Here is a 72,089-nt window from a genome sequence, read left to right on the forward strand (position 1 = left end):
CAAGGCTGCAGTGAGCTATGATGATGCCACTGCACTCCAGCCTGGGTGACAGTGGGAATCCCTGTCTCAAAAAAACAAAAAGCCAAACCGAACCAAAAACACAAAAACAAAACCCCCCACATATTTTGTGAACTAATCCCATGACTAGACAAAGGATTCAGTACTTCGGTGGTAGAATCTTCAGCTTTCTACACCTCTGCCGTTCTTCCACCCTCTGTCTCTGTTCCTTCTCAGGTCTCAGGAAGGCACAGGTAAGCTCCTAGGGAGGCGGCTGCTCACATCTCTGCTCTGTGCAAAATGCATCAACGACTGAAAACCTAAGAGATCGTGCAGCTGCGGTGCCGAGGGCGCCAAACAGCAGCGTGTGGGAAAAGCAGAGGGCATGTCACAACACGGATGGGACAAGCTTCCATTCCTTGCTAAGGATGGAAGTACTGGAGGGGAGGAGAAGCTGAAAGCTTACTTGTGTGCAGAAAGAAGCCTTCCCTACTGCTTGTTGCGATTCCCATTTATCTGTGGTTATGTTTTGAAAATAGTTCTTGAAAAGATGGCTGCACCCAGGCGAGTTGAGCCAAGGTTGCAGAGAGCCCCGGCGTGGCTGAGGAAGACGGAGGGAGGCAGCGGCTCCTGGGAGAAGGAGAGCATGAGGCTCAACATGGAAAATCATAAACCAGATGACACTATCAAGGAAAATTCCACCATTTTCAATATCCTAGCCAGAAAAATGAACCCGCTTCCAGAATCAGAAAGAAATTTACTTGAACATGGATCAACATATATCAGACTTAATGCTGCTCTCTGTGGCCTAATAGTGAACAGTCCTTTTCAACGCATCTTGAATGTGACACAGGCTCATATGGCTGCTGGCTTACCAATGGCAGTGACCCCATTTTTGACAACACATGTAGCTTACAAAAGTTTTGCAAGTTTACCTTTGAATACAGGTGATCTGAATTGTGAAACCTGTACCATAACACGGGGTGGATTGGTGGGTCTTGTTTTGGGTGGTCTGTGCCCTGTTTTCTTGGCTACACCTGTGAATGGTGGCCTCGCAGCCAGGTATGAATCAACTCTGCTACAAGAGAAAAGAAACAACTTATTGGATTAGAATTTCTAATCCCGTCTTTAGAAAGATGTTATTTCCCATTTTGCTCCAGATTGTGTTTGCAGCATACCCTGGATCTAGACAATATAAACCACTTATAAAGGTCCTTCGATTACCTGAACCTGGCCTAGAAATTCACTGATTTGAAGCAGATATGTACACAAAGATAAAATGGTAAAAATAAAAAAAAAAAATAAGGAAAGAAAATTGTTTCCTAAGGAAATTCTTCCAGTCATTTCTCCAAACAGCTTTTTTTTTTTTTTTTTTTTGAGGGGGGAGTTGTGAAAGACTTGGGTCATCTTAAGGGACAGAGGTTTAGAAGCATTTCGTTGTTGCAGTGATCCACACCCATGTACGTCACGTCTTCATCAAAATCCCATTTGCTGCTCTTGCCTGGCAGAGAATATTGCTGGTGAGGATGAGAGCTGTAGGTGAGGAGAAAGGGGTCTTCCTGAGGCGAGTGGTACGTGGGGGGCTGGATGTAGCTGTTAAAATCCACATGTACCTTCTCTTCGTAAAGATTACCCCCTGGATTTGGCCACAATGGGTGACAGCCAGTTTTGGTTGCAGGTGGTTCCAATGGAATCTGCTGGAAAAAAGGCTCTGAAGAGTTCTGGGAAGGAGAGAAGTTGCAAGCCCAGCCGGTCAGAGGAAAAGGATAATTGGGATAGCAGTTTTCATTAAGAGAATTTTTCCCCAAAGTAGTGTTTTTATTCCAGGTTTGCAGATCATTGTAATCTGCATAGACTCCAGAGGTAGAAGGCTGAAGCAGGTCTCCACTGCTGTAGGTCCTGCTACTGGGCAATTTGCATTTTTCATAGAGCTTAGCGGGGTCCAAGGTGGAGGTCTGGTCGGCCAGATCGGTAGTTCCTCCCGAGCCATAACTCTTGGAGAGGGATAAGCTGTCATTTAGGGACTTCTGCTGGGGAGCGTTAGCTATTAAATGTCCACTGTAACTACCAGGTAATTGGGCGCCTTCCTGGAAAGACCAAGTTAAAGGTAAACTCCCTTGGCTTTGTGTCTCACCTGGAAGAGACTAGAAAGGAAAACGAAACACTCATGTTAATAAGTTAAGCGAATCAACACTACCATAGGCGCCTGTGAGTTATTCTGTACAAGTAAGTAAGTGTTCCCTCAGCTCTTCCTCATTCCTTACATGCTTGAAGCACAGACACACAGAGCAGCCTCACCGCAAGATACCACAAGAAGCAAAAGCTGCCTCCGCTTCCATTTTAGAGCTTACTGACCAGTTAGAGCCAAATTCTCCCTCACTCTGTGTAGACATGAGCATGTTTAAGATGTTTCACACTCAAACGCAAATCTGAAGTCCGTGACTGCCTTTTCAAGAAACTTATAAGGAGTTGATTCAGAAAAATCAAACTACTGCTTCAAAGATTTATATGATACTCAGTACAACTCTCAGGGGTCTCTCTCCCATCATTTCCCTCTCTGACTTTTCTATTTCTTAGTGCTGGCTGGAGTGTCAGAGACCAGGATTGTTGTTGGTTTGTTTTTTGTTTTCTCCCTAAGAGACTTTCCTCTGGACTCACGGGAATTTTGTTGAACCATACATGGGACCTCTAGTGCAGGAAGTGGTAAGCTATTTTTACAAATGAAGGAAGCATATTGTTCTCTACTTAATCATAGGAAAAGAGTCTGGTTCAGAATTAAGTTATGTTCTTATTTAGGTAAAACTATCAGCTAAGAAGAGGATAGTTTTCAAGGGTGGAGAAAAGGGCTGTAACCAGATAGAGTGGATGGGAAGAAATGCTCTTTGACTTGTCTCATGGCTGGGAAAAAGGACAAGGGAACAGCCATTTGGATTTGGGAGCTCACATTTCCCTTCAACAGACTCAAATTACAATGTTTTTTTCTTGAGACGGGACTTCGCTCTGTCGCCCAGGCTGGAGTGCAGTGGTGTCGTCATAGCTCACTGCAGGCTCGAACTCCTGGGCTCAAGCTACCCTCCCACCTCAGCCTCCCAAATGGCTAGGATTGCAGGTGTGAGCTACCACACCCAGCCTACAAATTTTTCTTTGTAAGGTACATTTAGAGCCACCAGGGATGAACCAGCTCTATCTCTATTCTCCTAAAAAGAAATGTGGAGCTTTGAACAGTAGAAAAAGTATAAGAATTACTACCACTATTAAGCATACAAACCCCAAAACCTATGATACGCTACCCCGCAAAGCAATGGACTTTGCATCCCAGTTTGTCTTCAGGAAGTAGTCTCTACCCCACCACTGCCACTCTGGGATGGTCATCATTTTCAGAAACTGCTTGCTTATTTCATCTTGGTAGAGTGTGCTAAGAAAATAATCTGTTTCGGGGATGTATAGAAAATTTTAAGGGAAAAAAAAGCATGAAGCTAATTTTTGTGGAAATAATTTCAGTTAATTTTGGTTCTATTAGAACCAAAATATGGAGTGCCAAATATAGCTTAGTACTAATTCAAGTTTCTCTTTCTAATCGTAACAGGGAAGATGATTCTGCAATTACATGGAATTTGTGGTTGAGAGCATGCTATAAGGACGGTAGAAATGAGTGAAACTTCAGATGCAATTTCTTTGGTGGATGCTTATTTATAGACAAGCCTGATGGTCTGTGATTTTTGGCTTTCATTTGTCAGCAGGAGACCAGGGAAAACCTACCACCCCCACCGCAGGGGTGGCAAGCTGCTGTGTGTTTTGAACATACAAGACGAAAAGTCACCTTTGTCCCTGGGTTCCCCTTCAGGTGCAGGGAGATGGAGGAAGACGTCGTGTGAGCTTTCTTCATGGCTCTTCTGGCCTCAGCTTCCAGCTTGGTTTCTGGTTTTGGATGATCATGTTCTCCCTTTGACTTAAAGGAGACAAGGAAACAATATAATCAATAACTAGATTGTGCTTCATGGTGCGTAAGTTTTCACTCTGTGTCCTGCCACAGCACTGGGGTGCAGTAGTGGCCTACTACAGTGAGATTGGGTGAACCTTGGAAGGAGCCCCCAAGCCCTCCCGCATGTCCCTGTGGTACCTGTCACCCACCCAGCAAAGCCATACTCACAGTGGTGAGTAACACCTGGTAAAGCCTTCCTATGGTATGGGCAGGAACTAATAAACACCTTATGTGCCCAATCTCATGTCATCTTCAGCACAACCCTTGAAATACATGTCATTATTATCACCCCCAGTTTACAGAACAGGAAACTGAGGTGTGGGGAGACTACGACACCTGGGTGACCTCTCCTAGTAGTGAAGGACCTACATTCCCCTACCTGGGGCTGGCCATGCTGAAAACCAATAGTTAAACACGCAGGAATTTGGTGAGCTGATTGTTAAAAAGGGCAGGTAGGTTGGAATCAGCCATGGGGAGAATGGAATCTATCACAGAAATTGGCAAATGCTACAAATCAGGACGTTTTCTTTTTGGAGAGCTGGTTTACCACGACCGCACTGATTCAAACCCAGGCAGGCTGAGCCAGAGTCCCTTCACCACTGTCTACACCACTGCCCCGTTAGTACTTCTTGACATTTAACAGAAAACTGTGGCTTGGGGGAACTTGTCCAGGTTTACAGAGCTAGTTAAAAATCAGAGCTGGCGTTCGCACTCAGGTCTGTCAAAGGCTACCAGCGGCATGAGCTCGCTTGAGTGTGATCGGATTAACTGTTGCCTCTCCTGAGGAGCCGGAGGCAGAGCCAGCCTGTCCCTACTAGCACGGCAAACTTCCATCAAAGTGCGGGGTACAGACGTTTGCTCTCCCCGTGTGGGCTCCCAGGGCTGGTGCAGTATCTCATTCACCCGTGTATCGCTAGCCTCTGATGAAACTCCTCCGTAAGGAAACTCTGTAAACATCTGTCATATTAAAGAGAAACAGAATCACATAACTAACTCAAATCCAACCTGGAAAAATATAAAGCGTCCGTCGTGCCTCCAGAAGTTGGTGACTGGGAACCCCCCGTGGCCTCGGCAAGGGATCAGCTTCAGAGGTCCATCGCAGTGGGGACAGCGTTTCCCTGCAGACGAGCAGAGGAAAATGACCACAGCCAGCCGAGCCATGTCGGTTGACTCCTGAATCTGTGCAGCCCTGACGATCTCAGCCTTGACTCCAGAATGGCAGAAAACAAACCTGGGCAGTTTTATGGGCTTCCATCCGCCTCCAACCCGGGGGCCCTGCCCGCCATAATGGCCTAGATCAGTCTTACACACGGACAGAGTGAGCAGTTGCCTGCCCAGTGGGGTATTTCACAGGTCAGGGAAGAGCTCTTTTGAGCAGAAACCTCACCCTACTTATTTATTGATATTTGAAATTCTGCATACAGAAGAGAAAAAATTCTTTCATTTCACAATTAGAACTAAAGGTCAAGGGGCAAAGCTACATGGGAGAGAGAACACAGCTGCTAAATTTTCACTAAGGTGTAAATGACTGACACCAGGTCCTTCCCTGAGAGCAGGTTTTGAAGACGAATTACGAGGAAGAACATGAAGTAACTTGAGGTCTGAAGGAGGCAAGGCACAACGGACAATGAAAGTATCTATTTCACAGTCCAGTGAATGTCACCAAAAAAAAAAAAAAAAAAAAATGAACAAATATCTCAGCATGTGATTATGACATGCACCTAAATGGATGGAACCGAGTCTAACCTTCCATTTAGTCTTTCTGCTGCCATTCCAGATGAATTCGTGCATTCAGATCACTTATTTCCCAAGAGGTCAGGTGGCAAGTGTGATATGCTAATTTCTCCTAAACACGAGTGACTGGTGCATTAACGTTATTCCCTAACACCTTCCTTTCAACAGGGGCCTTGAGTCAGGTGGCTTAACCCAAGGGACCAGCCTTGATGGTGGGTGCTCTGAACATGGCAGATCTGTGGGACAGATCCTGGGACACAGGGGATCTGGCCAGTTCCCCTCAATATGCTCTATGTCAGAACAGCCTTGGTCTCCACTACATTGCAGGGTGAGGGTGGGGCCCTTGGGATGTGCTGGGATGTAGTGGGCCGTCTGGGCAGGGGCATCCGACGGATGCCAGCTTCCTTGCCAGTGCCACCAACCCCCACTCACGCTGCTGCTTCTGCCGGGCTTTGTCGCAGATGGCAGGTCTCAGGTAGATCTTGCGCCCCTCCTCTACAGAGCAGTCGTGGCCGCACACCACCACGCCCAGGCAGGACTTCTTGAGGATGCGGGAGTTGTGGTTATTCGTGTTGCGCATGGCCCAGCTGCTCAGGTGCCTCTGCGCGCTCTTGTCCTCCGAGCTGTAGATATGCTTCGCGTAGGAATCTGGCCACTCCTGGAACAAGTCCGTCTTTTTCACGTTCTGCCAGAAACACAAAGAATACTATTAGAGTTTAGGCTGGAAAACACAACTGGCAACCACTGTGGAGTCAGTGGACATGAAGGATGCCTTGGCACTCAGAGCTGGGCAAGAGACCTTTGGCAAAGACCTACCTGAACTTAATTCTGACAGTGGGGTCTGTGAGCACGGCACAACAGCGACAAAGGGACTGCTGTATCTACCAGGCATTTGGTCGCTGGACCAAAATGATATAGCCCCCCTGAGTTCTGCCTGAGTGGTGTTTTCTCTGGCCCTCAGTAATGAATGAGCATCTCTGAGGGTGAACTGATGCGAGGCCCTTGTACAATGACTGCGGAAAACACCGTGGTGTGACGGTGAGATACCGTCTGGTGCCACACTGTGGTCACCTTATTGGGAATCAATCCTGTGGGTTCGTGCAAAGTCACCAGAGATAAGCCGTGGGAAGAACAGACAGCCCCGGTTCAGAGAGGTCCTGAAAATTTCCCATGGAAATTTTCTTCCTTTTTCTCTACCCCCATATTCATGTGCCTCAAGTGTGGCAGAGGAGGAAGAAGAGCTTATTTTGACCGGAAGCTTCTTGTCCAGGACTGGCGCTATCCCCCAGGTATGAACATCTTACTAAATTCTCCCCTAAAAGGTCAGAAGGTGAGGGGAGTTGTTCAACAGACAAAGTTTCAGTCTGCAAGATGAAAAAGTTCTAGAGATCTGTTGCCCAACAATGTGCATATAGTTACCACTACTGTACTGTACACCTAAAAATGGTTGAGATGGTAAGTTTTATGTTGTGTTTTTGACCATAATAATAATAATAAAAGGTCAGGAATGCAGGACACTCAATTCTTGTAGCATAAGTTATTTTGCTTTCTGTGAAGACTAAATATGATACTATACGTAAAACACCTAGCGCAGCATCTAGCGTGCTGTGAGCTCTAATTATTAGTCACTGATGTTATGGTTCATATTTCTAGGCCCCACATTGGTCCACAGATGCGGCATATGACCAATCCTGCCCAGTTCTTAGAAAAGAATCATCAGGCAATCTCAGCAGTCAAACTTAGGCTGTGTCCATCACCTGCGGCTGACAAGGTATAAGAACATTTTTCATCTAGAAGATCCTAGAAGGCCAAAGTAGAAGACTCTAGAAGGTTCAGAAGGAGAAATCAAGGTGCCTCTCCTTTGTTTCCCAAAAAGAAAGCACAGCATAGAATATGAAAAAAGAGAGACAAATTTTAGAAGGAAAAAGTAAACATCAATGTTGGGATGGACAGACATTCACGAGTTCGACTTCAAGTTTAGAATGTATCAAAGAACTTTGTAACATGAGAATCTGGGCAAGTGACTTTGTCTCCGAAATCTCATTTTGCTTCGCTCTAAAATGGGGACATTGATAAAACCTGCCTCACCAAAGTGCTGTGAAGAACAGTTGTGTTGTAAACTGTCAGTCCCATATCATGATACTTGTTTGAACAGAATGTCATAGAGACTGAGATGGTCTTAGGAAATATAAATGAGAGGTTTTATGCACATGCAAGGTAGCACTCTTTTAAGAGCCATGGTCTACAAACTAGGGTCAGTGGTCCAAATCTAGCCGCTGCCTGTTTTTGTAAATAAAGTTTTATTGAAACATAGCTATGTTCATTCAGTTAAGTGTTGTCTATGGATGCTTTTACACTATCACAGCATAGTTGAGTAGTTGTGGAAGAGAGACTATATGTCCCACAAAGCCTTAAATATTTACTATCTGGCTCTTCACAAGAAGTCTGAGACTCCTGGCCATGAGCTTCAACTCTGGAGGCGTATTGCCTGGGTGTGAGTTCTAAGGAAGTTCCTCTCCTCTCGATGCCTCCATTTCCTGCTCCGTAAAATGGAGGTAACAGGAGTAGCTCATAGGGATGTTTTGAGGATTGACTGAACTACCGTACACAAAGCACTTGAAACAGTGCCTGGCTCCACCTCGGTGTTAGCTGTCGCCCTACTAGATCTGGAGCCACACACAACCAGCCAACGTGGTTATAATGGCCACTGGCTTTCGGGTCACTTTATTCTTTAAACCTTGCCAAGCTGAATGCAAACCAAGAGTCTAAGCCCCTGTAAAACAAAAGCTTAATTGGTGCACCTGTTGTCCCATGACCTTCCTTCTCAGAGCAATGACAATCACTGGCCCTTTGAGTTCTGCACTGTAACTACTGCGAGATGGGAAGGGGGATGGATGTAAGTCACAGGAGGGTGGCATCTGGAGAAGTCCCCTCTGGTCCATCAGGCAGCTACAGTAGAGTTTCCCAGAAGGAGGCACCACCAGGCCAAGATGCTGATGGGACCATTGCTGTTCCCAAGTCTTTCCCTCTCTTCCCAATCCCTTGGTCATTCTGGGCTGGAAAAGATTCAATGCCTTCACCCCTCCTGCTTTCTCCACCCACCTTTTCTTCACTTCCTTTTTTTTTTTTTAAATAGAGACAGGGTCTCTCTATGTTGCCCAGGCTGGCCTCTAGCTCCTAGGCTCAAGAGATCTGAGTAGCTGTAATTACAGGCACACACCACCAAGCCCAACTTTCTTCTTTCTTCTGACCAAAAGCCCCAAACCATGCTTTCTTGTTCCCTGTCATAGAAATGCCATAGAAAGCATAATAGAGTATGTTATATTTTGAAATAATAAAAATGCATTAAAATGTGTACTTTCCTCTAATAATTTGAACTATAAAAAACTACTAGTGAATTTGAATTATTCTAATACAAAACACAGTTGTCAGGACAGTAGAGACACAGGGCAAGGAGAACTTAGAGAAAAGCTGGGATTTTCATGCTTCAAAGTTGAAGGGGGCTGGGCGTGGTGGCTCATGCTTGTAATCCCAGCACTCTGCGAGGCTGAGGCGAGAGGATTGCTAGAGGTCAGGAGTTCGAGACCAGCCTGAGCAAGAGCGAGACCCCATCTCTACTAAAAAATTGAAAGAAATTATCTGGACAACTAAAGATATATAGAAAAAATTAGCCGGGCACAGTGGAGCATGCCTGTAGTCCCAGCGACTCGGGAAGCTGAGGCAGAAGGATTGCTTAAGCCCAGGAGTTTAAAGTTGCTGTGAGCTAGGCTGATGCCATGGCACTCTAGCCAGGGCAAAAGAGCAAGTTTCTGTTAAAAAAAAAAAAAAAAGTGAATGGCCCCTTCAGGCTGGTCAGTGCCAGAAAGTCCATGAACCAGGAGGACAGGAATATATTTGTGAGAGCATCTCAGATGTTCCAATTAAAGCAAACCCTCTCTGCCTGTAGAGGAAGACATGATCTCCATCATCTTCTAAGCACTTTTTTTTTTTTTTCCAGAGACAGGGTCTTACTCTGACACCCAGGTTGGAGTGCAGTGGCTATTCATAGTCCAGATCACAGCACGCTACAACCTCCAACTCCTGGGATCTTCCTGCCTCAGCCTCCCAAGTAGCTGGGACTAGAGACGTGCACCGCCATGCCTGGCTAATTGTCCAAGCTTTTTTTTTTTTTTTTTCCCCTGGCTAATCCTTTCATTGGTACCCTAGTTTTCTAGCTCTGTTAATAATGCAGTAATAATTTTGACAGGGTATAGACTGAGAAAATTGCTAGAGGTAAATGTATTCACATCAAGCTATTCGTTGGGCCATTGTTTCATGCCCAGTCTTTTTACCCGGATGTTTAAGTGGGGTCTTTGATGTCTTTTTACATTGAAATTAAGAGAAAACCCAGATCCCAATAATGCAAAGGAACCCAAGTGTCAAACAGATGATAGTGATTTCTGAAAACCTTTTAAATTTAAGGCCTGAGAGAGGTAAGATTTAAAAAGAAAGAATAATCATTTCTCATCTTGTTTAATGAATCCCTACAAAATATTTTCTACTTTTTAGAGCCTTTGTTTAATTTCTAACTTTTCATGAGTAACTCTTTGTTTTTCCTCCTGGCTAAGAAGTTTATAATTGAAAGGGAATATTCCTAAGGTTTCTAACATGTAAATCTAACTAATTTATATTTTATAATCTCACGGAAACATCATTGGGGGTTTGATATTTCTATGGCTTCTGTGTGTAATTTCTTACTCCAAGGTTTAACCCTCTAACTCACTAAAATCTTTGTAATTCTGTGTAATCCTAGAGCACCCTTCATCCTCACTGCATCATAATTTATTTAACTATTTGAAGTTTTAACAGGGTACCTAAAGGATTAAGTGTATAGTATTATAATACAACAAATTAAAATAAAAATATGAAATAAGGATCAAAAATGTTTACATTATCATGTTACTATTTTATGAAATTGATTTTCATTTGGAATATAGTCTGCTTTCACATAAAGCAACTATCTTCTAGGTTTTCTTTAATTATATAAATAGCTTATTAATTCTTTATAAATAAATGTTTCCAAATAGAGCAGGGATAACCAACAGATACACCTGTAAGCAAATCAGATAGAAGTAAGAAAATTAGATGTTACTTATGGAAAAAAGATAAAAGAATACAACCAGCATTTTGATTTACACACAACTTTTCAGGAACTTATCTCTTTTGGGCCAAGAGGAAATCAAACTCTAAGTGTTGTTAAAGAGAGACATTCAATTCGACAGACTGTTTTTGTGTTCGCTCAAGAATTATTCCACAGACTAATCCTGCTATTTCCTACCTTAGTCAAGGGATCAAAACTCAGGACAAAGTTCCTTATTGGTTCCAAAAACACCAAGCTAGGCCAAGCGACCCCAGCTTTCAAACTCTGTCACCTACCTCTCTCCCTTTCTCCCTTCCCTTTCTCACTGCACTCGGCTAAGCAAGGGACCTGCAGGGGAGCACCCAGAAGGAGTCTCTGCTAACACGCATGTGATAATGCCCCCGTTCCCATCACGCCAGAAGCACAGAGTGGCAGAAGAATCTCAGCCCCAATAGTGGAGACCCTGATGATCAGGGGAGCCCATATAGGCAGAGCTTTCCCGAGGAAGTTCAAATGACGTTGAACCCAAGGAGAACACTGGACACAGAGGGCAAAGTCATGGGCATCCTCGTCAGACCAACAACAACGTGACCCGATCATGCAGTCAGATAATAATTGACAAGAATTCTGGAATCTGGTTTACCTGTTAGTTCCCTAGAACCAAGACACATGATTATTACAAGTGGTTTACTCTGATTACATTTGGCCACATTAATTCATAAGAAGAGTTCAAATATTCACATTTGCTCACAATTTGCGGCTCATCCTCTGCAGAGACAAAGGACATTTTGCTGCTAAAATCACAGTCTGGAAATGAACAAATCAGAGCTGTGACCCCCTTGCAGTTAACTCTACTATTCTATTTTAGAGAACGTTTACTCTGCTAAAAAAAAAAAAAAAAAAAAAAAAAATTTGCTTAAATTTGCAATTGTGTGAGTTAAAGGCTTTGCATGACTTTGGCCGTGGGTTTAATCTGAAAACTGCTCAGTGCTTAGCAACAAAATGATTCAGGGTGTTTGTCAGCTATGGTGCTACTGGAATAACTTGTACTTCCACTTAGAGAAACTGGCTGGTGTTAGAAATGGAGTAGGTGCTCTCCTCTCTCTGGTGAAAGGGGTACTATTTAGGAGGGAAAAAAAAAAAACCTGAATTTTTTCCCCAATTTTCAACCAGAAAAAAGAAATTTCTTAGAGAGTCAAGGCTTTCTCATAAGTTGCAATCAGTATTAATGGGAGTGTGACATTCTGCAGGACCGTATAATCCACATTTTTCATGAAAGTGAGACTAAATCAGCACCAGACATTTGCTGCTTGGACACAGCAAACCCTAAAGCAATTATATTTAAACTTTCCAAGTGCAAATGTAATTTAAGAGGACTAAGAAGGGAAAGTACAACTGGCGTTATTACATTGGCTGGAATAAACAGACTTTCATCAATGATGGTTTCGAATAAGTCAAGTGCCAGCAGTTCTGGGCTGACTCCCCTGGGCTTCTATTAAAGAGAAATGGAATCAAAATAGAGGAGTGTCCAGAAACAAGTGAAATGAAGATTTGTAAAGACATATGCAACTAAAAGAAGGAAGAAGTACGCATGAAACTAATACAGGGGAGGAAAGATTTACTGAGGGCATGTAGAGTTGGAAGGATTGGGGTCTTTCTAAGCTCTAGAATCTGATCACGATGCTTTCTAAGTCACAAGCCTTATGGTTTCCGACTACCTGTAAAATAACCGAATCCTAGCATAGCCTGCTTCCAAACACCTTTCCAGCCAATAGCGCTCCAGATGTCCTTGCTGAATGCCCGTGCACAACTCCCTCAAGTGAAGACACCTAAGAGCCTCCAGACCTTGGTGCCCCACAAGGGCCTTGATTGTCAAAGCCATTTGCCAGAGTCTCTGCCTTGTTCCCTGGCACAAGGACACATCCCCTCTTTCAACCTCCTCTAGCATTTTCTACATGGCATTGATTCTTCATCTGGGCAGTGATCTTGTTCCACTAGCTCAGAAGGTCATGAGCCCTTCCATGGACATCAACACACCTCAGTGGCCCTGGCATCCCTGAGCCTGCTACGGTGTCTGGTACATTCCAGCCACTCAAAAATGTCTGATGTTGCGGTGAGGACAACACTGCTCACTGTTGTCGAAAACTAATCCATAAGGCCAGGTGCAGTGGCTCACACCCATAATCTTAGGACTTTGGGAGGCCAAGACAGAAGGATTGCTTGAGGCCAGGAGTTTGTGACCAGCCTGGGCAACATAGCAAGACCCTGTCTCTACAAAAATATTTAAAAATTAGCCGGGCATGGTGGCATGCACCTGTAGTACCAGCTACCCAGGAAGCTGAGGCAGGAGGATTTCATGAGCCTAGGAATTCAAGGCTGCTCATGCCACTGCACTCCAGCCTGGGTGATAGAACAAGATCCTGTCTCTAAAAAATAAATTAATGAATGAAAAAAAATTAACCCATAAATCTTGGTATACCTGAGACATGTAAAGGGATGTGGAGTTTCTTGGACCAGAAGCTGTAATTGGCACTTGGGCAACCATCTTGAAACTTGAAGCACGTGAGAGCATGAATGGAAAAGGAATTTGCCTACATGTTACAGAAGTAATAATTGTGGCAAGAATACAAAATTATAAAAACTAAACCAGGAACTATTTCTGTAGGTAGGAAGGAGAATGAAATTGGGAAAATTTATCATGTTATTATGATAACATCGAACTTTAAACCACATTTTTTAATGCCCAACCAGGTGGTCTGTGGAGTATCAATCACCTGAGAAGCTCCAGGGAAAAAGAGCTCTGTGGTCAAAAGTGAGTTGGGGCAACACCACCTAATACAGCCTCCTCGTGGGAGCCACCAATGCACAGGTCGGTGAAAAAGGCTCCAAGTCTGCAGTAGAGAAATCTGTTTAACTTTGTTGAACCTAGTATTGCCCTTTCTCTTTCTTCACAAATTGTCCTCTAAGAACACACTGAGGGAACACTGCTCTAAACAGTTTAGAGACTGAGGCAGGGTATGTGAGGAACTACTGTTTCCATTTCACAGAGGAGGTAACCAAGACTTAAGAAAATCAATTAGTCCAGAGTCACACAGACCATAAGCAATGGAGCCACCTGTTAAGGAATGCCATGGTCATCGTTTGTTGTTCAATACACACCAGGCATGAGGCTGACATTTCTAGAATCCTAGTCTATTGGAATAGGTACATGAGAGATCATTTGCTGCAACCTCTTCATTTTCAGAAGAGGAAAGGGAGTTTCAGAAAAGGTAAATGACTCCCCAAGGCTCTACAGATAAAAAGAAGTGGAACTAGAATTCAAATCCAGGGATTTTGTCTCCCAGTCCTGTGCTTTTCATAGTATACCCCTCTCTACAGATGTGCTCACAAAATATAAAATCTGGAAATCTTTCCTAGTCCTTTTATTTTTCACCTCAACTGGTTCTTGATATGATTCCAGAATCAACATAAACCAAGATGAGGATAGAGCCTCTGCTCAGAAAATATTAAGGGATATTTGCATTTTTAATCATTTCTCTGGGCCGGGCGTGGTGGCTCATGCCTGTAATCCTAGCACTTTGGGAGGCTGAGGCCGGCGGATCGTGTGAGTTCAGGAGTTTGAGACCAGCCTGGGCAAGAGCAAGACCCCGTCTCTACTAAAAAAAATTAAAAAAAAAAAAAAAAAATTAGAAAGAAATTATCTGGACAACTTAAAATATATTGAAAAAATTAGCCGGGCATGGTGGCGCATGCCTGTAGTCCCAGCTACTCAGGAGGCTGAGGCAGGAGGATCTCCTGAGCCCAGGAGTTTGAGGTTGCTGTGAGCTAGGCTGATGCCACGGCACTCTAGCCCAGGCAACAGAGTGAGACTCTGTCTCAAAAAAAAAAAAAAAAAAAAATTATTTCTCTGATATATTTAACAAATTGAATGGCATTTAGCTATTTCTACGAACAATCTTGGTTCTCTATCTATGAACTATAAATGATACATCTCCAAAACTGAATGTATATTTTTGTACATTGCTCAGTTTTATGTCCTGGGTAGCTGTAAATACTTTCATTTTTGAAAATTCATGTTGGAACATGAACTTTTATGAGCCTCAAGTTTCCCTGCAGGGTAATGGTTTTTCCTTTCTTGTTTATGGATCTGGCGAATGATATGGATCCTCTGTCCCAGAAAAAATGCATGTTAAGACACAGTGTCACCCACCATTTCAGGGAGTTCTCAGACTCCAGTAAAACCCCTGTTCTAGAATGTAACATTGCAAGGTCTTCTACCAATCTGCTCACTTACACTCTTGATTTTGTGTCTGTCCAGCTTCTATTCAGGAGCTGTAATCATAAAATTAGGAATAGGTGGAACACTAGGTCCCTGATCCAAGAGTAATTGAAATTTAAAGTTTCCCTCAAAACATTTACAATAATGATGATGCCAATTCAGAGCAACAACAAACACAAGTCCCCAAATGGCTATTTGCATGATCCAGCTGTGGTTTCCTGAAACATCCTTAAATGAATGGGAAGTAGGGCACATTTTTTTGTCCTCCAGTTCTCCCAAGACCTACCAACAGAGGATATAGGGGGAATTTAAGAAGAAGTATGAAGAGAAACAAAAGAAAGTCTTCATTAGAGTGAAAATCTGAAATAGTTACAAATCAAGACAGTGGAATCTCCGTTCTCTCTCCCTTGTGTGGGATAATTCAAATTCCTCGTTCCCCAGAATCAGGCAGACCGGACTGACCTTTTCATTACTTGGTACTGGTGGTCTCCAGTCTTAGCCTTCCTAGTCACTTTTTCAAATAATTTCCAGTGAAAGCATCTTAAGTGCCAAGAATGGAAGATATGGAAGTCAGGAATGATACACACAATAAGTCAGTTTTCAACAACTAATGCTTTCTATCACATTAAGAGTTAACAAACCAATTCCCAAAGATGAAGGCAAAGAAAATATGAAATGAAATGAAAGTCGCTCTATATCTGAAAAGCAACCCAGTGCGTGTGTGTATGGGACTAGAAGAGCATGTTCTAGAAGAGCATGCTGTATCCCACAAAAGCACACTATCATTTGGCATTCTGGTTAGACATAATTTGGGTTAAAATCATTACTATGGCAAATAAGGTTGTATGGGGACTTGTGCATAATGAAGAGCCGATTGATAGGCAGATCACGAATTTTATCAGACCAGCTAGCTAAAGTGAGTGAAATCTGAGCTAAGCCAACTTAGAAAGAGAAGGGAAATAGCACTGCCTTTGCCTCCGTCTATAGCTGGGAGAATCTGGGAGGTGAAGGTCCACTGAAATTATAGGTCTTAGCTTCTCCTCTTAAAATTTCTCAGTCAGATGTCCAGCTGAACCTCTAGGGGAGGAGTTTACCCAGGTAGGACCCTCACCAATTTCTTTCTAGGTCTCAACAGATTAATAGTCAACTCTTTTTTTTTTTTTCTTTTTTGAGACAGAGTATATCGCTCTGTTGCCTGGGATAGAGTGCCATGGCGTCAACCTAACTCACAGCAACCTCAAACTCCTGGGCTTAAGCAATCCTACTGCCTCAGCCTCCCAAGTAGCTAGGACTACAGGTGTGTGCCACCATGCCTATCTAATTTTTCTATTTTTTGCAGAGGTGGAGTCTCACTATATTGCATAGACTGGTCTTGAACTCCTGGCCTCAAGGGAACCTCCTGCCTTGGCCTCCCAAAATGCTGGGATTACAGGCATGAGCCACTGGGCCCAGCCAGACTCTTATAGTAAGTACATACCTGTGGCAGTTTCATATCGTTAATATCCCAGCTTAACATGTCTTTGTCTTCAGAATCAAAGTCATCAGGTTCCATGATAAGGTCAAGCCACCCAAGGTTTTTATCTATTCAACTCCCCTCAGAAGTGCTTGAGAATTTTGCTCTCAAAGGTTCTTGATAGAGTTGGGTCAGTCCACGTCAGCAGTTTAGATCAGGCAACTGTTTTCTGAGGCTAAAAAGTAAATTAGATTAATATTGACCATTAAAAAGATAAAAATCAGTGCTTATCTGCCAGAAAAACTTAGTTCATTAACATTTTTGCAAGTACCAACATATTAAACTTAGAAGCCATTAGTGATCTTGTTGAAATCAAGCTTGACCATCAGGAATTGGAAGCACATGATCACTGCTGTGGCTTGCTTTCTCATTGCAAGATCCAGGTTGTGATGTCCTTAGTAGGGACCGTTGTCATCTGTAACCAATGGTTAGGATCTTTTACTCCATAAACCTGTGTCTGGGCAGGAGAGCTGACTTGGAGTTGTTTCCACAGAAACGCCTTCATGAATTAGTTAACAAGTGGTTGAAGTTACAAGAGGGAACATCACATTGGATTTATCTAGTAGTATTTGTTTTTAAATCCAAATTGCCAGAGACATTACTTTTGGTCTCTTCAATAAATCCTGTGCGCACTGTATATCTTCAAATATCAACTAATATCCTTATATCAGAATGCTCTGAAACAGTTTTTCTTAACTTTGGCACTGTTGACATTTTGGACCAGATAATTCTTTGTTGTAGAGGGTTACCTTGCACAGTGTAGCAGGTTTGGCAGCATCCCTGGTCCGTACCCACTAGGTGCTAATAGCAGTCCTCCCTCAGTTGTAACAACCAAAAATATCACCAGGCAAACGTCTCAAAATTGCCTGTTTGAGAACTGCTGCTTTGCAATAGTATTTCTCGACCTTTGTTTAACCCACAGCACCCTTCAAGATGTTCTGGCTTTATCTTCAGCAATCTCCTTCTCCTCACCCCCTCAAGAAGATTGTCTCACTTCTTTGATTAAATTGCATTATGTAAATGATATTCAGTATGGTTTTTTTTAATTGCATTTCTTTCGTCAGGAGAAATACTGCTGTAATTTCTAACTATAAGTGGCTAAAGGGGATTTATAAAGGAAAGAAAGAAAGAAAAGAAAGAAGGAAATGTTCTACCCTGAGCAAAAAAAAAAATGAATCATTTTGCAGATGCGATGTGCTTATTAGTAGGATATGAAGTGAAACATGTTCATGCGTGTCACACTTCCATTTGTTGGTGCTTTTATAAAAACAAGGGACATGCTGATGTTATGTGGAGCTACTCAATAGTAAAATCAAACTACAAGTTAGATTAATAGTCTAAACTTTATAGCAAGACCCAGGAACTCTGTTCTTTAGTTATTTAGCTTCATATAATCCTAATATTTGTCAATCTCTGAGCTCTACTGAGGGAATGTGTATGTATATAGAAGACTGTCGACCTGAGCATATAAATGAAGTTCTTGACCATTAAATAACCAGGTAAACTGAGTCTCTTCCCTCCCTGTCCCACTTACCCATACTCAGCTACAACCTAGTGGTCGCAGACACGAAAGGCATGAAGTTCCTGCTCCCCAATTTGACACTGATGTTCAAGACTAAATCCCCATGAATTTTAAGTAGAATTCTACTGAGTTACTGAGGAAATGATGCCACAGATTGACTTTAATTCAAAGGACTTAAATAACAAGTACAGAAGACGCAAATATCAAGCAGCAGTTTTATGTACTTACCTTTTTGAACAGTAACAACAGTAAGTCTGGTGGCCCAGATTTTGTTAAAACTAATTGGAATATAAGCTCCTTTGGGATACTGTGAAAAAGAAAGAATTAAAAAAAAAAAAAAACTAATTGGAATAGATTTTTTAAAAACCTTGGAAAACCAAGATTCATATTTTCAAAAATCAAAAACTCTGTTATAAGCCTAAACAATGAAGACATAATTCTTTTGTTTTTAAATTAAGGAGAGAAAGAAGAATTTAAAGAAATCTTACTGCAGAAAAACTATGTTGCTTTTTAGACTTTTTTCTTGATATCGACTTTTGCCAAATGAATAAGCTTTAATTTCTTATTTCCCTGAAAGTTAAGAACAAAACATAGAAAAGAACAAAAGACTGTCTTACAGCTCTTAAACAAGTAAACTCAGTTTTCCTCTAGGATTAAAAAACTAAATTTGTGAAGACTTCTTTTTTCATAGTACATTGGCCAAAGTGTACTCCATTTTCATCATTTTTACGGAAAATGAACTAGAACAAATGAAACCCTGTAGGAACGGGGTGGCCATTGCCACATCTTTTCCACTTGCCTCTCCACAGGATTTCTGGCTTCCTTACCTTCCGACTTCTTATGTGAATGCAAACGACAGTGTGTCATAAAAATCTCATCTCTGGTTCAGGTCCCAGCAGGCTCTGGTCATTTTAGGAGCAGACGCCGTTCCCTTCTCCAGGTCAGGGTACACTATGCTAATGAGCGCTGGCAACCGTCCAATCAAAATCTAGATGCTCTCGGCTCGGGATAGGTAAGAGCAGGCTGGGGAGTCACTTAACCAGCCTGATTCTTCTCAGAATGCCAGCAATGTGATGAATATTCTATGGTGCACCTCTGAACTTTCTCCCCTTTATGTTAAGAGTACATTTTAACTAAAATGAACATTGGAAAGAATCTCATGAAGAAGACAGATGTTTTTCTTCTCCTAACATTATGGGTTGGACCCAAGGAAGACAGATTCACAGAGGATCCTGCTTCTCCCACTCTCTACCCTGCCTGTGTGGAAGAGAGAAGACAGACAGACAGAGGGAGAGAGATACTATGGTGAGGGAATTTACTGGAATATATAGCAGACAGCCAACATCTCCTAAACTAGAAACAACAAAATGCTATCCTAACCCCAGCAATGATTTCCCACTAACTCTGAGCGTTCTGATCCCCCCAGATATATAATTCTTCCTTCTAGAAATATCCTCAGCACAGCCCAAGTCAGTTCAGTTCATGTGCTATGTCTGCTAGGCTCTGGAGATACAAGGGAGAACTAAAGCCAGTAAGAAGTCCAGTCTAATAAAAAGGTTGAACAAAGATACTAAATAAGTTCAATGTAATTTGATGCATGGAATGGAGGCAGTCTCAAAGTAATGTAGAGGGGAAAGTTATTAAGCTGGAGGGAGGATCAGGGGAAACTCACCAAAACAATGCCTGATTGGCCTGCTGAAGAACAAATATTAATAGATATGTCTCAAGGCACCAAGGAATGGAAGAGGGTGTTTGAGGCAGTGGCAGGATCATGGACAACATGACTAGGGGTCAGTGCCCGTCAGGAAGGCCCAGACTGTCAGAAGCGAGGCTTGGCAAGAGCAAATGAGCAGAATGGAAGGTAAAAACTTGGGCAGCCTCATAGTCATGGGGGGCAGGCCCTAAGAGCCCTTTGACAATGCTGAGAAGGTTTCTCCTTGGTCTTTCAGTTCGTGAATGAACTCTTCTTCTGCCTGGAGTTTAAGACCCTGCGTAATTTGCTTGCCCCTTATCTGACCAATTTTGGTCTCCCCTGTAGTCTCTTCCTTGGTCAGAAGGATCTTTGTCCATCCCTCAAACACACTGTTATCAGGACAAAGCCTGTGATTGTGCCAACTGGCAAAAGAGAAATGTCTACAGGGTCTAGCTCCAGAGTCACACAGCAAGGCAAAGAGTGGACTTCGAGCTGAGAGGTAATAAACTGCTAACAGGTGCATCACCCACTTGCTTAGGGGCTCTCTAGAATGTCTTCCCACCCATACATCTAACCCTGAGCCATCCTGCAGGACCCCTGAAATGCCACCTCCTTATGAGACCTTCCCACACTATTCTAGAACATGTGATTTATTTCTGAGGTGTTCCAGAACTCTTAACTCTGAAATATATGCTGTTTTATATCATTTAGGACTAACACTTTTTTCTAATTACAAAACAAATTCAAGATTTTTGTTTTAAAGAAAGTCATATTCTCATCTCCCGTAGATTCCCACTGCTAACATTTCGGTCATGTCCTTTCAGACTTTTGTTTTCCCCTATGTACATAACCAGATATTATCTGCATAGTTATAATCCTACTGTACATACTATTGCTTTTTTTTTTTTTTTGAGACAGAGTCTCGCTCTGTCGCCAAGGCTAGAGTGCACTGGCGTCATCATAGCTCACAGCAACCTCAAATTCCTGGGCTCAAGCAATCCTCTTGCCTTAGCCTCCCAGGTATCTGGGACTACAGGGGCACACCATGACGCCTGGCTAATTTTTCTATTTTGTGTGGAGATGGGGATCTCACTCTTGCTCAGGCTGGTCTTGAACTCCTGGCTTCTAGCAATCTTCCTGCCTCAGCCTCCCAGCATGCTAGGATTACAGGTGTGAACCACCGCACCCAGCTGCTGTTGCTTTTTAATTGTTGATGCGTGTTGGTCTTAGCTTCCCAGCAGGGCTGCTAGTTCCTTCATGACAAAGTTGATATCTCCCAATTTCCTTCTTTTCGTCACAGAGAGACCTGCTGATTCCCAACTGCAGCATCAGAGCCATCCTTGTCCCAAGAACCAGCCCTACTGTGACCTAGGAGGGAACTGAGGGCTCTATCTCAATACTCTGATGGATCTGTGACATTATGTCCCAGATTGGTAATGGCATATTTGCTTTCTAAGGCCAAGGGCCCACTGTATTACCCAAATTCTTCTAATTGGATCTGTCATCGCTGTTAATAATGACAATCATTAGCAGCTGCCCTTGACTGAACACTCACAATGAGTCAGGTGCCATGCTAGGCACCTCCTGTGTTATCACACTACATCCTCACAGCATCCCTATCAGGGAGCTACTATTCTTATGATGCCTCTTTTATGGAGGAGGAAATCCAGGCTCAGAGAAATAATATCACACAAATATCTGAGTGGCAGAGCTGGGGTAGAACTCAGACACAGGCCTGTTGACCACAGTTCTGCACGAGGGGCCCTGTGCTGTCAATGTCTGGAGTATGTCTCAGCTCCTGGACCCTCAGAGTTCCGTGTCACTCTTTCCACTCTGTGCCTCAGCCCTGGACACAGGAATCCTGCCTTAAGCCAGGTTTCTAAAGGCCCTGTTGCTTGGTAACTGACTTCAACCACCAACGACTGGATTTCTCAGTATCCAATCTTCCATTCCCTACCCCTCTGAGGCCTGCCTATGGAGATCATCACAGTTTCTTCCATCAACAGTGGTGCTGTAAGCATTTTGGGCAGGATAATTCTTCTTTGTGCATGACTGTCCCATGCACCGAATCCCCAGACACTAGATGCCAGCAACGTCCAAGACACAATGTCGATCATGACGGGCTACCTTCACACTTCACCATGCTCAGAGGCCCAGGGAGAGAGAGAGCAGCATCGTGCTGCCTCTGGTTCATGACAAGGATTATGCCAGACCCTCAGGGCTGTTGGGTTTGGTTTGCCCAGACTACGTGCCACCTGTGGTTTCCAACTCACAGCCTCCAGATACCTTATTCCATCTAAAGGATGAACTTCTGCACTCACTGCTCTGTCCATCCTCCCAGCATCTACCCTATCTCAGTGGATGTTCCAGGCTCCAGTTTCACCCACTTGCCCAGTCCCTCCACCATGGGCTTTTATTTAGCACTTATGTGTCAGGCATTGTTCCAAACATTTAATCCTCATAACCACCTTATGAAATACAGTTTTTTGTTTTTTTTTTTGAAACAGAGTCTCGCTCTGTTGCCCGGGCTAGAGTGAGTGCCGTGGCGTCCTCCTAGCTCACAGCAACCTCAAACTCCTGGGCTCAAGCGATCCTTCTGCCTCAGCCTCCCGAGTAGCTGGGACTACAGGCATGCACCACCATGCCCAGCTAAGTTTTTCTATATATTTTTAGTTGTCCATATAATTTCTTTCTATTTTTAGTAGAGACGGGGTCTCGCTCTCACTCAGGCTGGTCTCGAACTCCTGAGCTCAAAGGATCCGCCCGCCTCGGCCTCCCAAGTGCTAGGATTACAGGCGTGAGCCACCGCGCCCGGCCAGTTTTTTTAATTGATACATAGTTTTATATGTATGTATTAGGTAACGTGATATTTAGTCACATGTATAGACTGTGTAATGATCAAGTCTGGGTGTCCATCACCTCAATAATTTATCATTTCTATGTGTTGGGAACATTTCAAGTCCTCTCTTCTAGCTATTTTGAAATATAGTTGTTTGTTGTTGTGAACTATAGTCATCCTACTTTCACATCAAATATTAGAAAAAAATATGCGACACTTTATGAATATGTGTGTGCTCATTGTGCAGAGGCCATGCCAATCTTCTCTGTATGGTTCCAGTTTTAGTATATGTGCTGCCGAAGTGAGCACTAATATTATTAAGCTATATTAGTATGGGGAAACTGAGGCACAAAGAGGGAAAGTAACTTGATGTTTACAAGCTCAGTCTCTTGCCATCAGCAAATTGACCTTGGTCAAAGGAGGAATATCAACTGGAGAAGAATGATGTTAAAAGTCATTTTCTTCGTGGTAGAGTATGTCTATCTCACATTCTGATCCCTTCAGTATCAACATTCACCTGCCTCCTTACCTCACCATTTTTTAGGAAATTGCTTTTTCCCCCAGGCTGTCCATTATTAGAATTTTCTGTCCTTTCTGGCATGGGGCCCGACCTACTGTCTTTCCCTGGAATTTTCCAAATTAGAGGTGGAGGAATTGCCCTTTCATCTCAGATGCCCAGTTGTAAGCCTGACCTCAGACTTGCTGATGGTCATCTCTGCAGCCACATGGCAGGATCCGAGAGAATAGGGTCAACGAGAGGCAAGAGATGGACAAAGGCAAGGAAGGGGAGAGAGCTGGACACAGTCAAGCCTGAGGCCAGCTCCAGGCCTCTCCGTTCCAATCGTGTGACCCAACAGATACCTGTTATGCTTTCACTCCTTGGAATTGGGTGTCATCAACTTACCCCTGTTAGAGATCAGCTAACCCATTTCCCTTCCTCCTAGTCTAGGTGAGCCTGAACCTAGCCCAGACTTCAAAATAAACCACTCCCCTTTTCATTTATGCTTCCAAAAAGGGGACATCCAAAGTGACTTGCCTGATACCCCTTAAAATTAGGAAATTCTTCATAATGTCTCACTTGAAAATCCATGTGCAGGACACAGAGAACGGAGATTGTCAGCCCCCTTAGACAGTTACTCAGCACCTGCAGTTGCTAAAGCAGGTAGTCAGGGCACACTCAGAGACCACTTTTCCGTGCTGTGTAAAACTGAACTTTGGGTTTTTCCTTTAGGGCTTCTCAAATCATAAGCCATCTGTGGCTCTCATGTGCAGTTTCTCCAAGTTCTGTATAATATCCTTCACTTCTAAAGACCAAACCTGGCCGGGGGCACGGTGGCTCACACCTATAATCCTAGCACTCTGGGAGGCCAAGGCGGGTGGATTGTTTGAGCTCAAGGAGTTCGAGACCAGCCTGAGCAAGAGCGAGACTCCATCTCTACTAAAAATAGAAAGAAATTAGCTTGACAACTAAAAAAATATATAGAAAAAATTAGCCGGGCATGGTGGCGCATGCCTGTAGTCCCAGCTACTCGGGAGGCTGAGGCAGGAGGATCGCTTGAGCCCAGGAGTTTGAGGTTGCTGTGAGCTAGGCTGACACCACAGCACTCTAGCCTGGGCAACAGAGCGAGACTCTATCTCAAAAAAAAAATAAATAAATTAATTAAAAATAAATGGTGACTTGTTTTTTGAGTTATAGGATTACTGATGTTTGTTTCCTTTTTTATATTTATAATTTTCTAAATTTTGTATAAGAAGCATGCATTCTTTTTCATCATGTGATACTTTTTTAAAGTCAATGATATTAAGTAAAAATATCTACTATTCATATAGTACTTTATAGAAGTAGTTCTCAAATATTTTAGTCTTAGGACCAGTTTATATTCTTAAAAATTCACGAGAACCTCAAAGAGCTTTGTTTATGTGATTATATCTGACAATAATTACCATATTAGAAATTAGAACTGAAAAATTTTAAATGTTTATTAATGAATCTGAAACAACAGTAACAACCCATTACATTTTAACATAAATAACATTTTCAGGGAAAATACTGTATCTCCAAAACAAAAAATCAATGAGAAGAGTAACAATGCTTAATGTATTTGCAAATCTCTTGAATGTCTGACCTAGTAGAAGATAGCTAGATATCTCCTATATCCTTCTGTACTCAATCTGTTACAAATATCATATGCCCATAGCCTCTGGAAACTCTGCTGTACACTTGGGATTGATTTAGAGTAAAGAAAGACAAATAATATCTTAGTATTCTCATGAAAAGAGTTTTGGTCTTGAAAACCTCCTGAAAGGGTCTGGGGGCCCCCAAGGCTCCCTGCACCACACCATTGCTTTGCACCCTACCAAATACATTCATTCACAAACAAACCTCGGCTAACTCACAAAAGTGTTTTGAGTTGGCATGCTTTTAAACAGATGAGGAACCTGAGATTCAGAGAGATTACCCAGTTCATCCAGGTCACATGCTCAGATGCCTGTCTTTAGATTCTGAATCCAGGACTGGATTGCAGATAACTACCACATCTCCCCCGTAAAAGCTTTTGGATCATTCACCTGTACCTAGATAAGCAAGTACCCGGGACACTCAAAGAATTTTTCCACAACAATTAGGATGGCTAATATTTTAACTCTAGAATGTAGTAGAAAAACAGAGACCCAGAGAAGTTACGTAAAACAGAGCGTGACATGGAAGAAAAAAGCACAGGTCCCGGGAGGCAGGACTCCTGAGTTCTGGACACCACTCCTCCACTGGCTGTGTAACTTGAAACAAGCTTCTTTACCTCTCTGGGCACCAGGATTGCCTCATCTGCAAAACGGGACAGTGTTATCTGACCTGCCTGAAGGCATGGGCTGGGCCAAACGATTGCCCAAGATCCCCGCTAGTAGAAGGGCTGTTATTTACCAAAAATCCCAGTCATTTAGAAGGCTAGGAATAGAACTCGGCTGAAATGTATCTTGCTCTTGAAAGTGTAGTGCCTATAATTCTACCTTTTTTGTAATGTAATAGCTGGAACTTAGTATTTATTGAAAGCTTAGTCATCTTTTCTTTAACACTTCCAAATTTTGTCCGAAAAAACTCAGCCTTGAGAACCATTTCAGCCTTGAAATCACTTGAAAATTGTTACCTAGGAATCCAGTAAAACTCAACACCAAGTGCATCGAGCGCCTACTACTGTGCGGTACATGTGTAAAACTCCAGAGAAGCATGCCCGTCTAATTTTATCTCTGAGCATGCTACTGAATTTAAGCTTTTTCTTCATTTTTTATTATGGTAAATATACATTACATAAAATTTACCCTTTTAAACTTTTTAAGAGACGAGGTCTCTCTATGTTGCCCAGGCTGGACTTGAACTCCTGGGCTCAAGCAATCCTCTGCCTCAGCCTCCTGAGTAGCTGGGAATACAGGTATACACCGCCATGCACCCCCTTTTAAACATTTTCAAATGTACAGTTCAGTGGGATTAAGTACATTCACAGTGATGCACAACCATAACTACAATCCATCTCCAGAATCTTTTCTTCATCCCAAACTGAAACTCTGTACCCATTAAACAATAACTCTCCATCCCCCAACCCTATTGGCAAACACTATCCCACTTTCGTCTCTATACATTTGCCCAGTCTAGGAACCTCATATCAATGGAATCATATAATTTGTGATCTTTTGCATCTGACTTATTTCACTTAACACAATGTTTTAAAGGTTCATCCATATTGTAGCGTGTATTAGTACTTCATTTTTTTAAAAAAGTTGTTATAAAATACAAATAACATAAAATTTACAATCTTAACCATTTTTAAGTGTACAGTTCAGTAATACTAAGTACTTGACATTGCTGAGCAAACATCACCACAATCTAACTCCAGAACTCTCTTTAACCTGCAAAACTGAAACTCTGTCCTCATTAAACAATAACTCCTTTCCCCCAGCTCTTGACAATCATCATTCTACTTTTTGCCTCTACTCTAGGTATCTCATAAATTGGAATCATACAGTATTTGTCTTTTTGTGACTAAGTTTATTTCACTTGGCATAAATGCCCAAGGGTCACCCATGTTATAGAATCTATCAAATTTCCTTCCTTATTAATCCTGAATAAATATCCCATTGTATGTATATGCCACATTTTATTTATCCATTTATCCATTGATATACATTAGGGTTGTTTTATTTATTTTTTTTATTTTTATTTTTTTTAAGACAGAGTCTCACTCTGTTGCTCAGGCTAGAGTACCGTGGCATCAGCCTAGCTCACAGCAACCTCAAACTCCTGGGCTCAAGCAATCCTCCTGCCTCGGCCTCCCAAGTAGCTGGGACTACAGGCATGCGCCACCAACCCCGGCTAATTTTTTCTACATATATTGTTAGCTGTCCACATAATTTCTTTCTATTTTTTTAGTAGAGACCGGCTCTCGCTCTTGCTCAGGCAGGTCTCAAACTCCTGAGCTCAAACAATCCACCTGCCTCAGCCTCCCAGAGTGCTAGGATTACAGGCGTGAGCCACCGCGCCCAGCCTAGGGTTGTTTTATAACCCAAGTTTCATAAGCCTTTGTTTACAGGTTAGAGCAACTCTGAATACTATTGGAGGTACAATCTGGTATCATACGCTGTAGGCAAAGAAAAAAAGCAAGCTAGAGCTAATGGCAGCAGTCACGAATCAGAGAAGTATGCACTGAGTTACTTCAAGTTTGAGAAGCACATTCCAGTGTTAAAAAATAAGCCAGATTTATATCTGTTGTTTTCCCCTCTTCTCTAAAGAGATATTACTAAATTTTAAGTATCATAAGGTCAGAAACTGTACCACTATTAACTGCACATTCCACATAACACCTTGCAAAGTTCTTGGAAAATTCCATTAACTTATCTATAAATACACCAGCATGGTATACAATTAAGAAATATTTTCATCTAAATTACCACATTTGATTTTACAACAACCTTCCAAGACAGGCAGGGCAAGTATTTGTGCAATTTTGCAGATGAAGAACTTGAGGATCTCAGCCATCTGCTCGTTACCAGGCAACATGGGGTCAGGGACACCAACACAGGTCTTTTGCCACCATCTCCAGCTTGGTCCCTCTGTCCCTACCATCTCTCAGTAGTTGTGACTGTGCATTTGAAGTCACTTCCTAAGTATAATTTCATCTTGAGGCACAGAAATACAAGCTAGGCAACATCTTAAGGTCCTTCTGATCCTATGACTTTATGTGACAGTTTCCTTTGACAGCTAATGTCTGTTTTTGAATATGAAGGTGTGTCTATATGACATCAGGCCTGCTAACATATGTACTTAGAAAATAATAAAATAGGCCGGGCGCGGTGGCTCACGCCTGTAATCCTAGCACTCTGGGAGGCCGAGGCGGGTGGATCGCTCGAGGTCAGGAGTTCGAGACCAGCCTGAGCAAGAGTGAGACCCCGTCTCTACTAAAAATAGAAAGAAATTATATGGACAACTAAAATATATATATACAAAGAAAAAAATTAGCCGGGCATGGTGGCGCATGTCTGTAGTTCCAGCTACTCGGGAGGCTGAGGCAGTAGGATCGCTTAAGCCCAGGAGTTTGAGGTTGCTGTGAGCTAGGCTGACGCCACGGCACTCACTCTAGCCCGGGCAACAGAGTGAGACTCTGTCTCAAAAAAAAAAAAAAAAAAAAAAGAAAATAATAAAATACCCCCAAGTTCTGTTACAGACCCTGAAATAATGAGAAGAGAGCAACAAAAAGTGATGAGGAGAGGAGAGGGTTGTACAGGTTGGATGGGAAGAGCATTGATAGCCCTTTGATTTGTGTGCTTAGTTTAGAAAAAGCAGGTATTAAATTGATTATATGTATGATGGTTGGTTCAAGCAGGATTACCCAGAGTAAAACTATGACAGCCCCTTGAGTGCTCCAGCTTTCTGCGGTTTCCTCTCTGCAAACCCTTGGATTGTACCTTTCTCAGTTTTTCCCAGGGGCTCAGTACCTGCAATCCACCTAGTATGCCCAGCCCTGCCCTGCAGCCCCTTCCCAGATAAAGTCCCACCTCTGTCTCCTTATGAAAACTTGCCTAGTTAGAACTTATTGTTAAAAATGGGAAATTGCTACTGAGGAGGTTGAGGTGGGGGAATTGTTTAAGGCCAGGAGTTTGAGACCAGCCTGGGCAACATAGTGAGACTCTGTGTGTCCCCTACCCCTCCAAAAAAGGCAGATTGCCCATGCATTTATTTCCACTCCTTCGGAAAACCCTGTTAGAGTAACTGAAAAGGAACTTAAAATGGTGTTAGGCAAAAACAGCATGGTACTGATATAAAGGTAGACACATAGACCAACTGAACAGAATAGAGAACTCAGAAATAAAGCCAAATACCTACAACCAACTGATCTTCGACAAAGCAGACAACAACAAACAAAGGAAAGAACACCCTTCTCAATAAATGGTGCTGGGAAAATTGGAGAGCCACACGCAGAAGAATGAAACTGGATCCCCATCTCTCACCATATATAAAAATTAACGCAAGACAGATTAAAGATTTAAATCTAAGACCTGAAACCATAAAAACTATAGAGGAAAATCTAGGAAAAACTCTTCTGGACATTGGCCTAGGAAAAGACTGTATGACTAAGACTCCCAAAGCAATTGCAACAAAAACAAAAACAAATAAATGGGACTTCAGTAAACTAAAAAGCTTCTACACAGAAAAAGAAATAATCAACACAGTAAATAGATAACCTACAAAGTGGGAGAAAATATTTGCAAACTATACATCCAACAAAGGACTAATCTCCAGAATCCATAAGGAACCCAAACTCGGCAAGAAAAAAACAATCCCATTAAAAAGTGGGCAAATGACATGAACATTTTTCAAAAGAAGATATTTAAATGGCCAACGAACATATGGAAAAATGCTCAACAGTAATCATCAGAGGAATAAAAATTTAAACCACAATGAGATATCATCTTATCCCATGGGAATGTAAATTATAATACTACAATCTCTATGGAAAATAGTATGGTGATTCCTCAAAGAACTAAAAGTAGACCTACCATTCATTCAATCCAGCTATCCCACTACTGGGTATCTACCCAAAGGAAAAGAAGTTATTATATAAAAAAGACACATGCACTTATATATTTGTCACAGCATAATTCACAACTGCAGAGATACGAAATCAATCTAAGTATCCATCAAGCAATGAGTAGATAAAGAAAATGTGGCGCATATATATACATATATATACACCATGGAACACTACTACTCAGTCATTACAAAGAACTAAATTATGCCTTTTGCAACAACTGGGGTGGAACTGGAGGCCATTATCTTAAGTAAAGTAACTCAGGAATGGAAAACCAAATACTGCATGTTCTCTCTTATAAGTGGGAGCTAAGCTATGAGTATACAGGGGCATCTGGAGTGGTATGAGGGACACTGGAGACTCAAATGGGGGAGGGTAGGAAGGGGGTAAGGGATGAAAAATTATCCATCAGGCACAACGTACCCTAATCTGGTGACAGGTACACTAAAAGGCCCGACTTCACCCCTATACAATTCATCCATGTAACGAAAAACAACTTGTACCCCTAAATCTATTGAAATAAAAGTAAATAAATAAATAAAATGGCATTAGGGCCCCCCCCCAAAAAAAAGAAGTTAGGAGGCCACAGTGGAAGACAGATTTCAATGAATTTTTAGAAGACAAAGTAGACACCAGGGGAACTGACTTAGCAAGGGAGAATGTTACGACCTAAGCGGAGGTGGATATGGAAGAGGAGAAAGGCAACTGAGTTGCTAGACTTAGTGACTAGATTTCCCAAGTACCAGGAAGGCCAGACTTGAATGAAGCAAAAGCAATGGTTGAATGCTGAAGTACTGAGCTCATTCTCTCCTATCCACTCATCAGACTCCCCACCCCACAGGGAATCTGAGACTGTTCTCTTGGGAAACTGAATAACCAAAGCTTTGGATTTGCAGAAGTTTGGAATTTGGGGACATAAAGAACAGGGAAGGCTGGGATGAGCACCTGACTGAAATGAGCATGATTAAATGAAAGGCTACTTATGAACTGTGGAGATGCAGTCTTTGTCCCCAGCCTGCCCTCAGAAGGTCAGCAGTGAAGTCTATGGCTGGATACTGCTTTCTGGCTATAGGATGTGGATGGCCCTTCCTTGCTGCAAAAACCGAATGGCCTTGGAAATAAGAAGTGCAAATAGTTTAGGACTCTCCAGTGAGAAGGGTAACTCACTGACTGATCCCTTAATAGAAAACCCACCAGTCAGTAAGTCCAACATAGAACTTCAAATCAGCTTATTAAAAAATGACCTTACTCGTGAATATGGACAGTCAAGGATGACAACACATTTGGGAAAAGTCTCCAACATAAAAGAAAGATTTAAAACTAACCAAGCCTTGGAGGAAAAACTGTGCAAGAAGATGCAGCAATTATGCCATTAAGGTCCTTGAGCAACCAAGAGGCAACAGAAAAAAAGAAAAACCATCAGAAAGCAAGAAAGAGCACTGGGAAACTGTAAATGTAACAGTCTAAATGAAAAATTCGTAAGTAGGAAAATTAAATCAGAGAAACCCACCAACCAGAAGGTTAAACTAAAACTGAAAGAGAACAAAAATAGAAAATAAATTTAGAGGATCAGAGCAAAAAGTCCACCCAACTGAAATTAAAAGCTACCAGAAGAAATCATTTAAAAGTGAACAAAACCAAAATTAACAAAGTGACACAAGAAGTTTTCTTAAAGGACATGATAATCCAGACTGAAAATTCTCAGTGCTCAATACAATAAGTGAAAAAAAGACCTGCCCTGGATACATCACTATGAAAGTTCAGGACACTGAGAATTAAGAGAAAAAATTCTTACACTTCCAGAGAGAAAAAGGTTACATGCAAAATAGGGGAAATCAAAATTTCACTGGATTGTTCAAAATTATCAACTCTAGAAAACCAGAAGAAAAGGGAGTAATGCTCAAAAATTCCAAGGGAAAACCATCTTCAACCCAGAGATGCTACAGTGGGCCATGATTCTGGTATGACCCATGCCAGTCAAGTGTGAGGGAAAGATACAAATACTTTTAAACACATAAGGGCTTTAAAATTTTACTTTCTCTCCAGAGCAAGTATCTTCCATTAAAAAAAAAAAAATTACTTTCTGTTCATGGAAGCTACTGAAAGATAGGTTCCGCCAAAATGAGCATAATTGAATGAAGAGAAAGCATTTCAGAGTATAATTAAGAAAACACGAGGATGATGGTGTGTGAGGTTCCAGCCAGACAGGCATGCAGAGGGCTCTACTCACGAACAGAGGCTCTGGGAGAGAGGTTATATTGGTTAAGGTTTTTAAAATTATGATGGCTAATTTTATGTGTCCAACTTGGCTAGGCCATGAAGCCTAGATATTTGGTTAAACACTAGTCTAGGTGTTGCTGTGAAGGTATTTTTTAGGTGAGATTAATATTTAAATCAGTAGACTTTGAGCAGAGCAGAGCACCCTCCATAACATGAGTGGTCTCATTCAATCAATTGAAGGCCCTAAGAGCCTTCAGAGACTGATGTCCCCCAAGAAAAAGGGCATTCTGCCCCCAGACTGCCTTTGTACTTGAGCTGTAGCATCAACTTTTCCCTAGTCTACCCTGCAGATTTTGGTCTTACCAACCTCCACAATCATGTGAGCCAATTCTTCAAAATAAATCTCTCTCTCTCTCTCTCTCTCTCACACACACACACATACACACACATCTATTAGTACTATTTCTCTGGAGAATCCTAACCAATACAGAGGTGTATTCAGGAAAAATGAGAAGCAAAGATTTATGCATATGGAAGATACTATTGATCAGTGTGTGGCAGAGATTCATAAAAATAAATTAATTATGGATACACATAAAATCAGGTAAATGAAAAAGTGAGGCAATTATCTTTATTTCCAGGAAAAACAAAGGATTATATCTCAGCAATGAATGATATTTGTTTGTCAAAGTAGTGTAAATGCTAACCATTGACTAACCAAAAATATTTATCTTATAATTATCTTGGGGAGAAGAATCAATAAAGTCTAAAGCTAATAAGTTGAGAGATACAATATAAGCATATTATTCAGAAATATGGAAATAAATGCTAAGTGAAATTGCCCAAAGAAATAAGGGTAATTTTTTTCTGTGGGTACAGGGCTAGGAGACAAGAAAATGCAGATCAGGGCAAAGCACGTGGCTTACGCCTATAATCCTAGCACTCTGGGAGGCTGAGGGAGAATTGCTTGAAGTCAGGGTTTCGAGACCAGCCTGAGCAAGAGCGAGACCCTATCTCTACTAAAAATATAAAAATTAGCTGGGTGTTGTGGTGTGTGCCTGTAGTCCCAGCTATTCAGGAGGGTGAGGCAGAAGGATCCCTTGAGCCCAGGAGTTTGAGGGTGCTCTGAGCTAGGCTGATGCCATGGCACTTACTCAGGGCAATGGAGTGACATTCTGTCCCTCCAAAAAAAAGAAAAAAGAAAAAGGCAGATCAGCTATTTGCAGTTTTTCATCACTTTTTTGCTACTTGAATTTATATGCAGGTATTACTTTGATAAAAATAAAAAATAACTGGAAAATACTTGCCCATTTGCAGTTCCATCTCTTCTGGGCCCTGCTGCTGGGTAACTAATCTAACATATTAGCAAAATAAAGCCCGATATGTTGTCTAGTCCTATCAGATGACTTATTTAATTTTTAAAGGACTCTAATACTGTTACACTAAAAAGACTCCTTGTAAAAATTTTAATCAACACAGGAAGTGTGAAGAGTGAAGAATATTCAAAGTTCCTGAAACCAAATCACTGGGTGATGAGTGCATTATTTGGGACCCAGAGCATCACCGATTCTCAGTTAACTCCAATATGAATTGTAGCCAGGTACAGTGGCTCACACTTGTAATCCCAGCACTTTGAGAGGCCAAGATGACAAGAACGCTTGAGGCCGGAAGTTTGAGACCAGCCTGGGCAACATAAGAAAACCTCATGTCTACAGAAAAAAAAAAAAAAAAATTAGCTAGGTATGATGGCATGTACCTGTAGTCCTAGCTACATGGGAGGCTCAGGTGGGAGATCACCTGAGCCCAGGAATTAGACGTTACAGCAAGCTATGATCACGCGACTGCATTCCAGCCTGGGTGACAGAGCCGGATCCTGTTCCCTCCTCCCCCCTGCAAAAATTTTAAGGATTGTGATAGAAAAGCACAGAACTCATTACTCTGGGTGTGGTGTCCCATCTATGGGGCAGGATGTGGGAACACAGTGCGGACCCTTGCATCTAAAATAGTCCCTGCACTGATTTTCCACAGATGCTTGAAATTCAATGACTATTTCATTTCAGTGGCTCTCAAGGGCTTTTGGATATTGAATTATGTGCTAAGATGGAAACAGTCCCAGGAAAAAAGTACCCTTTAGCAGGGATTAATTTGCTTGTTACTGAGAATAAGATCAGAAAAGCGAAAGGTGGAGGCAGGCAGAGGTAATGGCCACACAGAACTAGCCTTTTCGCCAGAAAGTGGCGTATTTGCAGCAGCAGGCGGCAGCCTCGTCTCGCGCGGCGCCTCAGCCGCGGTTCCTGCCAGGGCCATCGGGGGGCAGTGCGGGAGCACGCACGTGGGTGGCGACCCTGAGCCTGAAAAGCAGTTTGATTACTGTTGGCTGCGACGAGCACTCAGCAGATGTTTGTTTGACGGAGCAACTCATGGCTGAGATCGCTCCCTTGCATACACCCTCAGCATCTTCGCAGGTACCACAAGGCTGGGCCTTCGCTGTAAACCCACATCCATAAACATCGTCCTGTATTTCCCCAGTCCCTTCACTCTGGCGCTCTTCTAAGTCACACTTTCAACTCACCTGGCCGAGCTCCCACACCTCCCTCTGCTGACGGCTTCGCTTCCCGCTTCACGGAGAAAGCGAGAAAGCGAAGTGGCCGGGGCAGAACTCCCACAACGCCCCCACCCATCTGCGCCCTTGTGGTCAGCCTTCCTGCTTGTTAGCTAGGTGAGCTGTCCTGGCTCCTCAGGGCGACCTTTCCATGCCCCAGGTAAAGTCCCCTCTCATTCCACGGAACGTGACTCCACCATTTTCCACCTTTTCCCCACATCATCAGTGTTCCTCTCTCTCCTGGGTTATCCCCAGTAGCACACAAACTTGCTGTGCTATATCCCATTATTATTATTTATAATCCCTCTTTGGCCCCACTTTTCTATCAGCTATGACCCCATTTCTCTCTCTTTTCTGGTAAAATTCCTGGGGTTTTCCATACTCTCTGATACCAACTCCAAAGCCTTTCCTGCTATTCCCAGTTATGCCCACTGGAATCGGGCTTTCGCTAAGACCCTTCTAAAGAAGCTCCTCTTGGCCTCTGTGCCACCTACATCCGTTGGTCAACTCTTTGTCCTCATCTCAACTTTATCTAGAGACAGCACTCAATGTAGCTGACAACTAGCTTCTCCTGGAGACACATTCTTCAGTCTTAGGGCACCGCCACCTGGCTTTTCCTCTTCCCTTCCTAGTTCTTTACAGATTCTGCCTTTTCTCCCCAATCTGTTAATCACCAAGTACTCTAAGGCTCAGTCCTTGGACGACTTCTTTGTAAACATAATTTCATTCCTTTGGTGAGCCCCTCCAGTCTCTTGACTTTAAATCCCACTTTGATATATAACTGTAATTCCCACATTTATCTCTCTAGCTCAGACTTCTTCCCTGAGCTCCACACGCTAACACTCAACCACTCAGCTTCTCCATGGGCCCACGACACCCAAACTGATATCCTCAGATTCCACTGCTCTGCCCAGTCTTCTTGTCTCAGCTAATGGCAGCCCACCTTTGCAGGTTCTCAGGCCAAAATCATCACAGTCATGGCTCCTTCCTTTCTCTCATACCCCGTATCTAATCCCTCAGGAAATCCTGTTGGTTGTACCCTCAGAATGTACCGGGATTCTGACCACGTCTCACCACCGCCACCACCACTACCACCCAGGGCTACGGCCTCCTACTTGGTCTCCCTACTTCCCCGCATGAGCTCCTACAATTTATTCTCAATAATTCAGCCAGCAGGATACTTTTCTAAAAGTCCAGATGATGTCACTGCTGTGCTCAAAACAAAGGGCTCGGCCGGGCAGGGTGGCTCACACCTGTAATCCTAGCACTCTGGGAGGCCGAGGTGGGCGGATCTTTTGAGCTCAGGAGTTCGAGACCAGCCTGAGCAAGAGCGAGACCCCGTCTCTACTAAAAATAGAAAGAAATTATATGGACAGCTAAAAATATATATAGAAAAAATTAGCCGGGCATGGTGGTGCATGCCTGTAGTCCCAGCTACTCGGGAGGCTGAGACAGGAGGATCGCTTGAGCTCAGGAGTTTGAGGTTTCTGTGAGCTAGGCTGACGCCACGGCACTCACTCTAGCCTGGGCAACAAAGTGAGACTCTGTCTCAAAAAAAAAAAAAAAAAAAACGAAGGGCTCCCCACATCAGTCAGAATAAAGGCCAAAATCCTTAGAAAGGCCTAAAAGACTTTAGACCAGCGAAGTCTGATAGAAATATACTGCAGGCCATAGAGGGCATTTTAAATTCCCTAGGAGCTATTTAAAAAAGTAAAAAGAGGCCGGGTGCGGTGGCTCATGCCTGTAATCCCAGCACTTTGGGAGGCTGAGGCAGAAGGATCATTTGAGCCCAGGAGTTCGAAATAAGTCTGAGCAACATAGTGGGACTCTGTCTCTGTGAAAAATAGAAAAATTAGCTGGGCATAGTGGCATGCGCCTGAAATCTCATCTACTCAGGAGGCTGAGGCAGGAGGATGGCTTGAGCCCAAGAGTTTGAGGTTGCAGTGAGCTATGATTACACCACTGCATTCCAGCCTGGGCAATGTTAGAAAGACCCTGTCTCAAAAAAAAAAAAAAAAAAAAAGTAAAAAGAAATAGATCAAATTTAATCTCTAAAGTATTATTATTACTTTTTTTTATCTTTTTTTTTCCTTAGGGTCCACTTCTATCTAAAGTATTATTTTATCAGTACAAAAATAGAGAAATTTTATACTTCTCATTTCAAAGTCTTTGAAATGTGGTATGTCATTTAATCAGGCAGCACATTTCAGTTTGGACCAGCCACCTCTCAAGTGTGAGCCACATGTGGCCAGGGTTTACCACACTGAACAGCACAGCAGGCGGGTCACCTCTGCCTTACGCACTGTGCTCCAGCCCGCCAGGCATGCTTGAGCATCGCAGACTTTGCACTGTTTCCTCTGCCTCCTCCGCTCTGTCCCGACATCCACACAGCCACCTTCCTCACACCCTCATCATCTTCACTCACGTGGCCAATCCATTTCAGTGGTGACCATCACACTTCCCATTCTGACACTCCCAATTCCTCTTACTTGATTTATTTTTCTCCCAGCATTTAACAGCCTTCTAAAAGATTATATATTCATTATGTATTCTCCATTTCCTCACACTAGAAAATAAGCTTCACAGAGGCAGGCATCTATTTTGTTCAGTGATATGGGCCCAGTATTTACAACAGTGCCTGGTACGTCGTAGGCACTCAATAAATACTTCTTGACTTAGTGAATTAGTGAGAGGATAAATTGATCTTCCCAGGAGGATGTCCAGGCCGGGATTTACAGCCAGCATCTCACATAGCACAAAAGCAGCAGTGACCTTGGAGTGATTGAAATGCAAACTGTTTCATCTGTTAGCAATCATGCTGAGAACGGGCAAAGCTAAATTCAATGTAGCAAGCTTTTTCTGAGCATCTAGTGCAGGGAACCACCACTAGGACACAGCCACACCTTCAGGCCAGCACTGGATTAACTCTGGGAAATCCAGCTCCAGAGAACAGATCCAGCGCCAACGTAGTGAAATTGATAGAAACTGATTTCATTTTTTTGGAAAGAAGAACTTTTGAATAATCAGTACCATTCAAAATGAATTGGACTGTCTTAAGAGGTATAACTATTGCCCCAAATCTAGAAATAACTATTGCTGAGAAGATTTGGGCTCTGGGTGGGAGGTGGAACTAAACTTCTAAAGCCAACTCTAACATTCTAAAAGAATAACCTACATTTTGATATAGTAGAAATAACATGGGTTTTGGTATTGTTAGGTAGATAGCAAGGGATTCTGAGTCTTCTAGGGACGAAAGTGGGTGCTGCTGCCCGTATCTTGGTCCCGCTGCCCGTATCTTGATCCTGCCCCACTCTAATTCTCCATACCTGGGGGAGGAGGGAATACCCTATGAGTCTGACAATTAGAACTTGGTGCACCAGCTGCAAAAGAATGCAGAGGACTCTCTAGCCCACAGGCCAAGCAGCATGGGTACCATAAAGTCCGAGAAGTGACCTAGAACCCACATGCATAGTTAGGCTCAGGTCATGTGACTCCCAACTGTCCAATCAAAGTAGTTCCATGGTGACCTCTGAACCACGAGGGAGGTCCATACTGGGTACTATAAAATAGGATGCAGACCATAGCCAACCTCTCTTTTTGCCCTTCCCTTTGCTTGCCCTGCTGCGACGATGGGTCCGGTCGTCACCTGTGACATAAGTACCACGTTCTGTAAACCTATATCTTGCTCTTGCCTTATAATTATATCTTCCTGTCTTCCATAAACCTCATTTTTGTGTTTGCCTAACTTTGGTATGTCTAGTCATTCTTCAGCCAAGAACCGACATTTCAGACTAAAATCTGACAGTATCAGACAGTCTGGGTCCGAAGTCTTATTGCATCATTTAGCTACAGTTTAGCTCTTTGCATATCTATTATAGTTTTTCAGGAGTGCTTATCTCAAAAGATTTTTTGCAGGATCAGATGACATAATGTATATAAATTGTCTTCTTTATGAGTGGACATATAATAGAAAGTGAAGGCCGGGCGCGGTGGCTCACACCTGTAATCCTAGCACTCTGGGAGGCCAAGGCAGGAGGATCGCTTGACATCAGGAGTTCGAGACCAGCCTGAGCAAGAGTGAGACCCCGTCTCTACCAAAAATAGAAAGAAATTAGCTGGACTACTAAAAATATGTAGAAAAACTTAGCTGGGCATGGTGTCACATGCCTGTAGTCCCAGCTACTCGGGAGGCTGAGGCAGAAGGATCGCTTGACCCCAGGAGTTGGAGGTTGCTGTGAGCTAGGCTGATGCCAAGGCACTCTAGCCAGGGCAACAGAGCAAGACTCTGTCTCAAAAAAATAAAAAAATAAATAAATAAATAAAAAAGAAAGTGAATACTTGGAGATTTTTCTCCTAGGTTCCAAGATTTCCAGAATTTTAAAGGTTTTCCAAAAAAAAAAAAAAAAAAAAAAGGCTGGGCACAGCTGCTTGTACCTGTGATTCCAGCACTTTGGGAGGAGGATCACTTGAGGTCAGGAGTTCAAGACCAGCCTGGGCAACATAGCAAGACCTCCATCTCTACAAAAAAGGAAAAACTAGCCAGACATGATGGTGTGTGCCTGTAGTCCCAGCTACTCGGAGGCTGAAGCAGGAGGATCACATAAACCCAGGAGCTGGAGGCTGCAGTGAGCTATGATGATGCAACTACATTCCCGTCTGGGTAATAGAGTGAGACCCTGTCTCAAAAAAAGAAAAAAAAAAAAAAAAGAAAGAAAGAAAGAAAAGAAAAGAATTGAATTTTGGTAGCAGAATCCGGGAAGGGGCGGCAGGTAACCCGTCTGCCATGTCTGGCGGTGACGGTGGCAAGAAGCAGCCCCAGAAACGGCCTAAGAAGCAGACGAGGAAGATGAGGCTTTCAAGCAGAAACAAAAGGAGAAGCAGAAGATAAAAGCAAAGGCTAGGGGTGGGGGCAGAGCCCCTGGCCATGGGTGGAATTCAGAAATCTGTCAAAAAGCAAGCTGTTCCTCGTGCCTGAGGCGATGGCGACCCTTGATTCCATTCCTATTTAAACATCTGGGTTCCCACCATAACATCTTTTTCTACCTGTAGCTACAATGAAGTGCTATCTTAGACCCTGTTACACATATATTTAGGAATAAACTTTTGTTTATTATTACTAACAAAAGTTCTAAAGTTGTTTCTAAACTTGGCTCCTATCAGTAACAAGAACAATCACTATTCCTAAATTGTTAGGTGCTGTGTTATCTTTGCAAAAGGTAAGGAGACCTTGGCCAAAATTAGTCTCATTCACATGAGGAAACTGAGGTTCAGAGATGCTAATTCAGTCTGGGCATGGTGGCTCACGCCTGTAATCCTAGCACCCACAGAGGCCGAGGTGTAATCCTAGCACCCACAGAGGCCAAGGGGGGAGGATTGCTTGAGGTCAGGAGTTCTAGACCAGCCTGAGTAAGAGTGAGACCCCGTCTCTACTAAAAATAGAAAGTAATTAGCTGGACAACTAAAAATATATATAGAAAAAATTAGCCAGGCATGGTGGCACATGCCTGTAGTCCCAGCTATTCGGGAGGCTGAGGCAGGAGGATCGTCAAGCCCAGGAGTTTGAGGTTGCTGTGAGCTAGGCTGACACCACAGCACTCTAGCCCAGGCAACAGAGGGAGACTCTGTCTCAAAAAAAAAAAAAAAAAAAAGAGAGTGATGCTAATTTATCTGCCCAAGGCCACATATCTGGGTGAAAGGCCAAAGCTAGCCTAGGAGATGCCCAAGGTTTTCTTTCACTATTCTGTACTCATTTATTCACTCAAAAAACATCTGTTAGGTCATTATGTTAAACGAAATAACCCATGCACAGAAAGACAAATATCACATGTTCTCACTCATCTGTGGGAGCTAAAAGAGTTGATCTCATGCAGCTAGAGAGTAGAATAATGGAGACCAGAGGCTAAAAAGGTAGGTGGGGTGAATGAAGACTGGTAGGTTAACGGGTACAAACATACAGTTAGATAAAATGTATATGTTCTGTTATTCCAGAGCAGAGTAGGGTGACTGTAGTTAACCACAATGTGTTATATATTTCAAAGTAGCGAGAAGAGAGGACTTGAATTGTTCCCAATACATAGAAGTGAAAAGTAATCAGTGATGGACACCTCAGATACCCTGACTTGATCATTACACATTCTATGCAGGTAGCAAAATATCACATGTACCCCACAAATATGTACCATATTGTATATTACAATCCCATCAAAAAGTGGGCAAAGGACATGAACAGAAACTTCTCAAAAGAAGATAGATTTATGGCCAAAAAAATACAAAAAAAATGCTCAACATCTCCAGTCGGGGAAATGCAAATCAAAACCACAATGAGATATCACTTATCTCCAGTGAGAATGGCCTTCAACAAAAAGTCCCAAAACAATAAATATTGATGTGGATGCGGAGAGATAGGAATACTCATACACTGCTGGTGGGACTGCAAACTAGTACAAACTCAATGGAAAGCAATACGGAGATACCTCAAAGAGCTACAAGTAGAACTACCATTTGATTCACCAATCCCATTACTGGGCATCTACCCAAAGGAAAAAAAGACATTCTGTAAAAAAGACATCTGCACTAGAATGTTTATGGCAGCACAATTCACAATTGGAAAGATGTGGAAACAACCCAAGTGCCCATCAATACATGAGTGGATTAATAAAGTGTGATATATATATATACCATAGAGTTCTACTCAGCCACAAAAAACAACGGTGGTCTAGCACCTCTTATATTATCCTGGACAGAGCTGGAGCCCATTCTACTAAGTGAAGTATCACAAAAATGGAAAAACAAGCACCACATATACTCACCAACAAATTGGTATTAACTGACTTAACTGACCAACCCTTAAATGCACATATAGTAGTAACATTCATGGGGTGTCAGGCAGGTAGGAGCGGGGAGCAGGGCATGCGCCTATACACACCTAATGGGTACAGTGTGCACCATCTGGGGAATGTACATGCTTGAAGCTCTGACTCAGGTGGGGCAAAGGCAATATATGTAACCTAAACATTTGTACCCCTGTAATATGCTGAAATAAAAATAAAATTAAAAAAAATTTTTTTTTAAAAGGAAAAAAATTCACTGATGTCAGGAGGTCTGCTAGAATTGCAGACATAGCTATGCAACTTCTCTGCCCTCTGGGAACTTAGTCTCCAGGATGAGGTTGGAGGGCTTTTAACAGTCACCTATTCCCTTTCACTTATGCTTTGCTTTCCTTTCCAGACCCCATGAGGATGTCTGTAGATGCTGTTGCTTTTCTGCTTCTCTACTGAGTCTGCAGCATTTTCCCAAACGTGCTGTATCTTATAATTATGCAAATAACCTATGGAAATAGCTTGGAAAGAATTCTTTTCCATTTCTGATTGGATACCAAGATGGATCTCACTTTATCTTAAGTAGCCACACGTCTTAGCGATCATTTTTCATAGCGAACTTTAATTTGAAAACCTAACTACCCTAAAGCCCTCTCCATGTCCTCCTTTGACTTCCAGTTTGTTTCAAAATCTTAGTGACAGCCTGTCACTGACAGTGGGGAAGGGTAGAAGTGTGTGCACACTTAAGCAGTGCAGAGTCCTTAATTAGTAAGAAATGTTGGCTTGTCCTTCTCTCTCCTTAAGGGTCTGAACCTACCTACACCCCTAGTGAGATGAGGGACTGTGCTTGCTGCCTCCTCCCCAAGCCCTCTTTAGCCAACCTCCCAGCACAGCCACACGGACCCAAGGCACTTTTTAAGGGTTCAGTTGTCCCCTTTTCATTCATTCTGATTTTACTCACTTGTTTCAGGAAACAAAAATGCAAAAAAAAAAAAAAAAAAAAAAAACAAAACCCACATGACTTTAAAGTATTTTCTAAATTACTTCCATTTTAAAAGAAAGGCAACCAGAATATTATGATGGCTTAGAATTAACTTACTGTAGTTTATCCAATCTCAATTTGTATGACATCATAATGTGTAAAAGAGAGGTATGGTTAATGATCCAACCAACCCCCTGTGACTACATATACATAGCAATAAAACCAAGAACTACTCACTTGGAATGTCTTACCTTTAACTATGGAATAAAAAGGCTAGAGACTGGTTGGGCGGGCACAGTGGCTCACGGCTGTAATCCTAGCACTCTGGGAGGCCGAGGCGGGAAGATTGCTCAAGGTCAGGAGTTTGAGACCAGCCTGAGCAAGAGCGAGACCCCGCCTCTACTAAAAAAATAGAAATTTTCTGGACAACTAAAAATATATAGCAAAAATTAGCCGGGCATGGTAGTGCACGCCTGTAGTCCCAGCTTCAAGAGGCTGAGACAGAAGGATTGCTTGAGCCCAGGAGTCTGAGGTTGCTATGAGCTAAGCTGATGCCACTGCACTCTAGCCTGGGCAACAGAGCGAGACTTTGTCTCAAAAAAAAAAAAAAAAAAAGGTTGGTGACTAAGGGAGAAATGTGTCTTAAGTACTTAAAACATGTTCATATTCAGGTATGCCAAATGAGAAGGAAGTGTGCTGATTTAATTAATTTTGCTGCTTTCTCTGCAGGAAGGAGGGTGCTATTAAACTAAATTTCTTAGCATAACATTCCAAAGGCCTCCCTGATCCAGTTTTAAATGACCTTTCCTGCCTCTGCAGATTCCACAAATCATCCCAGACTGGGACACTCTTACTAAAAATCTTAACTTCAGGTCCCTACACAGTGCTCGTCATAGGGTAAGCATGCAACTATTTTAGTCATTTTATGGCATTTTAAAGGTCCCTGTATGAGACCCTTCGGACTCTGTTCCTTGAAATCCTTACCTCCAATGACACTGTTCTCCACCCAGTGTCCCCCACTCACCCTCATGGTTGGACCTAAACCTTGTCATAACCAGTAACTGCAACTGCTCATAATCTCAAAGTCAAGGATTTGATTCCACGCCTCCACCTTCTCGCATTTCAGCTGTGTCTTTCTGGTGGCCTGGTGGCCCTCTCCAACAGCCTTTCCCCCACCAGAACCTCCAATCCACGGATCCTCCAATTTGTAATCTCCCTCAATCTGCTTCCTGTTCTCTTTCCCTCCTAATCATAGGACTTATACAACTTTTATACTAAAAAATTATTTATTGTTTGTCTGAAATTCAAATTTAACTACGCATCCTGTTTTTTTAGAGATGAGGGTCTCACTGTGTTTGTTGACAAGGCTGGATTCAAACTCCCGAACTCAGGCAATCCTCCCACCTCAACCTCAGGAGTAACCGGGGGCTACGGGAACGCTCCACTATGCCTATCCTTTTTATTTGCTAACTCTGGCAACCCTACAATCACTCTCTTATACAAACTCTCAACTTCTGTGGCTCCCTCCAGCTTGAACCTCCCTTAGCAAAACCACAGCTGGAGTTAAAGCCCAACTTTCTGACAGCGCTGTGTCCCCATCATTGCAACTGACTGGCTGAGCAAAGCACAACCCCACCGGGCAGGTCTCATTCTAAATTCATGACTGCAGACCTTTCAGACGGGATCTTCATGCTGTCTGGTGAAATCAGCCCACTTATATTTCCCCAGTCAATTCATGCTCTGTATTTTACGCCTGTGCTTCTCTCCTCAAACCTTCTCTATCTTCTCCATCATCTTCATCCGCAGGATCCTACTTCACTGAGAAAACTGAAGCATTCAGGAGAATTTGCAGATTCCCCTCACCACGTGTATCCAACTTAATCGTACCCAGCTACATTGGCTTCTTGCCTGTTACATTGGCTGGGTGGGTGAGCTATGCTCTCTGCCTGCTTTTGTACAACCTGCCAGCTAAGGATGGCTTTTATATTTTTGAATGGTTAGGGGAGAATCAAAAGAATATACTTTTTGTGGGATGCAAAAACTATATGAAATTAAAATTTTGGTGATTCTAAATAACGTTTTCTTGGAACACAGCCATGTTCATTTATTATGTGTTGCCTATGGCTGCTTTAGAGCTAGAGCAATAAGCATAGTTCTGGCAAAAGCCATACAACCTACAAAGGCTAAAATATTTACTATCTGCTCCTGTATCGAAAAAGTTTGCAGGCGAGGCACGGTGGCTCACACCTGTAATGCTAGCACTCTGGGAGGCCGAGGCGGGAGGATTGCTTGAGCTCAGGTGTTTGACATCAGCCTGAGCAAGAGCGAGAACCCATCTCTACTAAAAATAGAGAAACTTAGCTAGGTATCATAGCGAGTGCCTATGGACCCAGCTACTTGGGAGGCTGAGGCCGGAGGATAGCTTGAGCCCAGGAGTTTGAGGTTGCAGTGAGCTATGATGACACCACTGCACTCTACCCTGGGTGACTGAGCTAGACTCTGTCTCAAAAAAAAGAAAAAGTTTGACCCCCTCATAGACTCTTTGTTCTCCAATTCAAGACCACTAAATTGTCTTCTCTTCTTTTTTTTTTTTTTAAGCCTAGTCAAGTGAAGCAGAGGGAGGGAAGTGGAGAAGGAACAAGAAAATCTGTAACTTGTGATCAAGTGTAGATACCACTGCCCTCGGACCAGCCCAAGGCATTAAATCATTAAATCTCATCCCCTCTTGACCTGCCGATTCTACCCTATCCTGCATCGTTATTTTTTTCCTGTGCTACTAAATCACTCCTATTAGTGTACCCAAAAGCTGTTATTTCTCCAATCTTTAAAACAAAAACAAAAAATGAGTCTTTCTTGGCTTCCCCCTACCACCACCAGTGAATGCTCTCCTGGGTAGCAAAAATCCCCAAAGAATTCTCGGTAGTTGAAGTCCACAATTCTCCAAATCTCTCTTATTCCCCATCCTTCTGCTAGAACTACTTGCTAAATTACCAATGACCTCGCCTCGCTCAATCCAGCAGTGCTTTTGGTCTCACCTTACCTTATCGGTGGGCAGGCAGCGTGTGACCCAGGGTATCGCTTTCTGTCCTAAATCACTTTGCTCGCTCGGTTTCCAGGACACCACGCCCCTTGATTTTTCTCCTGCCCATTGGATGCTTCCCTGTATTCTTTTCCGGTTCCTCTTTTCCTGCTCTTATCGCTGGAGTGTTCCAGGACCTCTTCTCTTAGTCTAGTCGCACAGTCAGTTCTAGGATCTTTCAACCCCACAGCTTTAACGCCCCTCTCTCACGCTGTGACTCCCCCAGACAGACCCCCAGCCCCGACTTCTCTCCTGAATACCTTGCTTCGTCTTCCACCTACTACCCGGCTTCCCTGCACGGGCATCTAACAGCTCAAAATCAACATTCCGGGGAAAACAAGGGTCATCTGTGCTTGACGACTGCTGCTCCCCCACCTGCGCACTTTATTCGCCTTTCCCCTAAAAGCTACCCTAACCTGAGAAGAATTTATTTCAGCACGATGATGTGTTTTTAAATACTTTCTTTCCTAGGTGACTTCCAGGCAAAGCCCTGGTTGAACCATCACATCACAGATCACAATGCAGATTTTCCATGTTAACACTCCGGATGATTTTTTTTTTTTTTTTTTTTTTTTGAGACAGAGTGTCGCTTTGTTGCCCTGGCTAGAGTGAGTGCCGTGGCGTCAGCCTAGCTCACAGCAACCTCAAATTCCTGGGCTTAAGCAATCCTACTGCCTCAGCCTCCCGAGTAGCTGGGACGACAGGCGTGCGCCACCATACCCGGATAATTTTTTTTTTTTCTATATATATTTTAGTTGGCCAGATAATTTCTTTCTATTTTTAGTAGGGGGGGGGGTCTCGCTCTTGCTCAGGCTGGTCTCGAACTCCTGACCTTGAGCGATCCACCCGCCTCGGCCTCCCAGAGTGCTAGGATTACAGGCGTGAGCCACCGCGCCCGGCCTTGGATAATTTTTAATCAAGAAAAACTGGGGATTTCTCTTCACCTGACTCTCCACTTGCCCAAACTGCCAACAGGTCTTGGCTCTGCCTGCCAGGCCTTTACTTTGGAGCCAAGGAAGGGGTGGGGGAGCTTCATGGGCTGGGGAGGCTGGTGCCGCGGAGGGGGGCGGCAGTCCGACCAGTGAGCAGGTCACATCTGGTCCAGGGGAACCAGGAGCAGAAGCAAGGTCTCCCCTCGGGACTGTCCTGGCTGATCTCAGGCCCCGTGGGGGGATGCACAGAGCTGGGGCTCCTGCAGTTGGCCGGAAGTCCTTGGCACTGAGCATTCAGGTGAAGCCAATGGCGGGGGAGTGCTTGCAATCCAGCCTTCCTTACAGCCCAAACCCTGGCAGTCACCCTTGGTCACTCTCTCTGCCATGCTCTACCTAGAATCTGTCAGAAGATTCTTAGCCATTGCTCCGGCAGCTGCGCACTGCTAACCTGCCTCACCTGACCTCACCAGTCTCACCTGGATGACTGCAGCACCCTCCTGCCTCCACCTTGTCTGACCATCTCCTCTCCAGCAGCAGCCAGAATGAGTCTTCTGAATGGCCGTCCATTTCACTCAGAACAAAAGCCTCATCCCTCACGTGGCCTCTGAGGTTCTACTGGACCGGGCCTGCTGCCTCGCTGGCCCCCACCTCTCTGAGCCTATCTCCGCACCCCACTCTCTCAGTACAACACACCAGCCTCCCTGCTGCTCGGGAACAAGACAGGACTGTCCAGCTGGCTGTTCCCTCTACCTGGAATGCTGTTCCCTACATAGCTGCGTGGCTCACCTCTTCCTCACCTTCCAGTCTGCTCAAATGTCACCTTTCAGTGTGACCTGCCTCCTCAGCCACGCTCAAGTATCTGACATTGCTCTCTCAACTCCTAACGTGTTGTGTTATACAATGTACTTATGTATTGTGCAGTTTAATAGAATGTTATCTTTACAAAGTAATATATTTTTGTCTGTTTTGTTCATTTTGATTATTTTGGTCCAAATGCTTAGAACTAAAAAGCACTCAATATTTGCTGAACGAATTGAATGTCTACTTGCTAAGTGTCCTCACCTTCATGATTTTACTTAATTTTTCAGTCACCTTGAGAGTTACCTCCATTTCACCTATAAGGACAGCAACCCTTAAAAAGTCTAAGCAATTTGTCCAAATCACAAAGTATTAAGAAAAGTGAAACTTGGGATTTAAGTCTTCTCTAGACCCTGTAACCAGTATTGTTTCCAGCTCTCGCTGGCTGCCTCCCCTGTTCGTGTTCGTGAACGTCAAAGGAAGGTCAAGTTCACACACACCAATTGGTGCCGATGAGTAAAGTGAATTTCTGTAAAGCAACACAGAATTCCCCAAAATAATAGTGGAGGAGAAGTTAGGAGTGAGCTCTCACTCCTAACTGCATTTGTTCCTAAATAATTCACACATTTAGATAACACAAATTTTAAATTATTTAAATAGGTAGAAATCTTTTAAAACTATATAGAGAAGTTGACATATAACAAATCACTTACTTTTGTCAGGTTTAAAGATTTCCTTGATGGAGTTGTGGCTGAAGATACTCACAGGGACTTTGACGAGGCCTGGGTGGAGGTTTGGGGCAAGGGAACATGATGTAGAATACAAAAAAGAGAAAAGGAAGATGAAAAAATAGACGAAAAATGTTACCTACATAATTTGGATAGATGACATTCCCTAGACCACTAGAGATGGATGACCTCACAGAATTTTCCTATGTTTTAAAAAAATCTAAAGACTAGTGTGGCTGCCCTTGCCTTCAGAAGAACGAAAAGCTACAGTCCAAATAGAGATTATCTTTACCCAGAAGAAAACACCATCACAAAACCAGTAGAAAAACTACTCCGCGCTCATCCCTGGGCCTGTCAACCCAAAACTCAAGCTCCTCCCCTGTCCTCAGTGGGACAGCCCTCGGATTTGCATCCGAAGTTTTAGAGGAGGTTTCCCTTGGGGACCTGGTAAACTGAAAACCAAGCTGTGCCCAAGAGTGCACTCATCACTCCAGTACGTAGGTATGGCTGTAATTGTCCCCCACGATCTATGGGAAGAGGGGAGGGTGACAGTTTTCTATGTCACCATTAATTCCTGCTTAAAATCAACATAAAAACTGCAGAATCTCTACTGGTTAATAATTAAATACAAGAAGCATCACTGGGATGGCAATATTGGTATTATGCATTTTTAAGTCTCATGCTGCAGATAACTAAGTCAGCGCCATCACTGCACTAACAATGGATGGGCAGGCGCTTCGCTGCGCCCAGACACCCCCTAGCTGTCTCTCTTCCTCATTCCTCCCAAGCTTACTTGTTACCAGTAGATAAAAAACTAGAGGTGGCATTTAACCCAATGAAATAGGAGGGTGTGAATCCAGGGCCATTTAGCCTGAACTGCCCCACCTGCCTAAGATAATTGCATTTGAAGGGATCCTTGAAATAGTTAAATACAAAAATTTTGGAAAAGAATTTAAGTGATTTTCAACCTGGGGCCCTGGTTTCTTCTGCAGTTTCTCGACCTAAGGGAATGAGTCTGGGTTACTACTGACAATGCCTCATTGAAAACTACTGCAGTAACTCCCCCCTCTCACTCCATCCCTGGTTTCTGTTACCCGCAGTCAACTGCGGCCCAGAAATATCAAATGGAAAATTCCAGAAATACAAATGCAAAGGGCCAAGTATAGCCAAGGCAATCCTGCAGTAGAACAAAGCTGAAGGACTAAAACTACTAGATATCAAGATTTATCATGAAGCTCTTGTAGTTCTATCGGTACAATGAAAGGCAAATAGACCAATGAAACAGGGTGGAGTCCAGAGGCACGTATATCTGGGCAACTGATTTGTAACGAAGGTGATACTTTGGTGTGGTGAGGACAACAGTGCTAAGTCAACTGCATATTCATATAGAAAAAAATAATAACAACTGTAATCCCTAGTTGACATGATACACAAAAATCAGATGGACTGGTCATCTGAAAACACAAGACAAACACTTAGAAGAAACATAGAAGAATATTTTCACGAACTTAGGGAGACAAAGATCTCTTAAGCAGAAAACAAAAAGTGCTAACCATAAAATAAAATGTATAAATCTGACTACATTAAAATTAAGAACCTCTGTTCATCAAAGGACACCATTAAGAGAGTAAAAATGCACTTGACTAGTCAAAAAAAAAAAAAAAACAAAGAGAGTAAAAAGGAAGCTCCTGAAGGAAAAACTGTTTTAATACAAATAATAAACAAAGGATTCATGGCCAGTTTAAAAATGGGCAAAGGGCTTGAACATGTATTTATAAAAGAGGCTGTCCACGTGACCAGTAAACATGAAAAGTTCAACTATTATTCCTTAGGAAAATATATATTAAAACCACTCAGAAAGTATTGTTGAAGATGTAGCAACTATCTTCGTAGAGTCCTAAAGGGATTATAACATGGACAACTGTTTGAAAATATGCTAAAGTTGAACACAGATATCCTGTGATCCAGAAATTCCACTCCTGGGTATGTAACAGAAATACTTATGTACATTCACCTAAAGACAAGAACATTCACAGAAGCACTATTCATTACAGCCTTAAAAACTGGAAATAACCCAAATGTCCACAGTGACCAGATTTGGGTTTTTTTGGTTTTTTTTTTTTTTGAGACAGAGACTTGCTTTGTTGCCTGGGCTAGAGTGAGTGCCGTGGCGTCAGCCTAGCTTACAGCAACCTCAAACTCCTGAGCTTAAGCGATCCTCCTGCCTCGGCCTCCCGAGCAGCTGGGACTACAGGCATGCGCCACCATGCCCGGCTAATTTTTTCTATATATATTTTATTTTTAGTTGTTCAGATAATTTCTTTCTACTTTTAGTAGAGATGGGGTCTCACTCTTGCTCAGGCTGGTCTGGAACTCCTCACCTCGAGCGATCCACCCGCTTCAGCCTCCCTGGGTGCTAGGATTACAGGTGTGAGCCACCGCGCCTGGCCCAGATTTGTTTTAATGTGGTATATTATTCATTATAATTGATGTTATTTAGCAGTAAGAATAAACAACATGACATGAATCTGATGAACATAACAGTGGAGGGAAAGAAGCCAGGCACAGGAGACTACATACCGTATTATATAAAGTTCAAAAGCAGACAAAATTCAGCTATGGTGTTAGAAATTAGGGTGTTAGGGAAAAGGGGTGAACGAGGGGGCTGGTCAAGAACTGGATATAGGCTTTGAGAATCTCGTAACATCCCACCCCTCCCCTGCCTTCTCCTCCCCTTCTCTTTCTCTCTTTCTTTTTCCTCTCTCTCTCTCTCTCTCTCTCTCTCTTTTTCTTTCCTTTTACTTTCTTTTCTCTTCCTTCTTTGTTTTTTTCTTTCTTTTCTCTTTCTCTTTGTATCTTTCTTTTCTTTCTTTCTTTTATTTCTTCCTTTTCTCTTTCTTTCTGTTTCTTTCTTTCCTTTCTTTCCCTTTCTTTCTTTTCTCTTTTCTTCTTTCTTTTCTTTCTCTTTTCTCCTTTCTTTTCTCTTTATCTTTGTTTCTTTTCTTTGTTTCCCTTTTTCTCTTTCTTTTTCTTCTTGCTTTCTTTCTCTTTCTTTTCTCTTTCTCTTTGTTTCTTTCTTTTCTTTCTTTCCCTTTCTTTTTCTTTCTTTTCTCTCTCTCTTTCTCTTTATCTCTCTCTTTTCTATTTCAGAATATTGCAGGGGTATGAATGTTTTGGTTACATAATTGCTTTTGTACCATTTGAGTCAAAGTTATAACATTTTCTTTTTTGATCTACGATTACATGGGTATGTTCACTTTGAAAAAAACCACTGAGCTAATCACTTATGATGTATGTACTTTTTCCTCCAGGCATATACATACATATATATATATATATGGATAAATATTTATATTCCTATGCATTAAAATAACTGGAAAAATCCAAAAGAAATTTGCTAGTGAGGGGGTGCTGGGTAGATGGAGGACACCTTTTCACTCTGCCATTTTCTCCAATTTTTTGAACGTATTACCCACTCAGACATTTTAAAAACAAACTTTAAAATAAAAATAATAAATTTAAATATGAAAGTAGTGCTTTTCTAAAATTCTTATGAGTTTGATTTCTTGGTCAACAAAGTTCTTGTGACAAGAGGCAATACTTTATCAACAAATGAACAAACTGTAAGGCTGGTGGCAGGTACCCCTACCCTCCCTAATGAAAAAAGAAGAAGTCCCTCCTATCCCTCAATACCCGCCCCCAAAGCTGAAACAAAGAAATTCCTCACTCCTCCCACCGATATCTCCTGGCCAAAGAAGCTGCCATCCCCCAGCCCTAAGAACCTATATAAACCCACTCAGACTTCTGGGTGGGGCAGCTTCTCTGGGTCCCGTGAGGCTCGCCGGGGTCCCTCTCTCAGGGACTCGTTATGCCCACCCGGGAGTGCCCCAATAAAGCCTCTTTACTTATCCCTTTCAACTCTGCTCATCTTTCTTTCTCTGGCTCTGGCTACTTCAAAGAAACCTTACACAATCTAGCTCTGGAAATTGAAGAGGTACGGGAAGATAAAATGTTTTATTATTTTGCTAATCAATCAACTTTAAGTCTTTAACAAATGCATTTCCATCTCATGAAAATGACAACCCAGCAAAGCGTTTAGGGCCATAATTTAGGATGAGATAAGTAGGCTGTGAATAAATAGGCCACTCCCCTTGTCTGAGAGGTGTCCTGGGGCGGAGTAAAGGGGGTGGGCAGCTTTAGCCCAGTGAGATTGGAGACACATTTGCCAAAGTGGAAATACAAAGAGAATTCTCCACACACCGGGAAGGGATGTTGGCAAGGGAACGCTATTGTTTTCTATTTAACCCTTCCTGGATGTTTTTCCACCAATTTTTGCCAGATTGCTGGCAGTAAAAATACTAATCTATTATTCATTTGCTTAGATCAATGCCATCAGATTTTTTACTAAAAACCTCCAGGTTACTGCTTGTCCCGTCCCTGGCACAGGCTGTTCTGGTTAAATCAAGGTCAGAACAAATGTTTAGGCTTTGCTCTCAGCAGCTGGGCTGAATTTACGAGAAAAGAGACTGCCCTAAAAGAGCAGGAAAGGAAGGTAAAGGGAGAGGAAACACAAAGGAAAAAGAGAAGCTGAATTTATCTTTTTGTTTTTCTCCCGGAGGCTATGGAATCCGATACCGGGAGGGAGGCCGGCGGCAGTGGCTTCCAAGGAGACTTGCGCGCTGGCGCTGGTCAACGTGCCCAGGGGGCCCTGCTTGGTCTCGCGGCGCCAAGGCCTCTCTGCAGAGCGTCCTTCCCGCCTTCCTCTCTTCCTTAGCTCTTGGCTTCGTTCGTTTGTTTTAAAAGCCAGGTTTATTAAAGAATAACTTACAAAGAGTAAAATTCGCCCTTTTAGGTGTACAGTTCTACAGCTTTATAAACACCCAGACCTAGAGCATTTCCATCACCCTCAAAATTCCTGGACCTCTCTGTAGTCAATCCCATCTGATAGCCTCTGCTCCAAATCGTCTCTACTGCTTATTGATTGTGTGCTGTGGACAAGCGACTTGCCTTCTCTGTGCCTCAGTTTCCACATCTTTCAAGTGGGAATAATGACGGAAACTAACTCCTGGGGGCTGTTGTGAGGAGTAAATACTCAATAAAAATGACTTATCGTCGCTACTGTGCCTAGCTGGCTATCTATTTAAACAACAGTTTGTCATGTTGGCTGCTACTTGCTCATACACTGGTATATTTCATCCTTGCTTTGTGTTCAGGGACCAGGCACCAGTGTACCGTTGATTTTTCTCTAATTCATATGATGTTATGATCCTTGAATTGGTGTGTACAGGAGATGAACTAGATCAGTCCCCTGCCTGCTGTTCCCATATTACAGAGGAGCTCACTGTGGCCCTCAAAGCTAATCCGTTCACCTAAGGGGGAGAAAACGGAAGATATAATGGAAAATGAGAAGCCGCAGGCGATGGGATACATCACTCAAAGTAAATACAACAGCTAAGAAGTGTCAAAGGAGGATCAGATTTCAGGTTTCCTGCTTCCAAATCCAGGGCTTTCTGTCTACCTCATGATGTTAATCGATTTATCGTCTCCTTCCTTAGCTCTTCAGCTGTAGGTAGTGACACTGACTGTGGCAATGAGCAAAGACTAAATTAAAAGGGAAAAAAGTCATTTTATCATTACAGCATGCAAAAATTATTTGTTAGAATGACAATTTTTAGTTTGAGGAATAAAAATGTTATAATCTTTATATTATCCATTCAACAATTATTTACTGAGGATGTACTATACTCCAGGGACTATTCTAATCACTGGAGAGTGTGGGGACCCATTTGGAACCCCAGAGTTGGTATAAGAATTGATTAGAGCCAACAATATTTGAGATTCAATAGATGTAGAAAGAAGACTGCTCTTCCCTTACCTGACTAAAAGAAGAAACTTTTGGGAAATGAGACTGCCATAAATTCCCTTTTACTCCCAGGAACAAGACCAAGAGTAACCCTTCTATAAACCCCCTCTCCAAGAGAGTTTTATGGCCATGAAGAAGACAGCAGCAACACTCACACTTGCATAAACAAACGTTATAACAAGTTCTCTTACTTCCCCTTTGTTCTCCTAGAAACCCATTTGTCTTTCCTAAAGAAATCTACTTGTTCTTCCTTAGGAAAACCAGAATATTTCACCCCAAAATATGCCCAATTGGTATATTGATTATTTCAAGCTGAAAACACTGGACTAACTGTAGTTGCACAAAGGACTATGCGACTGGCCATTTTGTACATGCAGCAAGCCATAAACACTCCTTTGGGAGGTGTGCCTTTCCCCATACCAGGGCAAGAAAATAATCCTTGTCACCAGAGACTGGGAATGGACCTGAATAAGCAAACTCACTGAAGTGACCCTTATCTTCCACTAGCTTCACACGTCCCCATCTACCTCCTAGTGACTTCCCGAGAATCTACTGCCCCTACCCCAGATCCCTGTGTCCTGTCATCTCTTCACAAATTTATTGTTCTTTGTCTAAAAAATTATACAAGCTTTCTGCTTTGGCCATTTCTTTGGACTTTGCTTGCTTATGGAGATGTTCATGTAAAACTAATAAAACTTATATGCTTTTTCTCCTGTTAATCTGTCTTGTGTCAATTTGGTTCCTAGACCCAGCCAAAGATCCCACTTAAGAAGATGGGGAAAGGTGATTTTGAGACTCTCCTACAAACTCAGAGGCCTTTTTCCTACTAAGTTAGGTATATAAAACCCAAATTCTAACCACCTCTTTGAGTTATTTATCACTGAGCACCCTGCATCTGTGTTTCTTGCACACACAAAATAAACTCTCTCTATTCTCTTGCTAATCTGTCTTTTGTCAATTTAACTCACAGGCCCCAAATTACTGAACCTAAGAAGATGAAGGAAAAGTTTTTCCTCCCTGACAAGAGGTCTCAACAAACAAAACAGGTACTAATCCCTGTCCTCAAGTAGCTTACATTCTAGTGACTCTAAGGGTAACATATGTATAGTTCCTATGCTAGTAAGTGGTAGAGTTAGGCTTTGGATTTATGAATATTTGACTGCAGAATGCACTGAAATTTATGGAGACCTTGAAAGCTTCTTGGGGTGTTTAATGCAACCAGGATACCAGTGTGAAGTATTGTGGAGATCAAAAGAGACGTTCCCTCAAGCACAATAAACACTAAAGTGGAAGCTATTATCTTCTGTTTAAAATATAATATTTAGGCCAGGTGCAGTGGCTCACGCCTGTAATCCTAGCACTCTGGGAGGCCGAAGTGGGAGGATTGCTCAAGGTGAGGAGTTCGAGACCAGCCTGAGCAAGAGTGAGACCCTATCTCTACTAAAAATAGAAAGAAATGATTCGGACAATTAAAAATCTATATAGAAAAAATTAGCCGGGCATGGTGGCACATGCCTGTAGTCCCAGCTACTCGGGAGGCTGAGGCAGAAGGATCACTTGAGCCCAGGAGTTGGAGGTTGCTGTGAGCTAGGCTGACACCACAGCACTCTAGCCCAGGCAACAAAGCAAGACTCTGTCTCAAAAATAAATAAATAAATAAATAAATAAAATAAGATTTACATTAAGTGTTTTCTAGAGTTTATGGTTTTAATTTTTATTTATTTATTTATTTATTTATTTTTTGCAAGCAAGGTCTTGGCCTGTTGCCCAGGCTATTGCAGTGGCAGTGTAGCTTACTGCAACCTCAAACTTCTAGGCTGAAGTGATCCTCCCACCTCAGCCTCCAGAGTAGCTAGGACTATAGGCACGTACCACACCCAGCTAGGTTTTCTCATTTTTTTAGAGATGCCGTCTCGAGGTCTCATTATGTTGCCTAGGCTGGTCTTGAACTCCTGGGCTCAAGCAATCCTCTGCCTTAGCCTCCGAAGTAGCTGGGATTACAAGTGCCAGCTGCCATGCTAGCTGAGTTTAAGTTTCTTTTAAAAGTATCTTTACAATGATATTATAGGAAGTATATGAGAGCAACAGAAATGGCCATCTCTTCCCACCCACCGCCACCCAATGTAGAGTTAGGGAAATAGGATTTATTGCCCTGAAGAGCCAAACTGTATCAAACAAGGGAAATATGCAAAGTCAGTTAGGCTCCTAAGTAAGTTGTGTAAGGGCATGAGCACAGCTAAATAAAGAGTGTGTGAATCAGAAAGAAGGGGCCTTTGATCTATAATTGCAATGAGGGACGGAGAAATCAAAGAAGCAAATACTTGCTGTTCAGTGGAAGGAGAGGTGTATTGGTGCACTTTTAATCCTCAGGGCAGGGTGTTGTCAGGGAGGTTTTAGAAACTTCTTTGTGGATTGACCTTTGGAAATGTGTTCAGCCTAAAAAAATATTTGCTTCTATTAAAAAGATACACTTAGGTGCATTAAAATTTTAAAGAGTTTAGGGTACAAAGTTACCCTAAATAGGAGGAATAGGATAGGTTCTGGCATCCTACTGCACTGTAGGGTGACTTACCATCAACAATAGTGTGCTGTCTCCCCCAAAATAGCTAAAAGTGAGGATTGTGAATGTTCTCACCACAAGGAAACGACAAGTGTTTGAGGTGATGGGTATGCTAAGTACCCTAACTTGATCATTACACAATGTATGTATGCATCAAAACATCACATGGTACCCCACATATAAGTACAATTATTATGTGTCGATTAAAAACAAAGTAAAATTTATTTTAAACATCTGAAGAGTTTGTTAGAGCAGACAGCGATTCATGAATTGGCCAGCACCAGACTGCAAGTTGTTTGGGGGCTCCACAAAAGGGGGACCAGGGAAGACTTTTCTAGGGTGAATGTGGAAGCAAGGCGAGGAAATATGCGATTGGTTAAAGTGGAACAGTGGCCTTGTTTGGATTATTCCAGTGGACAGTCCCTAGCTAGAGGTTTGTTGGTGGTTTCTAATTGGTTAAGGTTAAGTTTCATTTTACTGTTTACACTCACTGGGATTTCTGTTTGTTCACATGGGAACCAAGGGCGCTGGATCTGCCTCAGCCTAGTGGCCTCCAATTAATTATTTTAACACCTCCTGTGTGAATGTTCACCAAAATGTGCCCCCATGCAGAGGGCTGTTAATAATGAGGTTGAAAATATGCCAGACCCTGGATTCTAATCCAGACTCTACATTTACTAGCTGTGCAGTCTTAGGCAAATAGACTTAATATCTCTGTGTTTATGCTTTGTTGCCTGTAAAATGGAGACAATATTAGTATCCATCTCATAAGGTTTTAGTGAGGATTAAATATAAAGCCCTTTGGCTGGGTGCAGTATCTCACGCCTGTAATCCTAGCACTCTGGGAGGCTGAGGCAGGAGGATCCCTTGAGCTTGAGGAGTTCAAGACCAGCCTGAGCAAGAGTGAGATGCCTTCTCTACTAAAAATATAGAAAAGATTAGCCAGGCATGGTGGTGCACACCTGTAGTCCCAGCTACTCGGGAGGCCAAGGCAGGAGGATCACTTGAGCTCAAGTTTGAGGTTGCTGTGAGCTATGATGCTGCCACGGCACTCTAGCCCAGGACAACAGAGTGAGACTCTGTCTCAAAAAAAAAGAAGAAGAAGAATTTAAAAAAAACCCTTAGAACAGCATCCAGTACATAGTTAGTGCTACATGTTTGCTATTATTATTGATGTGTATCAGGTACTGTCTAGTGGAACTTACACTTTCATTGGGAGGGGGTGGTAGGAGACAGCCAATAAACAAACATAATCGTTAAATTAAATAGTATGTTATAATAGAACTTGATAAGTGCTGAGGGGAAAAATGGCGTTGAGAGTAAAGAAAGGGGATTGGACGAGAGAACTGCTCTGAGCGTAGCATCTACACTAACATACCTTTACCAGGGAGCTGTCTTCCCTAGCACAGCTTTTCCATTCCACTGTCTTCACCAACATAATTTTACTATTCCAGGAAACTCTTTTCTAGGAGATATAGACTGCAAATAGCCTTGTTGTTTGTTCCAGGAACTTTCAAAAAAATCCATTTAAGTGAACAGCTTGATTGAAGACTGTTTACTTTCTAAGACTCTTGGACTCTTAGAAATATTCATCTCAAATCTTTGCTTTGCTTTGTCTACCAAGTCTATAATTTTCATGCAACTCTACTCAAGTCCCTACAACAAAAAATATGCCTTAAACCTGCCTCCCAGACCTCCTAACAGCCCAACTGCATCCCCTCTGGCTCCAAGACTCTGTCAAGGTAGTGCACATTCTTTCTCTCTTATCACAATATGAATACACTCCACTTTTTCTTACCAATAGGTTGTTTCTGGAAGCCAGCATTTGACAGGGATTCATGGCATTTTAAATAGAATCATCAGGGCCAGGCGCAGTGGCTCATGCCTATAATCTTAGCACTCTGGGAGGCTGAGGTGGGAGGATCACTTGAGGTCAGGAGTTCGAGACCAGCCTGAGCAAGAGTGAGACCCCATCTCTACTAAAAATAGAAAAAAGAGGCCAGGAGTGGTGGTATGCACCTGTAGTCCCAGCTACTCCAGAAGCTGAGGCAGGGGGATCCCTTGAGCCCAAGAGTTCAAGGTTGCAGTGAGCTATCATGATGCCACTACACTTTAGCTGGGGTGACAGAGCAAGACTATGTCCCCCCTAAAATATGAATATATATATATATAAAATCATCAGGGTAGGCCTTGACAGGGTTCAGGATATGCTACGCTAATATAAACACCTTGGCACTGAGAAAATGGCAGAAGCAGGAAGTTCTCTCTAATCTTTTCTCACCATTCTCCCCTGAAGCAGGCTATAAAGAATTCTCTGACCTTCCTCTAAAGTAGATCATAAGACCCTCATTCCAGAGGGGTCCTCTCTGTACCCAGAGGAAAGGAATGAGAACACAGAGACATGGGGAAAAAACTGAACCAAGGGGAACTTGCTAAGCTAGTGTGTTACCACTGGATCATACGCCCTTTTGTCCTCCAATCACACTTCTGCACGGTTGTCCATAAAAATATGTTCCCTGTTTCTTTGAGTCTTCATTTGTGAAGGCTCCCATGTCACATAAAACTTATATTAAATACATTTGTATGTTTTCTCTTGTTAATTTGCTTTTGGTTATAGGGGTCTCAGCCATGAACCTTGTGACGGGTGAGGAAAAGTATTTTCCTCCCTTTCAGCCTTCTTAAGAACATGATATCTGAACAAAGACTCAGAGAAAGGGGGTTCACCCTAGGGATTTGTGGGGGAAAGGTGTTCGGGGCAGAGAGACTAGCCAGAGCAAAGACTCCAGTGGAGTTCGGGTCTGTCTCGATTGCAGCAGGGTGAGCAGCTGAAGAGTCATGAGATTATGTGTGAGCCTGAGTGTGTGTGTGTGTGTGTGTGTGTGTGGGCAGAGGCCAGGCATGCAGGGTCTTGCAGCCAAGAATATGTTTATGTGCGCTTCCCTAAAATTATGCCCGATAAAAATAATCTCTTCCAGATTACTTAGATCCAAGCCATCCTTATTTTCATTTCTCTAAGTATTTTGTCCACCTTTCCACACCGCAGCTCCCTTAGAATTTCCCCACCATCGATACCTTATTGTCCTTGCACATTTAGCCCAGTCCTGACTCCAAAAACAACCGCTCTGTCACTTTTGAAAAGTGACGGAAGTGAGTTTGGTTAAAAAACTAGATATGAATGAAATAGAAACTGAGAAGTAGTTTCAATATGAAACTCATGACAGGTCCCCACGTAGGGATGTGTAGACGTGCAGCATAGTGTCCTCTGGTTATAGGAGACAAGAATGAACAAGTGGCATTTCTATTTGACTAGGAAGATTGCATGAACTTTAGAGAAATGAGGGCCTATGGAGTGAAAGAGGAAAACCGGGACTCCAGATTGACTAGGATTAAGTGCTTAAAAACAGAGGAAATGACCAGGAAATGAAAGGAGGATGGGCAGCAGTAGTTGGAAAGAACAGAAAGTCTGAAGATTTTTCTAAGCAGGTAATTTAACAATATTTAAATGTGGTTAAATATCCCATATTTAAATGCAGAGTGGAACAGTGATGAATGACATTTTGGATAGTTCTAATAAAAAGATCTTCGTCTAAGATAATGATTAAAATCTCATTTTGACTGAAACATTCATTACTGGGTCAGTGAAGTCCAAAAAGGGTCACTTTCATCTCCAAATGTGCTGACCTGGAGCAGCTCTGATCTGGGTAATACAAGACTCATCCCAGAAAGTTCAATGGTGAAAGAGCTAAAAAAAAAATTCTAGCAATTAACTGTCAAAAAATTTCACAAAGGCCTCTGGGCAGAAAAATCAAATTATATTGGATAAAAATGCAACACTTTCAAGAAGAAAAAAAGCATTCTTGATGCTACAGATTGTTTGTGTCCCACCAAAATTCTTACGCTGAATCCTAATTTTCGATTGGATGGTTTTAGGAGGTGGGATCTATGGCATCAGCGCCCTTATTAGAGTGGAATCAGATGGGCTTTAGTGGTAGGTGCCAGACGTAGGTACAATTTGCATGTCCCTGCTTCTGGAGGTCAGCAAGGCATTTTCTTCATGAAGGATCTGTGGGGCCAGTTCTTCACAGGTGCCCAAGGCCTCTACCTTCTCTTTTGCATAAGGAGTTTGAGGGAGTCCGGGCTGAGACTTTGATTTTTTCTTTCTTTACAGGGGAGATGTGCCAGGAGAAGACTGCGCTGCCCTCAGAACTCTTCCCAGAGCTTCAGGGCAGGTTTGGAGAGTCACAGGGATGGCTAGACCTAAGGGTGGTGGCAAGAGAAAAATCTCAATGATATTGGGTGAAATCCTCCCATATATAAAGAAAAGAAGATAAAATTGTTCTTTTGACCAGAAATGCCTGAGAGAGCCCCACTACCCTCAAGAATCTATCTCTTCCTGAAAATATGAGGATAATAGCCTCGTCGTGGAAACCAAAGACATTCCCAGATGTGGCTGTGAATCGCAGTGGGCAGGCAGTGGTGGGTGGGGTGGGGATGGAGGGGTGTCGTGCAGAAGGTGGCCCAGCCTGCTCACAGATGTCTACATAGACCCACGTTGCTGGCCAGCAACTCTTCTCACTAGCGTACAACGTTTTAAGCCAGGTATACTCTCTGCAGTTGGAACAGGGAGAAGAGCAATGAGCCGTAGATGGAGAAATTCCACAAGGCATAAAATTGTATTAAGTGCATGTTATTCAGGGCTGCAGATGAGCCACGCTGAGGAGCAAGGCTACGGAACACAGGTGAGAATTTGGTCAGCTGAGCTAAAGTGTCTTCCTCCGGGACTGTCAGTGAGCGGGCATGGCCTGGCCAGAGCTGAGACTGCCAAATGGCTTTCTGGATGGCTCTAAGATGCAACATAGAAGGAACAATCGGGCAGTGAAGTTGCCTGTGCATGCTGCCCCACACACTTTAAAGAGACAAGTCAACAAGAACATCAGGTGGGGTGCAGGGGTCATGGTTGCAGACACAAAAGAAAATTTGCAAAATTGTCAAAGGTTGGAATATAATCACTTATACTGGATTTACCACTGCTTATTTAGGCATCCCTATATTATCAGCCACACAGACTGTTTCCAATCCTTGTGGATGCAGCCTGTGGTAGGGCCGTCACGCTGCTACAGAACAGTCTGGAGAAGCAGATGCCATGGCACGACAAGCAGAACAGCATGGACCCACACTCTGATTTCAGCCATGTGAAAATCTCACATAAATGGAGAACGACGAGAAAGGGACATTGAAAGATGAAAATATTTCTGTTGGGCCTGTGTGTATTTTGAAAAGTCTAAATTAATTCTATTATTTATATTCAGTAAGGTGTTTTTCTTTTTTTTTTTTTTTTTTGGAAACTGTTTTAATAATAGTCTTGGTAACAGATGAAATTGTGGGATGCTGGGCAAAAGGCAGCCTAAACTCATCCTTGTTGCTTTTGTCTGTATCTCCAATCCAAACACTGCATTTCTTCTGAGCCACGAGGATGGTGGGGCCTAGGAACTTCCCCAGTTGAGCCTGGTGAAAACATGAAGACCAGTGGTGGAGGGGCCCTGGGGTGAGAATCAAACCAAACTCCAGGGTCATGAGATGGGAAGGCCTGTGGATCCTGGGGGAGGAGTTGTGCTTGTCCCCTCGAGAGTTCCTTAGAGATTGGGCTGCTCCCCCATGCCCCAGAGGAGTGATGGAGCTGAGTCCTCCTTACTCTGAGGACGTACCAGCCAATCAGCTGAGGAGACTGGGAGGCAGATGCTTCCTCCTAGTGCTCAGGTGGGCTCTGACCCTGGGGCAGGGGGACACTGCTGAACCACGAGGGCACAGAGCATTGTGCGCCCTCCCTACTCATGGACTGCTGCCTGCTATGGTCTGAATGTTTGCGTCCCCCCCAAATTCATATGTTGAAACCTAATCCCCCAATGCAATTATATTAAGAAATGAGGCCTTGGGGAGGTGATTAGGTCACGTGGGTGGAGTTCTCATGAATGGGATTAGTGCCTTTATATGAGGCCCAGGACAGCTCATTCACTCCTTTTGCCGTGGGAAGTCAGCTAGAAGACACCTTGTATGAGGCAGAGTGCGTCCTCACCAGATACCAAATCTGCTGACCCCTTGATTTTGCAATTCCCAGCCTCTAGAACTATAAGAAATAAATTTCTGTTGTTTATAAGCCACCGAGTTTATGGGATTTTTGTTACAGCAGTCTGAACAGACTAAGATGCTGCCGCTAGAAGTTCTCCCCAAGCCTCAGTGAGGGGGTGAGGGAAAAGAGTGAAGAAAAAGGTGCCCAATCGCCAGGGAAATAGCAAACAAGTAGAAGATGCCATTGATAGTCCCCATGAAAGTAGAACTGTCGGATGACACAAACAACTTGAACCAAAAAATGCTGAGAACATTTAAGAGAACTCCTGTAACCTCCCCCACTCTCAAAACACTCACAACTTTCTGGAACCATAAACCTTGATTTGTAAGCTAAAAACAGTAGTAAATCATCTGACAGGGAGGATGGTCACTGTTGAGACCTGAAATAGTGGCCTGGAAGACTAAGAAAAATATCTCACAACCCAGAGCAAAAATACAAAGAGATAAAAATCATGAAGAAAACGATAAGAGACTCAAAAGACAGATCTAAGGGACTTCCCATGCAAATAATAGGAATTGCAGAAGGGTCAAAAATAAATTTGGAGTAGAGGAAAGAAGAATGAGTTCCAGGAAGATTGCATAAAAATAATTCGTGAACTGGAAAGAGAAAGAGGAACTCTTTTTTTTTTTTTTTTCTTTTTTTTTTTGCAACAGAGTCTCACTCTGTCGCGCTAGCTAGACTGCAGTGGTGTCATCATAGCTCACTGCAACCTTGAAATCCTGGGCTCAAGGGATCCTCCAACCTCAGCCTCCCAAGTAGCTGGGACTACAGGTGTACACCACCACACCCAGCTAAGTTTTCTATTTTTTGTAGAGATGGGGGTCTCACTCTTGCTCAGGCTGGTCTCGAACTCCTGACCTCAAGCAATCCTCCTGCCTCGGCCTCCCTGAGTGCTAGGATTAGAAGCATGAGCCACCACACCCAGCCAGAAAGAGGAAATCATATGTTTCTAGGTAGAAAGGAAAAGAAGCAAACAGTTATGGGACTTGTGACTTGTAATACCAGAAGGAACAACACATTGGCGCAACATCCTCCGACTACTGAGAGAAAGAGACTGCAACTCAAGGATCTGACGTACAATCAAAACATCATTCACCTGTCAGAGTGAAAGAAAGATATTCGCAGACAAACAAGGATTCATAGACTTTATCACTCACATATGCCACTGAGAGCTCTTGCCAAACAACAAAGGAATTAGAACAGAGATTTAATATATAAAGGAAGATTTATTTCACATTGACATAATATATGCTTAAATGGATAGTGAGAAAGCACCTAGGAAAGTATAATTTAAACACTATATAAAGTGTCTTGAAATAGAAAAGACATACGTCATGGGAAAACCTACTAATGGCCAGGAACACAAAGGACTAAACTATCTCTTCAAAACCTAGGAGTTGCAATATGCTGGGTAGATGGGTGAAAGTAAAGGAGGTCTAATATTTTCACTAAGTAGGGGATAGTGGGGAACAGAAGCATTCTGAAGGCCTCATCTTACGGGGAAGAGAATAAGCAGTAGAAGAATGAAGCATTTCTGTAAGGGAAAATGGGTGTTATTTTTTTCCATATAATAACAACAAAATATATGACAATAGGAAAAACAAAAGGTAATAAATAGTGGAATAAAAAAACTGCAGTAAATCTTTCAAGTTAGTGAAGGAAAAAAAAAAAAGAATGAAGAGCAATGTGTCAAAACCCACAAAAGCAAGGAAAAAGAAAAGAGAAAAATGGAATAGTAAATATAATGATGAAAGGAATCAAGTTAAAAAGTCAATTTTACTAAAAATAAAATGAATAAAATTTTCTATTGATAAATTCTAAAAAATTATCACAGAAAACATTGCCCAACTCTATATTATTTATAAGAAAGCCACTTAAAATGGAGTGATGAAGTATTGGAAACATGGTAATGCACTGAAGTAATACAAATAAAAGAAAAATGGACATTATGTTACCATAAAATCTACAATATACAAAGGTGTTACAATATTCATAAACTTGTATGCACCAAACAACATGAAGCTAAATGTAAGGAAAGAAAATGTGATAGAGTAAAATTATTTTTAAAATTATTATTGGGAGATTTTATCATATGGGAGATTTTTGTATATGTATCGTTCAGAATCAGAGAAATTTAATAGTCTAAACGTAAGTAAGGACATTGAGAAATTGAATGATAAAGTCAACAATTTCAAATTAGTAGATATGGACTTTTTATCTTTTAAGTAAAAATATATATAAATTATTTTCTTCCCATATGTCCATGGATTATTTATAAAAATTGTTTGGTACTTGGCCCAAAGAAAAATCCTAACAAAATTTTAATAAAGTTTACAAGCCTTAAAGAAAATCCCACACCAAATTTTTAAAAAAGCTTTGACCATAACACAATAAAATTAGATATAAGTAATAAAAAGGATAAATAAAAAGACTTAATTACCTATAAATTAAGAAACACATTTCTTAAAAATATTGGATTAGTGAGAAAATCAAAACAGATTACAGACATATGGAATGCAATGAAAGGGAAAATACTTTATGCAAAACAGAAGGGACACAGTGAAAGCTGTATTCCAAAGAAATTTTATAGTCTTAAACATATTAATTTCCAAAGGAGAAAGACTACAATAAAAAAAAACTTGGTATTCATCTTAATAAATTAGGAAAAAAAAACATAAGATAGTTTTTTAAAAAGTATGAAGAGGGCCAGGCATGATGGCTCACACCTGTAATCCCAGCACTTTGGGAGGCCAAGGCGGGAGGATTGCTTGAGGCCAGGAGCTTGAGACCAGCCTGGGCAATATAGCAAGACCCTGTTTCTACAAAAAAATTAAAAAATTAGCCTGACATGGTGGTGCACCTATAGTCCTAGCTACTCAGGAGGCTGAGGCAGAAGACTGAGGTGGGAGGATCACTTGAGCCCAGGAGTTCTAGGTTACAGTGAGCTATGATTGTGCCACTGCACTCCTCCAGCCTGGGCAACAACGTGAGACCCTATGTCTTAAAAGAAAAAAAATATGAAGAGGGAAATATGGAAGATAAAAGCTTAAAATAATGACATATAAATAGAAAAATATAATAAAACAAAAAATATTAAAACCAATTATTTGAAAAGATAAATAAGAGAGAGAAATTTTTCCTGAGCTGGATTAATTTTTTAATGGTTATTCAGTATTTATTCTGCAATGTAAAGGTGACAAACTAAAATATAAAAAGGCCATTATGGCTTAATATTTTTGCTGCAGAGTAAATATGCAGCATTGGAAAATGGAAAGACATGGCTTCATCTCTGACCAGCAGAGTTAAAAAGAAAAATCTCTCCATTTTCCTGCATCATCATGGGATACACTGTTCAGGCAATCCAAATTAATAAAGACTTGCAATTTCAAATGGACACAAGATCAAGTGAACCAGTTAGGTTTCACATTCACAGTATATAAGAAAATACACATGGAAGGAAAAGTAAAGGGTTAACTTAACAAGGATTTATTCACAGAAACACATGTAAGTAGAGAAAAATAACAGAAAAGCTAAACAAATGAAATGAAGAGGATCCAAACCAACTTTCACTCTGTAGCTTTCAACTTGCACCCTGTGTGCATATACCTAGGGCACAGAGGGCCACCAACATGCGCCAGTGCAGTGTAGGAACCCTGTATTACATCCATTAACTTAAACTTATCTTTAAGATCGCGCTTTGAACAAAAAAAAAAAAAAAAAGAAGGAAAGAAAAAAGAAAGCTTAGAAGGCAATATGTTGAGTGGGAACAAACATTGAAATATAGCAATCATTTTTCAACTTTTACAATTGTCTTTATGTGCCAACTAACATTTATGCAGCCTTTTTACAGATCTTTTACCATGTAATTTAAATTTTAGAAGTTTGGATAAAATCATTAGCAGTATATAACCACGCAGAAAGCTCATCACGCTGCACAGAGGCAAAGATTTTGCACAGGTATATCAGCTTTCCACATTGTGCAGGTTACACACAATACAATATCAATCTTATTCCTAACAGATCCTAAAAAAGATATTTCAAGGCCTAGCTGTAAACTACAGTACTTTATATATCTATATTCTTAATAAAAATAAAATTCTTCACAAATCTTAAAAAGGAATTTTAAATGCAGGGCTATATTGAATTGGTAAACTGCAACACAAACTGGCGCAACATAGGTAAATGAATACCAACCTCATTCTGTGTGATACAAGCATGCTACTTTCCCACTAATTTAAATTACTTTCAATCACTATGAGCCAGAATGCATGCCTGAACCTTAAACGGCACTTTAAAAATAACAACTGGGGCCAGGCGCGGTGGCTCATGCCTGTAATCCTACCACTCTGGGAGGCCGAGGTGCGTGGATCGTTTGAGCCCAGGAGTTTGAGACCAGCCTGAGCAAGAGCAAGAGCCCGTCTCTACTAAAAATAGAGACAAATTAGCTGGAAAACTAAAACTATATAGAAAAAATTAGCTGGGCATGGTGGCGCATGCCTGTAGTCCCAGCTACTCGGGAGGCTGAGGCAGGAGGATTGCTTGAACCCAGGAGTTTGAGGTTGCTGTGAGCTAGGCTGACGCCACGGCACTCTAGCCAGGGCAAAAGAGCGAGACTCTGCCTCAAAAAATAATAATAATAATAACAACTTGGCCTAGAAATTAAATCTAATGAAGTACAACCATCAAATTATATCCACTACATTAATGTTTAATGCAAAATTAAGATGTCATCTTTAGTTCGATATGCCCAACCCCATTTATTCTTCCCTCCCTGCCTACCCCACAAAGGTAAAAGGAGTGACTCATTTGGCATTTCACAGGGTGCTTCATTGTTTAAATTTGTTTTGTTTTATTTCCAACATTTTTGGGGGGGTACCTTAAATTGTAACTTCCAAGAACCCGCTTCTACTATAGGAAGGCAAGCTGATTTTAATTCTATTAGTTTTGTTTGTATAGTTCTTCATCAGCATGCAAAACAAGGCCCCGTCATGTGGGAAAATTTATAGAAAAATCTTTAAATTAAAAAAAAGCTTCTTTACTGTTTGTAACCCCCTTGGGTTTCCTTTATTGTGCACTAAGGAATTTTTCCTCTTTCTTATCCCTATGTATCATTTACATGGTTCTTGTTTTGGTACAGTTCCCCATATATTCCAGAATGTACTGTTGTGTGAGCAGACTGAACAGATTTTTTTTGCTTCTTCACATCCAGTGCGGAGTTGTACTTGGAGACAGATTTCCACCCACAAAAGCTCCAGATGTTAAAACGTTTCCCAACATCGACTTAATACAGTGACGGCCACACCTCCCTCCCGGCCCTCCCAGTAGGGATGGGATTGTACTATATTCCCTACTGGTTTACCCTTCCCCCCTGTAAAGGGCAATATTTTCCCTGGGTGCAGAGGTTCCCTCATAGTCTCCAAGACTGAAGGACTCCTAATTTGGGGACTGCAGCTTAAGTGTATTAGATTAAACACCATAAAAAGCTGCCAGATGCCCTTTTAAGGGAATAGGATACTGGTCAGAGAAATGCCTCCAATTTTCATCTCCAACTTGATTTTTAAATCCATGAAGGATCTTATAGAACATGTCTCTGAGATCATCTTTTGGGTTAATCCATGATGCAACTGCATCACAAAAAAATATAAAATCTTGGGTTACGCCACTGGGATTCATACTGATCATGGTACAAATCCCACGGAATGCGGTATCCTTTTCCTCATTGTCTCTTATGTTTCTCGGAGAGGTGCACCAAGGTCTTATAAACTGCTGTAGCATGGGGGCCACCTCTCGAGGACAAACATAACCAATATGACCAATTGCTATTGCTGTATTCTCTAACAATGTCTTCGGTGTGTTGGGTCTGTTAATGGTTTCTACAAGCTGGTGCAACACCATAGGAATATGAGGCTGCATCTCTATACCCATTTGAACGGAGATTTCTCCAACTGCCCATGTGGCATGGTTGCAGACTGAAATGAACTCTGGATTTAGGTTGGTTCCCAATATTGGCACGAAATTAGCTATACAAGGCTTAACATGCTAAAAGCAAGCTTTCGTCAGGTCACCTAACAGGGCAAAAGAACTCTGTTGAACTTCTGGCATTTTATCCTGCATACATTAATGTTAGGATGTTACTTCGGGCTACCAGCTGCTCAATGTTGCCTCCAAGTCCTTCAGCCAGGCCACTCAGTAAATCAAAGAGCCACTATCATAAAATCTTTATCTGGAGCCTCGTGTTGATCAGGTTGAGCATTGTTCAGCACGGCTTGTGCAAGAGTCTTCTGTACTAGGTCTACACAACGCTGATACACAGGTTCGCGGTATGGAAGGAAGCCAGACTGCATGGCTGTGGCAACCAAAGACAGGCACTCAAATAAAGGGAAGAGATCTTTATCTTCATCCTTTAACATATTCCATTTCTGGATCAGTGGAGGCATTATCATCTGAATGTATTCTGGTTTGTTTAAATGATGTCCTACTAAATTTGCTAATGTTCCTATGGCATCACAGAGAATGAGCAGGTTCTTATGTTGGTATTTGCTAAACGCGAAGACCAGGGTATCAAGTATATAAGCAAGGTAAGGAACAAGTTCTGCACAGGCCTCCTCTTCTAGGGTAGCAAAGGCACTGCAGGCAGCTTCTTGTACTCTCTTGTTGCTATCCAGCATGCGCTTTAGCAGTTCCGTCATTAATGGCTTCAGGTGCGTGTCCGGTGGCTGGCTGACTACCCAGTGCGCATAGCGGCTAAGAGTCCAGCACGTTATGGAACGCACAAAAGCCTTTTTATCAGAGAGGCACTGAATAAGGTGGGGAATGAGCTTGGGCAGGTATGGAATCGCGCCTTGCATGCCGCCTTCAGCAATTGCTCCGAATGCCAACATGCCTGATTCTTTAACAGCCCATTCACGATGAAAAAGCAATTCTTTCAAAAGGGGCAAAATATGCAGCAGTAGCTCATCAGGATACACATTTGCGAGAACATCTAGGGCAGCAGCGGAACATTTTCTTAGATCCCAGTCAGAAATTGTATCGTCATCATCCATTTCGTCATCATCATCATCTTCCTCTTCAATTCCATCTTCACCATGCTGCTGAGCCACCGTCCTTGATCAGTGAAAATGTAGCCTTCTATCCTGTTCACTAGCATCAATTCTTTCATCTTCTTCAACATCACCCTTAAGCAGGATAATATCTATATCTGAGTACTTCGTGCCATTCACTAACACGGGAATTAACTTAGGAAGATGCCTTATGAGTACATCTTTGCATATTGGTTGCTCAGCTAAAGTTAGCCAAAATTCACAGGCTTCTAAAGCCACATTTTCCTCTTCATCTTGAGTCCTCTGTAGCAGGTACTCAACTATATTATGCATGTGAGGAAGCAGGCGATCCATTTGAACTTCAAGCAACATCACAAGCTCCCCGCACACATGTTTCCGTACCTCTGGTTCTTCCTCACCAGCCAGTGCAAACAGATTCTCAATAAAAGAATCAATGTGCAACATCAGAGCTTGAGTCCTGCGGATGATAAACTGATTGACACATGCAACAGCATGAGACCTTATTTTTGGACTACTGTGCTTGAAGAACTGCAAAAACTTGGGAATCATGATGTTGAGAGGACGATCTAAAACATCACTATCTAAAATCTCAGCAGGATCTTCACGTTATCTTCTGAAGGGCAGCAAACGCTCCCTCACAGGTGTCGTAATCTTCAGAATCCAACAGGCTGCAGAGTTTTGGTACGAAGTCAGGCCAATGCTGCAATTCTCCCATGGAGGCTATGGTTGTAATCAAAATATCAACCTTGGCTCTAATCAGAGGAGAGGAGTCACCAATATTATTTAAACGGTCACTTTTAATAAAGTCTGTTACACCATTTGGGAAGTTCTGAAAATGTGCTTTCACATTATCCTTCAAGATGAGACCACTCCATGATCTCGTAGGTTCATCTTCAGATTTTAATTTTGTAAAATCAAGTCGTTGTTAAAATCTGGATATTGATTGAGTTGTTCCACTTTTTGCTACACGGTTCTCTGGATGGTGTCTGGGGACTGGGACTCCTTCAACAGCTGCAGGATTTGCTGAAGTCCTTGCTCGTCGGGTTTCCACTCATACTCCGTCTTGGTTTGCTGCCTGGGGTGGCCCGAAGGAAGTATCGGACAGTGAAAGTCAGAGGAACTGCCCCTAGCAGCGGCTGCCAGCGTCTACTGCTCTAATTTCTTTTTTTTAAAAGGAGAGAAGGAAGTAAAAATACGGAAGTTGGATAAAAAAAGGATACATATAATCACAGACCCTGAAGTGATTAAAGAAATTATAAGCAACTATAACATTCAATCTCACAGAAAGAAATCAGAAAACCTAAAGGAAATTACCACTTTGAAAAACGTAAGTTTCAAATGTTGCCCCAAGGAGACACATAAAATAACTAATTACCATTAAAGAGACTGAAAAGGTATTTAGAGATCTACCATGTAAAAAACTTTAAAACCCTTTAAAGAATAGAAAATTCCAATATTATCTAAACTGTTCCAGATCACAGAAAAAAGTGCCCCTAATTCATCTTATAAAGCAACGTAATTAATAGTAAAACCTGCTAGAGAACCAGAAAAGAAACTATAGACCAATCATACTTACAAATATAAATAAAAGAATCCTAAGTATTATGTAATAAATACAGTATTAGAGCAAAAGATTAATACCATATGACCATTTAAATTATAACTTTTGAATGAAAAGATGTATATTTCAGGAAATCCTTTATTAAAATGCATTACATCGTTAGATTATAGGAGAAAACCCATTAATCATATGAATAGATAATTAAAAGGCACTTGATAAATTTAGCTGCCAACCATAATAAAAAATCTAAGTAAACCAGAAAATGTTTGTGGAATTCTCCCAGGCTCCCTTGGAGATAGGGCACAGGCACCAATCCTGTGCTATTTCAACTCCCTTTAGGTAAGATAAAACTCACAAGAACAGGCCCTCAACAGGGATTTCCTAATAGGGCAGTATTAGGGTACCACTTTGATAAATTTCAAGGATATTCAGCTTAGTGGTTAAAAAAAAAATCAGGGTTTCAGACATAGGCAGAAATTACAAGGCAGTATTTTTCTGGGGAAGCACTTTTAGTACAGGCAGTGCCAGCTTCTGGGACGCACAATCTGTGCAGTTGCATGGGGACCTGTGTTTTCATTTTGTACTCAGCTCTGCAAATTGTGCAATTTGTCCTGATCGTAGGCTACCACTCATCTCCAAGGAAGGCATTTTGCTGCCAAATACAGATCAATTTTGTCACAGTTTAGGGTCCTTGAGTGGATTAAAGAAGGTAATACCCATGTTAGTGGTCATACTCAAGAACGAGGCTTCCTAGTGTGTGTGGGTAGATAAGTTCAATGTTTCTAGGCATTGCCATTCTTAGGTCTTTTTAGAATAGATGCCTTTAATTTCAAAATTTGAGAATGGCCTTTATCAAAAAGTCCCCAAACAATAAATGTTGGCATTGGATGCGGAGAGATAGGAACACTCATACACTACTGGTGGGACTGCAAACTAGTGCAACCTCTGTGGAAAGCAACATGCAGATACCTCAAAGGCATACAAGTGGAACTACCATTTGATCCAGC

General features: G+C 42.2%; 1 protein-coding gene, 1 non-coding gene and 2 pseudogenes across 2 annotated transcripts; 1 reads left to right on the plus strand and 3 right to left on the minus strand.

Annotated features, from left to right (window-relative positions):
* The first annotated feature begins 655 nt into the window (after positions 1 to 655).
* LOC138396021 (transmembrane protein 126A pseudogene) lies at positions 656 to 1,247 on the plus strand (annotated as a pseudogene).
* A 61-nt stretch (positions 1,248 to 1,308) lies between these two features.
* Positions 1,309 to 19,059, minus strand: GCM1 (glial cells missing transcription factor 1). The gene is made up of 6 exons (XM_069488733.1): positions 18,974 to 19,059; positions 16,589 to 16,799; positions 6,146 to 6,398; positions 4,985 to 5,097; positions 3,818 to 3,946; positions 1,309 to 2,141 (listed from the first exon to the last, which is right to left on the minus strand). Exons 2-6 carry the CDS (start codon positions 16,661 to 16,663, stop codon positions 1,401 to 1,403), a joined length of 1,311 nt encoding a protein of 436 aa, XP_069344834.1. The 5' UTR covers positions 16,664 to 16,799; positions 18,974 to 19,059; the 3' UTR covers positions 1,309 to 1,400.
* Positions 19,060 to 22,880: 3,821 nt separating this feature from the next.
* On the minus strand, positions 22,881 to 22,987 carry LOC138396125 (U6 spliceosomal RNA). Its single transcript, XR_011235605.1, has one exon. It is a non-coding gene; the product is annotated as a U6 spliceosomal RNA (small nuclear RNA).
* A 44,939-nt stretch (positions 22,988 to 67,926) lies between these two features.
* Positions 67,927 to 72,089, minus strand: part of LOC138395943 (transportin-1-like) — an 8,447-nt pseudogene continuing 4,284 nt past the window's right edge.

Source organism: Eulemur rufifrons, chromosome 15 (genome assembly GCF_041146395.1).
Source record: "Eulemur rufifrons isolate Redbay chromosome 15, OSU_ERuf_1, whole genome shotgun sequence".
NCBI lineage: Eukaryota > Metazoa > Chordata > Mammalia > Primates > Lemuridae > Eulemur > Eulemur rufifrons.

What these genes read in the sequence shown, in the direction of transcription:
- GCM1 (XM_069488733.1), bottom strand. Translation starts at nt 16,663, where the DNA reads ATGGAACCTGATGACTTTGATTCTGAAGACAAAGACATGTTAAGCTGG. An exon ending in ACGATATGAAACTGCCACAG is followed by an intron (nt 6,399 to 16,588) that starts GTATGTACTTAC and finishes TGTTTCTGGCAG; the next exon opens with AACGTGAAAAAGACGGACTT. An exon ending in AGCCCGGCAGAAGCAGCAGC is followed by an intron (nt 5,098 to 6,145) that starts GTGAGTGGGGGT and finishes GCTCGTCTGCAG; the next exon opens with GGAAACGCTGTCCCCACTGC.